The following is a 72,089-nucleotide window of genomic DNA, read 5'->3' on the forward strand; positions in this document are numbered from 1 at the left end:
TATTACAATATATGTTTTAAACTCACTCAATAAACATATTAGTCATTCATGTACAAAAAGATAAGTTTTCATAAAAGTAATCGTTGAGTATGTGTTGTATTATTTCAAAAAGACCTTTTTAGAACAATCATTGTACTTTCTAAAGCATTTATAAAAAAGATAAATTGATAAGACATAATAGCTTATGATTTTAAAAGCATTTATGAAAAAGACAAAGTGATAAGATATACTAGATCATAAGATAAGAGCATTCATATATGAATTGATGATTTTTTAAGAAAACATTAATTGTATTTCAAAATAATTAATTCAAGAAATGATAATTTTTATTTATATATTACGTAAAGCATTAAATGCAATTTCAAAAACACTCACTCAAGAAGTGACGACTTGTATTCGAGAACATTATTTATTATTTAAGCATTAATGGTATCTCAAAGCATTTACTCAAGAAATGACTATTTGAAATATAATCATTACTTTAAACCACTCAAGCATTAATTGTATTTCAAAGCATTTATTTAAGAAATGATGATTTGTAAAAACAATCATTATTTTAAATACTCAAGCATTTAGTACACTATAAATCATTTATTTGAGATATGACAATTTGTAATAAAAAACATTATTTTTATATACACAAACATTTATTGGTTTACAAAACATTTATGAAAAAGTGAAATGGTACATAAATTATTATATTCTAAAGTACATAACTTTTTCATAAAAGAAAGGATGTCTTAAAGATGACTAGGCATCTCATATAAAAAAGGACAATCATTTCAAATGATATTTTAAAAAGACACGACTTTTTGAAATCCTATAGATATAGACAAAAAAGAGTTATCTATATAAGAGTTTTTCAAGAAACACATACAGAGGGGGAAAAAATCGATACACATATACGACACACAGAAAAAGAGCATAGAACAGAAAGAGAAAGAGAAAAAGACAAGAAAAACTCTCTGACAAAAATCGAGTGTGTGTTTGAGAAAAAGCAAAAAGAATATTTTGTTCTCCTGAGTGATTATTCTGCCTATTTTTGAAAGAGAAAACATTTTGTGAGAATCTTCAAAAGAGTGATATTTCAAACGTGCATTCAGCTTTTGCATATCATTCTGAAGGTTTTATTGGAAAGTGTTGTAACTTTCTGCAAGAGGGTGTTGTTCCTTCTTGGTTTGAGAAGAAAACCTCTACAGGGTTGTCTGTACGAGGGTGTTGTTCCTTCTTGGTTTGAGAAGAAGACCTCTACAGGGTTGTCTGTATGAGGGTGTTGTTCCTTCTTGGTTTGAGAAGAAGACCTCTACAGGGTTGTCTGTATGAGGGTGTTGTTCTTTCTTGGTTTGAGAAGAAGACCTCTACAGGGTTGTCGGTATGAGAGTATTGTTCCTTCTTGGTTTGAGAAGAAAACCTCTATAGGGTTGTCTGTAAGAGGGTGTTGTATTATTTATCCTTGTTGGATTTAACAAGGAGTAAATAGTGGATTACTCAAGTGGTAAGACTTGAGGACTGAACGTAGGTCAGTAACTTGACCGAACCAATATATATCTTGTGTTGACTGTGTGGTGCTTGCAATTATTTTTAATTCCAGATCTGTAATTACATTTCACTATTCATCCCCCCCACCCCCTCTAGTGGAATTTCATTTGGTATCAGAACAGGTTTTGTTGGTTTCGACATAACAAGTCTTCCGACACAAAAATGACATCAACCTCTTATGCTCGTGACATTGAAGGTCAACACTCTTCTCGCCCTCCTTTTTTAATGGTACTAACTATGGTTATTGGAAGTGTAGAATGAACATATTTCTCAAGTCTATAGATTTTGCAGTATAGAAAATCGTAGAGTGCCCTTATTCTTCCCCTACATTAGACTATACTTTATGGACTGATGAAGAAAGGAAAATGGCAAACTTAAATGCAAAATCCATGAATGCATTATATGGTGCCATTGATCAAAATGAATTTAATAGAATATCTATCTGTGATTCTGCTTATGATATATGACATTCTCTGAAAGTTATTCATGAAGTAACAAACAGAGTAAAAGAAGCTAAGATCTCATCTTTGGTTCGAAAATATGAACTATTCAAAATGATCAAAGATGAAACCATTACTGAAATATTCACTAGATTTACCAACATCACCAATGATCTTAAATCTCTGGGAGAAAATTATTCCCATACTGACAAGGTAAAAAAGGCGTTGAGATCTCTCACATGTGACTGAGAGAAAAAGACCATTGCCATTGAAGAAGCCCAAGACCAATCCAAACTTACCTTGGACGATTTAATAGGAAATCTTATGGCCTATGAAGTCCACATGAAGGAAAGAAGGGAAGAAGAACAACCTTCAAAGAAAACTCTTGCCTTTCCAGACCTTCCTGAAGAAGACGATTCAGAAAGTGATTCTTAAATAGCTCTTCTAACTCGAAGATTCAAACAATTTATGAAAAAGGATAGGTTGTTCAAAAAGCAAGATCCTAAAGAAGAAATCATATGCTATCAATGCAAAAAGCCAGGTCATACAAAACATGTCTGTCCTCTTCTAAAAAGGAAATCCAAAGAAGAAGACCCAATGAAAAAATTCTTCAAGAAGAAAGCTCTTCATGTTCAATGAGAAGACTCAGAGTCATCCTCAAGTGAAGATTCAAATGATGATGAAGCATAAACAACAAACATGTGCTTCATGATAGAAGAAAGCCTTGTAAGTCCAAAATCTAACTTTTCTTTTGATGAACTTCTAGATGCTTTTCAAGAACTTTTTGAAGAATGTAGAAAATGAGTCTCAAAAATAAAGTTTTAAAATCTGAAAGCTTAGATCTTTCTCAGAAAAATGAAAAACTTACTATTGAAAATTTTGATCTAAAGGAGAAAAATCTAGAGCTTGCCTCTGAAATTAATTCTACTAATGCAAAGACTAAAAGTCCTTAAATAGAAATTTCAGAGTTAAGAAGTAAAACTGAAAACCTGATGAAAACAGTTTTCAAATTTACCAAAGGTAAAGAGAAACTAGATAAACTTCTAGCTTCTCAAAAAGTTTTTTTTTACAAGAATGGTATTGGTTACTCTCATTTCAATAAACCTTCTTGTTCATATTAGAAAACTACTTTTGTCAAAAGTTCTTTAAACTCTAAGATGAGTTATCATTCTTATAATAATTATAAATCAAATACTATATACTCTTCCCTGATCAAAGAGAATCCCAAATCTAAATGGATATGGGTTCCTAAATCTAACAAAAAGGGACCCGATTGGGTACCAAAAAAGTCTTTCACTTGGTTTGTTGCATGCATTGAAAAAGAAGAACAAGTGGATATTAGATAGTGGATGTTCAAAACATATGACAAGACATCCAAAACTATTTGTTGTTCTTCAATACAAAGAAGGAGGAATTGTTACCTTTGGAGATAACAACAAAGGTTTAATAATTGGTATTGATAATATCGATAATATTGATCATCCTCTTATTAAAGACATTTTCCTTGTGAAAGGTTTAAAACATAATCTTTTAAGCATCAGTCAAATGTGTGACATAGGATATAATGTTAGTTTTAAACATGATGCATGTCTTATCTTTGACTCAAACAAAAATATTATTATTAAAGGACAAAGAAAAAATAATGTCTATGAATTATATTTAGATAATATTTATAAACATTGTCTCATTGCTAATAATGACTCAAAATTTGTGGCATATGATGATAGAACATATCAACCTTAAATATATCTCAAAACTTTTCAAAAATAACTTGGTTCGTTGGGTTGCCTAAAATGTCATTTAAAAAGGATTATTTTTGTGATGCTTGTCAATTGGGAAAACTATCAAAATCATCTTTCAAATCAAAGAATATGGTGTCAAGCAAAAGACCTTTTGAGCTTCTTCATCTGGATCTTTTTGGTCCTTCTAGGATAGCTAGTCTTAATCATAATAGATATGCTTTTGTTATTGTTGATGATTACTCAAGATTCATTTGAGTAATATTTTTGAAAAATAAAAGTGACACATTTTATGAATTTGAGATTTTATACAAAAAATTACAAAATAAAAAATCCTCTACAATTGTCAAAATTCGAAGTAACCATGAAGGAGAATTTGATAATGAACTTTTTTATTAATTTCTGTAACTTGCATGACACTTCTCATAACTTTTCCCTTCCTAGAGTTGCACCTCAGAATGGTGTAGTAGAAAGAAAGAATAGAACCCTTCAAGAATCTACCAGAACAATGCTCCAACATAATAATCTTGCTAAATATTTTTGGGTTGAAGCTGTAAATATTACATGTTATATCTTAAATAGAGTTCTTATTAGGCCTTTATCGAATAAAACTTTCTATGAACTATTCTATGACAGAACTCCAAGAATAGACTATTTTAAAGTCTTTGGTTGTAAATGCTTTATCCTAAATACTAAAGATACTCTTGATAAATTTGATGCTAAATCTGTTGAAGGCATATTCTTAGGATATTAAAGTCATAGTAAATCATATAGAGTTTTCAATAAGAGTACTAACACTATTCAAGAATCTATGCATGTCAGTTTTGATGAATTTATTGGTCAATCTGTTCATAATGACACTAATGATGATGATTTTGAAAGTACAAATTTTCCTATAGGTAATGCAGCAAAATCTAATAAAGATGATCATCAAAGAATATTTGCTAAAATCAAAGATCATTCTCAAAAGCAGATTTTGGGAGATCTAACCAAAGGGGTTCAAACAAGGGCTCAGTTGGAACAAATTGCAAATATGGCTTTCATTTCTCAACTTGAACCTAAAAAGTTTGATGAAGCCATCATAGCTGAGTTCTGGATCCTGACAATGACTGAAGAACTTAACCGATTCCAAAGAAATGATGTGTGGGATCTTGTACCTAAACCAAAAGATCATCAAATCATTGGGACAAGATGGATCTTCAGAAACAAGCTAGATGAATCAAGTAATATAATAAGAAATAAGGCAAGGCTCATAGCTCAAGGATACAATCAGGAGGAAGGTATTGACTTTGATGAAACATTTGCTCTTGTGGCTAGACTTGAATCCATTCGTATATTTTTGGCATATGCAAGTTATATGGATTTTAAATTATATCAAATGGATGTCAAAAGTGCTTTTTTAAATGGATTTATAAATGAAAAAGTTTATGTAAAACAACCTCCAGGTTTTAAAAATGAATAATTTCCAGATCATATATATAAACTAAAATGTGCTCTATATGGTTTAAAACAAGCACCATGTGCGTGGTACGATCATCTTAAGACATTTCTTTTAAAAACTGGATTTTCAACAAGAAAAGCAGATTCAACTTTATTTATAAAAGTAGTGGATGCTCATACCTTAATCATTCAAATATATGTGGACGATATCATCTTTGGATCTACTAATAACTGTTTTGTCAAGAATTTTCTAAGTCTATGCAAAAAGAGTTTGAGATGAGTATGATGGGAGAACTCACATACTTTCTTGGACTGCACATAAAACAAACTAAGAATTGAGTGTTCATCAATTAGTCAAAATATACAAATGAGCTTCTAAAGAGGTTCAATATGGACTCATCGACTTCAAAGAATACACCTATTAATACATCTACCGCATTGGACAAAGATGAAGATGGTAAGACTATAGATTAAAAAATGTACAAAGGTATGATTGGATCACTCTATATTTAACTGCTAGCCATCTAGATATCATGTTTAGTGTATGTATGTGTGCTAGATTTCAGTCTGATCCTAAAGAATCACATCTAAAAGTTGTTAAGAGAATTATGAGATACTTAAAAGGAACAAATGATTTTGGATTATTTTATTCAAAATCATCTAATTTTGACTTAATATCTTACAGTGATGCTGATTTTGCTTGAAGTAAATATGACAGAAAAAGTACAAGTGGAATCTATCATTTGCTAGGATATTCACTAGTCTCTTGGTTCAATAAGAAACAAAACAATGCATTTTTATCAACTATTGAAGCAGAATATATAGCTGCAAGTCTGGCATGCACTCAAGTAATCTAGATGAAACAAACTTTAAATGATTTTGGATTGAAATACAAAAATACTAATATATTTTGTGATAATACAAGTACAATAAATCTTTCAAAAAATCCTATATTATACTCTTGTACAAAGCATTTCCAAATTAGACATCATTTTCTACATGAACAAGTTCTTAATAATATAATTAAACTTGAATTTGTGCCTACAAACCACCAATTAGCAGATATTTTTACTAAACCACTGAAAAATAAGGATTTTGTACGCATTAGACGAGAATTAGGTATTTGTAAACTAAGTGATTTATAAACTGTCATTAACTTATTTAAATCCACTTAATCTAATTTGTATCTAACCGTGATATAGTAAATTTATCCTACACAAGTTTATATTTTTTTATTTCTTTGACATATATGCAAATTACTATGTCTGTTTCATATTTTTTTAAAATATTAAACTATAGTTTCACTATTATGTATTTAATTCAATATATCTTTTATGACAATTCTTTCTTCACACCATTTTTGGCCTCTCTATTAAATAATAACTGAATTTGACAAATGGGCATGTCAAATCCTCACCACTTGATCACAACATTACAAAATTATTTTATGTCATCTCTTCCTTCACGCCTATCCATAGCCCTTCATTCATTATTTCAATACATCATTGATCTTTATGTCTTTTCTACATCATTTATGTCATCTCTTTATGTCTTTCAATCAAATTATGTCATAAATGGCTAGACATTTATTATTGATTAGATATTTTGTCCTTTTCCACTCTCACATGTGAATTGAGTTTCCATTCTCTGTTTTCACTCTATCTCAAAACAATGGCTCACCCAATGTTTATTCGAAACCTCAAACTTCAACTCACTATCCCTTTATCGATTTTTCTTTCATCACACTTAAGTTGCACTCTCTTTCAAAATTTGATATGACCATACATTCACGAGATGCATTCTTTTCATTTAAAGATATATTTCTCTATGCTATGCAATAATTCAACACTCTCTATTTAAAGAATCATTGCACATGGCTTTTTATCAAACGAAAAATCCTTGTTACTCGCATTCCTTTCAAGTTTTATCTCACTCGGAATGATATTTTTTTTATGATACTCTTATCTCTTTTTTGTCGATGAAAAAGGGGGAGAGAAACAAAAGGAGAGAAAAACTTAAACTTATGTGCACATATGATGTGTACACAACTTTAAACTCTATGTGTGTCTGTAATAAGCACCTACTATGATCCACTGCTTGATTATTATTGATTATTATTTTCTGTATGAATCTCTATCATATGCATTGCTATCTATCATGTTTAATCATCTTGATGTATATGGCATATTGATAAGGGGAGCATATATTGTCATCATAAAAAAGGGGGAGAATGTTGAGAAACAATGTTTTGATGATAAACATATGATGTGATATTGATAAAATATGATATGCTTATGCTTAACGTGATGATATATGAAATGTTATATTATGACTTGAGATGATATGATTTGATATGTATCTAACGTGTATTTGATGCAAGGTTCTTTTACTAGAAGAATAGTGAAGACTATGTGATCACATGCAACATTTGAAGCAATCATACTTGGATTCTGAAGGAAAAGCATGATGGGCCAAATCTTCATAAAGTCTCTTAAAGATGGAAATCTTCATAAAGACTCTCAAAGATGGAGATGATAGGCTAACTCAATAATGTTTTCTTCTTTAGAATCATTTGTAACAGAACCTTCATAAGCATGCATATTTCATATTACAGTATATGTTTTAAACTCACTCAATAAATATATTAGTCATTCATATACAAAATGACAAGTTTTCATAAAAGTAATCATTGAGTATGTGTGTATTATTTCAAAAAGACCTTTTTAGAACAATCATTGTACTTTCTAAAGCATTTATGAAAAAGATAAATTAATAAGACATAATAGCTCATGATTTTAAAAGCATTTATGAAAAAGACAAAGTGATAAGATATACTAGCTCATAAGATAAGAGCATTCACATATGAATTGATGATTTTTTAAGAAAGCATTAAATGTATTTCAGAATAATTAATTCAAGAAATGATAATTTTTATTTATATATTACTTAAATCATTAAATGCAATTTCAAAAACACTCACTCAAGAAGTGATGACTTGTATTTGAGAATATTATTTATTATTCAAGCATTAATGGTATCTCAAAGCATTTACTCAAGAAATGACTATTTGAAATATAATCATTACTTTATATCACTCAAGCATTAATTGTATTTCAAAGCATTTATTTAAGAAATGACGATTTGTAAAAACAATCATTATTTTAAATACTCAAGCATTTAGTGCACTATAAATCATTTATTTGAGATATGACGATTTGTAATAAAACGCATTATTTTTATATATACAAACATTTATTGGTTTACAAAACATTTATGAAAAAGTGAAATGGTAAACAAATTATTATATTCTAAAGTACATAACTTTTTCATAAAAGAAAGGATGTCTTGAAGATGACTAGGCATCTCATATAAAAAAGGACAATCATTTCAAATGATATTTTAAAAAGACACAACTTTTTGAAATCCTATAGATATAGACAAAAAGGTGTTATCTATATAAGAGTTTTTCAAGAAACACATACAAAGAAAAAAAAATAGATACACATATACGACACACAAAAAAAGAGCATAGAAAAGAAAGAGAAAGAGAAAAAGACAAGAAAAGCTCTCTGACAAAATCGAGTGTGTGTTTGAGAAATTTTGTTCTCCTAAGTGATTATTCTGCCTATTTTTGAAAAAGAAAACATTCTGTGAGAATCTTCAAAAGAGTGATATTTTAAACGTGCATTCATCATTTGCATATCATTCTAGAAAAGTGTTGTAACTTTCTGTTACTGTTGTTCCTTCTTGGTTTGAGAAGAAGACCTCTACAGGGTTGTCTGTACGAGAGTGTTGTTCCTTCTTGGTTTGAGAAGAAGACCTCTACAGGGTTGTTTGTACGAGGGTGTTGTTCCTTCTTGGTTTGAGAAGAAAACCTCTACAAGGTTGTCTGTACGAGGGTGTTGTTCCTTCTTGGTTTGCGAAGAAGACCTCTATAGGGTTTGCTATAAGAGGGTGTTGTATTATTTATCCTTGTTGGATTTAGCAAGGAGTAAATAGTGGATTACTCAGGTTGTAAGACTTGAGGACTGGACGTAGGTCAGTAACTGGACTGAACCAATATATATCTTGTGTTGACTGTGTGGTGCTTGCAATTATTTTTAATTCTTGATATGTAATTACATTTCACAATTCACCCCCCCCCCTCTCTAGTGGAATTTCAGTGTCCACTCGATATAGAAAGTACCTTCCTGTAGTTTGAGTAGTCATCAAGGGGCACAAGTTGTCTGCCGACCTAGTCATACTCGATATAACAGTCTATGATGTCATTCTGGGTATGGGCTAGTTGTTCAGACATAAGTGACTCTTCAGTGTTGGAGCAAGAAGGTTTGCTTTGAGTGCCCTTACTTGTCAGCCCTAGTGTTTCAGGTGACTAGCCCTGTGAGTGAGGTGAAGATCGTCTCTGCTATAAAGATCTCAAAGTACTGTATGCAGGGTTATATGGTGTTCTTGGCCAGTGTGCTGCCACGAATAGTCAAGAGACACTCTTAGAGTAGTTGGATGTGATCCATGAGTTTCCTAATATATTTTCACAGGACTTATCGAGTTTGCCACCTCATAGGGAGATCAAGTTCTCAACCGAGTTAGTACTTAGCATGACACCAGTGTCGTGTACGTCATATCGCATGGCACCTGTAGCGCTTATTGAGTTAAAGAAGTAATTGCAAAAACTTTTTGGCAAGGGTTTTATTAGGTTGAGCATGTCACCCTAGGGTGCACTAGTCATTTTTGTCAAGAAGAAGGATGGCTCCATGCTTCTCTGTATCGACTACCACATGCTTAATCAGATTACTGTGAAGAACAAGTACCCCTTGCCCAAGATTGATGATTTGTTTGACCAATTCTGCATGACAAAGGTGATATCCAAGATTGATCTTCGTTTAGGGTGCCATAAGTTGCAAATCAAGGTAGAGGATATCCTGAAGACGGCGTTTAGGTCCAGATACAGGCATTACGAGTTCTTGGCAATGTCTTTTGGACTCACAAATTTCCCTGCAATATTTATGGACTTGATGAATCGAGTCTTCAGGTTGTGGCTAGATTAGTTTGTTATGGTGTTCATTGATGACATCCTAATATATTCTGATAGTATAGAGAAGCACAAAGATCACTTGAGGATCATGTTATAGACACTAAGAGAACATAAGTTGTACCCTAAGTTCTCTAAGTATGAGTTTTGGCTTGAAAGAATAATGTTCCTTGGTCACGTTATATCAGAGAAGGAAGTAGAAGTGGATCCAACCAAGGTAGAGGTAGTGTTGTCTTCGGAGCAACCGAAGACAGTGTTAGAGATCTAGAGTTTCTTAGGATTGGGGGATTACTGTCATCGATTCATACAAAACTTCTCGCATATAGCTACTCTGATTACTAGGCTACTGCATAAGGGATTGAAGTTTGTTTGGTCACCTCGGTGTGAGGAGTGCTTTAAGAGTTGAAGAAGAGGTTAATATCAGCCTCAATTTTGTCCTTGCCTTTTGGGATGGGACGGTTTGTAGTATACAACGATGCCTCAAAAACCGACCTGGGTTGTGTCCTGATGCAACATAGAAAGGTCATCACTTACATTTCTCAACAGTTGAAGGTGCATGAGAAGAACTATCTCACACATGACTTTGAGTTATTAGTTGTTGTCTTCGCACTGAAGATTTGATGTCATTACTTGTATGGGGAATAGTTCGAGGTTCTGTCTGACCATAAGAGCCTCAAGTATATTTTGGTAAAGAGATTTGAATTTGAGGCAACGCAGATGGTTAGAGTTCCTCAAGGACTAAGAGTTTATCACCTTGGTAAAGCGAATTTTATGGCAGATATGCTTAGCTGGAAGACATCACTTACGACAACCAGCTTGATTGGTCATAGTAGGGACTTACTTGAGCAGTTTGTTGAGTGACAACCATTTGCAGACGAAGCTGGACACATCCTGTGTGCAGGGATGAGGGTGTGTCTTGAGATTATTGATTGTATTAAGGAGCTTCAGTCAGCCGATCTGGACTTCAAGAGTTTGTGCAAGAGTGCCCAGAAGTCAGGTGTGCAATTCCATCGTGTGGAGGATGTGACTATCATGTTTGAGGATAGATGATGCATTCCAAAGGCACTGCGGGAGGAGCTGATGAGTGAGATGCATAGGTTGAAGTATTTCGTTCATCCGGGTTTTACCAAGATGTCTAAAGACCTCCAGAGGACATATTGGTGGAACATAAAGAAACAGAATGTCATTGAGTTTGTGTCTCGATGTCTGACTTGCCAATAAGTCAAGATCGAGAATAAAAAACTGGCAGATTACTTCAGCCTTTAGACATCTTTGAGTGAAAGTAGGATGACATATTGATGGGCTTCATCGTGGGTTTGTCGAGGACTCGTCGTCAACATGATGCCATCTGGGTGATAGTAGATAGGTTGATGAAGAGTGTCAATTTTTTGCCAATCAGGGTGAGTCAGAGCTTGTAGAGCCTTATAGACTTTATGAGGTACCATGTTCTATCGTGTTAGATCGAGATCATCGCTTTACATCTTATTTCTGGCACCAGTTGCAGAAGGCCCTGGGTATCACGTTGAAGTTCTGCATAAATTTTCACCCATGAACTAACGGACAGATTGAGCTCACGATCCAGACTCTTGAGGATATGCTTAGAGCATGTGCGCTGGATTGGGATAGACATATGAAACTTGTAGAGTTTTTGTACAACAACAACTATCATGCTAGTGTTGGCATGGCCCTGTATGAAGCTCTGTATGGTAAACCATGAAGATCCTCAATGTGTTGGGACAAGGTTGGAGTGAGAGCAGTGGAGTCTTCAGAGGCGATCCAACACTACTTAGACCAGGTGCAGTTGATTTATCAGCGTTTGGTTGTAGCACAATGCAAACATAAGAGCTATGTTGATCAACAACATATGTAGCTTAGCTTTGCTGTGGGCGATCACGTGTTTGTTCAAATATTTCCTTCGAAGAGTGTGTTTAGGTTTGGGAATAAGGAGAAGCTCAGTCCTCAGTATAGTAGACCTTTTGCATCCTCAAGCGCGTTGGTGAGTCAGCTTACCATGTGGCGCTTTATCCTTAGTTTTTTCAGATCTACAATGTGTTCCACGTCTTGATGTTGAAGAAGTATGTGCTCGACCTCTCACATGTTATTCACTATGAGGCGGTAAAAGTACAACCTAATATGATGACAGAGTAGAGACCGATGGAGATTGTGGATCACCAAGAGAGGACACTTCAGAGGAGGACGATTTTGTTCGTGAAAGTGCGTTGGCAACATCATGGACTAGATGAGTGCACCTAAAAGCTTGAGGCTGATATGCGTGAACACTACCCATATTTATTTGGTACATTATAATTCCGCAGATGAAATTCTTTTAAAGGGGTAGGGATATAATATCTCATGATTTTTTAAAGTCTAAAATATAATTTTTGAAATTTTTATATTTATATGAAATTTAATTGATAAAAATCATGAGAAAATCATTAAATAGAGGTGATGTCAGTTGCGTCTGGTTGTGGCCCAGAGCCCACTAACAAGAGCTAATTGAGTTAATTATAATTGTAATTTTTTTAGTTTTTGACCTTTAAATTCGAGCAAAAGTCAGGTTAAAATCAAGCAAATTTGAAAGCAAAATTTAGCTAAAACCACCGTCAGATCCGCTTGGGAACATCTCGTAGAAGATCTGTTTTCTCAAAATCGGACTACGGTTAGCCCAAAAAATGCATTTTTCAAAAATGATTGGCCTCTATTTTTTAGCTTTTTCGGGTTTGGAATGGACTATCATTTGATCCTTGTTAATATGGATCTTAACTCTATCCAGGATCCATATTGACTAGGATCTCATCCAGTTTGGGATCCATTTAAATTTGGATATGGATTTGGATCTTGGATCCATAATTCATCTATGGCAATTTTAAAACTAAATTGAATTTAAAGTTTTAAGAACAACCAGGTTTATAATAGAGTAAGGATGAGGTAGTGTTCTACTTGAGGTAAAACTCTACCTGATAAGGACCCTTAGAAGGGGGCATCCCCCCTTAGAATATTTCCTTGTCATATTAAAATAAAATGAAATAAATAAAAATAACAAAATAAATAAAAAAGTCTAGAAGAGATAATGGAGTAGAGGATAGACTCTAGAAGGGGACGTCACCCTCTCTCTAGAAAAATTTAAAAAAATATAAAAAAGGGACTTGAGGGCTCTGTCTCTAGAACTCGTGATCTAGAGAGAGAGAAAGAGAGAGTGTTGAGAAAAGGAAAGAAAAGTGAGAAATCATGTGAGAGGAAAAGAAAGAAAAAAAGAGACAAAGAGGGAAAAGAAGAAGAAGAAAAAAATAAAAACAACATTCATCAATTTTTTTGTAGTTTTTTGATCTATGAATTAAGGTACGGGTTTCTCTCTTAATTCACATGGGAAAGATAGTTGTATAAACTGATTTGAGCATGAGTTTAGAGGGGTAAAAGGAAAATTTGATTATAATATATATATATATATATATATATATATATTTCAAATTTATCGATTTTTCCTATTCATGCATCTGATTATATATAGGTATATATACTTTAGATTTATCAATTTTCCATGCTCATGCATCCTAAATGAATATATATGTTTTAGACTTGTCAATTTCATTAATTATGCATCTAAAATTACATATGCAATTCAGATTTATCGATTTTTCATGCTCATGCATCCTAAATGAATATATATATATATATATATATATATATATATATATATATTTTAGACTTTTCGATTTAATTAATTATACATCTGAAATTACATATGCAATTCAGATTTATCGACTTCCTTGTTCATGCATTTGAAAATAGACATGTAAATCATATTTATTGATCTGCTTGCACATGCATACTATAATATACATGTAGTTCATATTGTTGATTTTATTGTTCATGCTGATGGATATTTAGTGTTGGCCAATCTATGTACATAAATCTATTTATGTACATGAATTAGTTGCAGTTTATGTTATTTATGACTGGTGGATCCATGTACATGAATCTATTCATGTACATGAATCAGACTAGTTTATGGTATATATGACTGGCCGATCCATGTACATGAATCTGATTATGTACATGGATCAGACCAACATGTTGAGATGTACATTTATATTGGTCAATCCATGTACATGAATCCGATCATGCACATGGATCAGACCAACTGCTAATATGGTTATTTATGTTGGCCTATCCATGTACACGAACTTGTTCATGTACATGAATCATCTCAACTGATATTACTTTTTGTCTGGCAGATCCATGTATATGAATCAGCCCAACTGAATTTAATTCATGTATGGCCGACCCATGTACATGAATCTGATCATGTACATAGATCAGACCAACTGTTAATATGATTATTCAGATCTGACCGATTGTGATCATCGCAAAAATTTTTCTCTCTTGGTGTTTCTCTCTTTTCCTCCTCTCTTCCTTTTCTAACCTCTATTTCTCCTTTTTTGAAAAGAGAAAATAAAAGACAGGGAAGAAGAGAGGAGAAAAGAAAAGAACAGAAGAGAGAGAGGAAATCTTCTGCGAAGGTCTCACTTGACCTTGATTTTGAAAATATTTAAGAAAATAACTTGCCTCCGTTTTGAAAATCTGCGAGAAAAAAATTGAGAGACGGGGCTCGCTCGTCGGTACGAGGTTCGACCGTTCCTGGCGCCTTTACCAGGGGTAATCAAACCAAGGATCGATTTTATGCCTTTTTGCTTTGCTAAAAGATTATCTAAGAATTTATTTTAAGTCTAAATGCATAAAGAATCATGCTTGTGCAATGCAAAATGCAGAAATATATGCTTTTTGAGAAAACACTTTTGGAAATCTGAAATTTTCCAAGTAATTCTGAAGTAAATGTGATGACGAAATGATTTGAAATAGTTGAATTTAACTTAGAACTTGAGATAGATCAGGAAAGATATTCGAAGTTCTAAGTCTTTGAAATAACTAGGGCTGGGGAAAATAAATCTTGACTTTGAAAAGAATGAATTGAAGCTGAGATAAAGGAAAAGAAAGGAAGTTTTAAAGTCAGAAATGGACTTTGAATTTGAATTTTTGAACCTGGATTTTTAGGAGAGATGAAATTTGAAATGGAATGGAATTTCAGATTTGAAGTTTGAAATCAAGATGGAATTTTGGATTTGAGAAATCCAAATGGCATTTGAAAATAGAATTGGATTTAAGAAATCCATATGTGATTTGAAAAATAGAATTGGTTTTGAAGTCCGGAATCCTAAAAGGAATTGGATCCGACATCTGGAATCCTAAAAGGATCTGGATCCAAAGTCTGGGATCCAAAGATGGGGTTGAAATTCTAGATCCTAAATGGAACTTGGATCTGAAGTCTGAGATCCAAAAAAATGAAGTTGGATTCGAAATATGGAATCCTAAAAGGGAATTGGATCTGAAGTCTGAGATCTAAAATGAAGTTGAATTCTGGATCTAGAACCCTAAATGGAATTGGATCTGAAGTTTGGGATCCAAAGCAAAGTTGAATTCTGGAACCTAAATGGAATTGGATCCGAAGTCTGATATCCAATAAGAAATTAGATCCGGAATCTGGATCCAAAGTGGAATTGGGTTCTAACTTTGGATTTACAAAGTCCAAATGGGACTTTTGAAGATGGATCTGGGTTTTTGAAAACCTAGATTTGAATTTAAAACTTAGGAAAAATCAAATTTTGAGATTCAGAATCAATCACAAACTTTTGATTTTGAATTTGAAAACAAACTTGATTTTGAATTTTGAAATCAAAAGATGAATCAGAAATTTCAAAGTTAAATTTGAACTTTGAAATTGATTTTGGGATATTGATTTGAGTTTGAATTTGAATCTTGAAAATGAATTTGGAATTTCAAAGTTTGATTGAACTTTGAAATTTTGATTTGAATTGGAAATTTGAAGTTTGAATACAAAATGATTTTGAAATTTCGAAGTCAAATTGGACTTTGAAATTGAATTTTGAATCTTGAAATGAAATAGAATTGAGTTTGAATCTATAAATAAGCATTGATTCGAGAAATGAAGAACATACTCAAAAATCACTTGGAGTTTTGAAAGGAAATTTTGAAAACATGATGCAATTCTATCCTAAATGATGAATGAATCTAAAGAATGTTAAATTGGATTTTGAAAATCATATTTCATTCTTTAAATGAATTGAAATAAGATTGAAAATAAAATACATCCCCGACAATGGTCATTGGATGTATTATATAATAATCATATTTAAATTCATATGAAGAATAAAACATATTTTGGTGCTTTTATAGAGTTTAAAGTGAAATTAACTCGCAATATATCCTGACTATGGCCATTGATATATATTTTGAGTTAATTTTTAATTTAAGCCCCGATAAAAGAAGAAAACATTTTAAAAATATGATGATTTTTGAAGAAGGATCCAGTGTGGATCCAGTGTTATTCCATAAAAGATAAAAATCCTAAGATTTGTTCACACCTTGACTATGGCCATCGATGCGAATCGTCAATTTAGGATTTAATCACATTTTATGAAATGGTGCACGTGCCATTCGTGGATTTTTGAGAAACAAAGAGGAAAATAATATGAAAACAAGCCTTTCAGGATATTTACAATGCTTATTCATTCTACCTAATACGAGAAATATGAAACTTTTATCAATACCTAATTATTATAACCTTTCAACTGAATTTAAAATTGAATTTAATATTCCTAAACTACAATAACATCTTTAACTTACTACCTGCAAAACAGAGTTAGTATAGAGCAAGATTGCAAACATACATAGGGGGGAAAACAAAATCTAAATGCTATCTTCACATTAAATGGGAAATACCTATGAAAATACACTCATTCATATGGAAATGTGATGTTTGCCTCTTGTGGTATGCTATGAGAATTGCAAATACAAGAACACTGTATGATATGCAAGAGGATGCTGCGAACTCTTATTATGATATCCATTTCTGACATATCAGAAAAATGACCATGTATATCCTTTTTAAACCATACAACATCCCTATAATGATAACCTTTTCATCATTTATAAGAGACCCTCCACTTCATGGCTAGGCACTATGATGAAAGCAGCCTCTGAATGGGTCCGGTTGCTAAACTGAAGCATGAGTGACAAGATCTGAAGTTTGTCCTGCAACATCATCCCTGTTTCCCAATAGTGGAGAAGACGAAAGTGTGTTCACCCAATGCTTATTCCACAGGAGGTCTAGGAGGTGAAAATCAAGAAAGGATTTGAAGTATGTTATCTCCAGGGCATAATACTGTTTGCAATGAACCCCAAAATCTTCAATTTTGTTCTGAGGAATCGTTTGATATTCAGAGACAGGCTCATCAGGAGGCTTGTAGTCCTGAGAGTATGTGCGAAATGCACCAATCTCAACCTTTCCAGCAGAGACAGTCCTTGTAGGGTCTATGACAACTACCAAGAATGGCTCCTGGAATTGTTGATTGAGCATCCGAGTGGACACATCTATACCAGAAAGCTAGCACCCATAACCAGGATGAGAATGGTATCATCCAACCGCATTCTCCAAACGATCAGCCTTCAACACTTTTGAAGTTATCTTTTCCACCTGAGAGACTGAGGGACGTGATGTGGTTTGGGGAGCAACCACCTATTGAAATAATAAGGGTGGTTGTGCCATTGTGCAGTGAAGGAACAGGGGAAGGGTCTGTAGCAAGTGGGTAGAAGGTGTATTTGTGTTGGCAGTGATATGAGTGTAAATCAAAACTCATGGTTAATTGGTAAATGGATGAACTAATTAATAGACTATAATGTATGATATGGGACGTCACATGATGGACCAATCAAGAAACACCATGAGATGCAGTATAAAAAAAAATGTAAACAGAGATTATGCAAAGATGTGAACAGAATAAACTGAAAAATATTTACAGGAGAATTTTAAGGAGGTACCAAAATATGAGAACTAATGTTATGTAAAAATGCGTGGAAAGGAAACTACCTAGCAATCACACCATATAATGCCAAAGTATATGTAAAATTAAAGAAACGAAAACCAAATGAGGGGACCCAGATCAATTGCTCAGGATCAAACAACACAAAGTATCGATGAAATGAAGCTCAAGATGATAAGGTGTGAATCCTTGTAGATGCAGTGGGGATATAAAGACAAGTAATTCCTTCTGTAAGTGAGGTACAGGTGACTTACTGTAGATGAAGAAGGTAATGTTCCGCAGTGAGACATATACTAACTGGAGCTGGGAGTAAAGTTGTAAGCTCATTCAGAGAACCAATATTCAATAGCCAACTCAGCAGATGGTGGCTGGAATATAAACGAGACAAGGCTGAGCTTCCCTTCTTCTTTTTTTCGCAGGTAGTAAATAGAGGTGTCGAAGATCAACGCTTAAGCTGATGACACCATGAACAATTTCAGCTTCCCATAGTATTAGGTGCGCCTGACAGAGGCTGCATTTGTGATCTCCAGTGTCTTAGCACACAGCATGAAATTCCAGATAGCATCACACATAACTCAGAGATTGATTTTGCACTTAGAGAGCAAAGGCTGATGACTCCACCAGAATGCCCCTCTCTGCTGTATGGTGACATGTAACATCATGATCATGGCGGCTTTGCATGATCGTGAGAAATTACCAAGATCCTATTGGTTTGTTACATATATAAAAAAAATTTATTAGCCAAAGGAAACAACCAGTATGATACGATTCTATTATCACCTTTTCATGTGTGCAAACTGAGATTCATTCAGAAGAATGCCCAAAATGAAGCTAATATGAACGACAGGCATTTAACTGGCACCACTAAAAAAAAAAACCAGGATGGAGGTTCTAAATGAATCAGATTGGGAGCATCAGATCATACCGTAGAGATCTTCAAGGATTCGAGGTAGCTGATGAGAGACTTTTGCAGCAAAACAAAGAAAAGGGTCAGTGATACCCTAAAAAAAAAACAACACTGCCCAAAGATGATCTGGGCTCTAATACTCTTTGGTTGAAGCAACTTGGATAGCGATCATCTGTATAGGAATATACCATGACTTCCAAATGTACAAATGACGAGGCCTCCGATCGGTGATCAAATTAGATGGTGAAATCAAAATAAGGAAAAGAGGCCCAACGTGCATTTCAAAATAGTTTCACCTCATCATGCCCTGAGGCAATGCCATCAAACGACAACAGAGATTGGAAAACTAACAAATGCTCCAGATAGAACAGAGATTTAAACGTCAATCGGGGATCAGAAACAAAAACAAAACAACAAAACAGAACCAATTAACAAAAGAAAATTAGAAATCGGATATGAAAAAAAGAAATCAAACTAGATCAGGACACAAATTAGGATTATAATCTATCGTATAACAATGAGACATTGTCATTTATAAAATTGTTGAAATTCAATAGCAAGAAAAAAAAATGTTGGAATTATGGAATTTCGTTATTGTAGCAACGGGATGTATTGATTTACCATAAGTAAACCAACTTTAGCACCGATGCTTCCGTGGGGTGGGGAGGGAGATAAGAAAAATGCAAGAAAATTTGAGAAGACAAAAAGGAACGGAGAGTTAAAAATCGTAAGGAAAATTCAAACTAAAAAGAGGAAAAGCAAAAATGAAATCAGATGGAGGTTCAAAGCCCCGATGAATCGGCGATGCCATTGCGAGGCATCGTCGATCATCATTGAGTGAGCAAAGGTATATATAAAAAACAAAACAAAAGTAAAAATCTGTTGTAAATAAAAACAAGAAATTGAAGGCCGATGATGGATTATTTGTAAACAGATAATGAAAGTGAAGACAGAAGAAAATGAACTATAAACATGGATTAAAACTCTATGAAAATCAAGGAAAACTCAGATATGAATAGCAAAAAGGGGGGGTTCTTACCTGGCTTGCAAGGTTTTTGAAGGAGGGGAATTTTCCTCTTGCTTGCCATGGAAATCCCTTGCTGCTGAAGGAGAAGAAGGGCGATCGAGGGGAAGACGCCGGGTGGAGAGGTGAAAGTAATGGATGCATGAAGAAAAGGGGTGCAGGGGTGAAAGGGCAGTGAAGGTGAGGGTTCTCGATGATGGTTTATGTAGAAAATGGAAGAGGGATCTAGAAAGGTCGAGGGAGTTTGAGAGGGAGAGTGAGAGCCAGAGTCGCTCTCCTGGCCATCCCACCTCTTGTGAAGGGTTCTCAAAGAGAAACCCTAAAAAAAATTTACAACGGGGCCCTTCAGGTTTTTAAAATTTTTCAAAAGGGGCTCCTTTACAAGGTTTTCCAAAAAGGTTTTTTTTTTTTTTAAAAAAAGGATATTTTCAAAAGGAGGTTTTCAAACTATCTTTTCTGAATTTCCTTTTCTATTTTTTTATTTATTATTTATTATTTATTATTTTGTTCCTTTTCTTTGTAATTTCCTTTTTTTTTTGTGTTTTTGATGTTAAAAACTCTTGAACACTAAAAGGGTTTTAAACTAATTTGAAAAAATTTAAAAATATTTATTAAAGAAGTATTTTCTGAGAATTTGGGTTTATCTTTTTGGAATTTTCTTAAGAAGACAGGTTTAGATTCGGGATTTGAGAAAATATTCGAGTTTTAAACCTTGAATCGAGAAATACAACACGATGGATCCAAACGGATACCGGACAAACTGTCTGAGCCTTTCAAAAAGTTATTTTGGTAATTTTGAGAATTTGGTTTAAAATTTGGATGATGATGCTCAGATTTGGATTCTAATATTGGATCCGGATCCGAAATCGAGTCAGATATATAAAATGAATTTAATTTCAGTAAAACCTGAGAAATAAACTGGAATTGAAATTTAAAACTGACTCAATTACTCAAAAAATGGGGCCAGGGGTAAAAAAGGAATATTTACAAAATTTTAAAAAATTTGGGGTGTTCACAGATGCCCCTCTTTGCTACTAAGCCAGTTGAAAGCCAAGCTTAGTGGCAAAGAAATCACTCTAAATTTTGAAAAAATGCCCCAGTCAGCAGATCTGAACTGGGTGTGGAAGAATTATTTTGAAAATATGACTTCTCAAGCTTAGTACCTTATCCTGAATGGCTTTGGGAAGATGAAATCCTCGAAGATGATGTGACTAGATAACAAAAGTGAGGAAATCGTGATGGGACTTTGGGTAAAGGTCCCAAAATGCTGAAAAATAAGAATTTTGATCAAGTCTCATGGGTGAGACAAGACCAGCTTTTGGAACAACTCAGGTTTGGCCCTTAACCTGGATGGGACAAAGATATATCAAGGTAATTTGGATGAGGAAAGGAATACATGAGGACCTTGATGGGACATTTTTGGAAAATGCCCCGTGAGATAAAGCTCAAGTAGAATCCTATCCTGGGTGGATATACAAAGCATGGATTCTTCGATGGGAAGAACCATGATGGGACTGAGAGAGAACACCTCGTCAAAATGAGGAACCTCGTCGTAACGAGACTCAGGTTTAACCCAAACCTGGAAAAAGGAAGATACCTCGAGGGGCGAGGTTCAGGCTTAACCCTTAACCTGAAGGGGCGACCATATGGAATCCTTGGATGGAAGAAACCGTGATGGGATCTTTGGAGTTTGGACAAACAAATCCGAAAGGGGTTTTGCGAAAGGAAGAAAATGGAGTTCCCTAAAGCCTGGAAAAGGGATGATCTTGGGCGTCTCATTGCTGAGACTAAATCAGTTTTTGAAATCGATGACCTCTCGCAGAAAATTGACCTTTAACCTGAGTGGGTACGACCATACGGATTTCTTGAATGAAGAAACCGTGATGGGACAGGAAGAGATATCTCAACTGAATGAGGCAACTCTTTCTGGAAGATACAAACAATGCTAGGTTGCATCAAAATGGATATTGAATATTTATTTCATTCTTGAAATAACTAGAAAATTTTGCCAATAAGATAAAATCGTAGTTTGATTCAATCATTTGAAAATGTGCACGTATGTGCAAAAGACATTCCCTCTTTTACCTAGAGCATTTCCTCCAACAATGTTAACTCCTCGGTCTTAAGAGTCAAATTCAAAATTTTAGCGCTGATGATTTTCTTCAAGGAAGCTATCCATTTCCCTGATATGAGAAGAGAAGAAATATTCTTAATTTCATAAAAGCAAGTAGTGAAAAGATATTGATAAAAGAATTTTGCATGAGAAAAGATGACTTCTGGCAATTTTGGCAGTTTGATATCTGGGTGTTTTCCCATGATGATCTTTTTGCACTCCTTTTGAGTCATTGAATGTTCTTGGGTTTTAACATCATCCTTCATTTTGGAGATGTCCTGACTTTTCTCTCTTTTTTTCGAGGAAGGGTACGTCACAAGCTCCTTTATCTTGAAGATGTTCTGATCCTTCTTTTGTCTCAGGAATTATGCTGATGATATTGGCTCAAAAAGGTCTTAGATGAGAGCAGAAATCAAATATCTTTTAAGGTTTGTCGGTAGGTTTATCACATTCGCCTTCATCTCGATGGTGATCTGAACGTTCCCTGGAAGGATCCATCACAAGCTCCTTCATCTCGGAGATGATCCAAATCTTCTTTAGCCTCGGGGATCTAGCTCGTATATTCGCCTTCATCTTGACGACAATTGAGAGATCCCTTTTGCAGATATTTGATTGCAACTTTAAATGGATGGGGTAATATGGATTGAATGGATTCTTTTTATAGCTCATGATATTTCCATTGCCTGATTGCTAGAGAATCGTTTTTAAGACATGCGCCATAGCCATGATTAATATAAATTCGCTTCTGGCTTTTCAACATCATTGAATATTTCTTTCGCTAATCATGCCAAGGATATTTCTTACATCCTTTTGGTTGACCAACAGAGAGAAAATTTGAATTTTACTCTTTTTTTTGCAAAAAACTTCACTCTTTTGTAAAGAATACTAGAGGTAATCTGAGGTGATTTCTTTTGTGCAGTAAGAATATTGGAATCAACAAATATTTTAGCAAAATTGGCAAAGTTTTTGAGAATCATTTGTGAAATAATCACTCAATATAGATTTTGATGAGACCTTTAGCTGAATATTTTAAAAAAATGAAATGATCATGAGGTTTTTGGCAATACCAGCTCGAAAGCAGGATTTTGATCGTTTGTCCAGCTCGAAAGCAGGATTTTGATTATTCGACCGGCTCGAAGACAAGATTTTTGATGGAGGTACCAGCTCGAAAGCAGGATTTTGTTGTTCGACCAGCTCGAAAGCAGAATTTTGATTGTTCGACCAACTCGAAAGTAGGATTTTGATTGACCGACCAGCTCGAAAGCAGGATTTGATGAAAGTACCAGCTCAAAAGCAGGATTTTGTTGTTCGACCAGCTCGAAAGCAGGATTTTGATGGAGGTACCATCTCGAAAGCAGGATTTTGTTGTTCGACCAGCTCGAAAGCAGGATTTTGATTATTCGACCAGCTCGAAAGCAGGATTTTGATTAACCGACCAGCTCGAAAGCAGGATTTTTTTGGAAGTACCAGCTCGAAAGCAGGATTTTGATTATTCGACTAGCTCGAAAGCAGGATTTTGATTGACCGACCAGCTCGAAAGCAGGATTTTTTGGAAGTACTAGCTCGAAAGCAAGATTTTCATTGTTCGACCAGCTCAAAAGCAGGATTTTTTATTCGACCAGCTCGAAAGCAGGATTTTGATTGTTCGACCAGCTCGAAAGCAGGATTTTTTTTTGTTTGATCGACCAACTCGAAAGCAGAATTTTGTTTGTTCGACCAGCTCGAAAGCAGGATTTTTTTGTTCTACCATCTCGAAAGCAGGATTTTTTTTAACCGACCAGTTTGAAAGCAGGATTTTGAAATGGTAAAAATGATGGGCATTGATAGAATTGTAACTTGAAGGTTTGAGAATGATAGACATTGATGAAATTATAACCTGAAGGCTTGAAAGATGAAAAATATTGATGAAATTGTGACCCGAAGGCTTGAAAATGATATACTTTGATGAAATTGTAACCCGAAGGTTTGAAAATGATGAAATTGTAACCCGAAGGCTTGACAATTATAGACATTTGGTGAAATTGTAACCTGAAGGCCTGACAATGAGCATTGGGTGACCCAAAGGTCAAAATTGGAATTGAAACTTTGAATTTTGATGAATGGTTAGTGCAAAGACCGAACCTGGGGGGCTACCTTGATCAATCAGTTAGACACTAATACTAGCGCTAAGCATGCTAGTACGAGCATTGGATTTTTCAAGAAATGCCCCAGTATGAGTACTGGGTTTTTGAAATTGCACCAGTACGAGCGCTGGGTTTTGAAATTGCACCAGTACGAGAGCTGGGTTTTGAAAATATACCAGCATGAGCGCTGGGTTTTGAAAATGTACCAGCATAAGCACTAGGTTTTGAAATGAGGCCAGCACGACCACTGGACTTTGAAATGAGGCCAGCACGAGCACTGGACTTTCCGACTGAGAGTTTGGAAAGGAGACCGACATTCTAAGATACTTGGAAATCAAATATAAATGATTGTCGGTGTTTTCATGATTATCCCTTATCCTGAAGGGGAAATTCAGGTTTTGTCCCTTAACCTGAAAGAAAAAAAAAAGAATAAAATTTATAAAAATGGAGAAGAAGAAATTGAAAATTTATTTTGGAAAAGAATTCTCACAGGTAGCACTGGTGCTCCTATGAGTGGTCTCAGGATTATCCCTTATCCTGAATGGGAACACCTCAGAGAACGAGGGCCAGGTTTATCCCTTAACCTGAGCGGGAAAAAGAATAAAGGAATACCTCATTGAAAAAAAGGCATCAGGTTTATCCTTTAACCTGAAAGGGTAAAGAATAGAATAGAATTTGCCAAAATTGAAAGAATTGAAAAATAGATAAATTTGATAAAATTAATAAAGAAGGATAAAAATTGATAAGATTGACAAAAGATTAAATGAAAAATTGATAAAAGTTGTGAAAAGAAAAGAATTTATTTGATCCTGCCTGCACATGGGATCTTTGGAGTAAGAGGAGAATGTTCTTTTTGAAAGATAAGTGAGAAATCACTTTTGAGGAAGAGGATCAACCGCGAGGTTGATTTTGAGGAGAGATCAACATGAGGGTCAATTTTTTGAAAACGATGGTTTTGAAAACCAATCTTTGGAAAAAGGATGATCAACGCAAAGTATTTGTACTTTTGGAATTTATGACGAAGACTTTGCAGAAATTTTTAGGTTTTTTATGATTTTGAAAAACCCCCATAGGTAATATTATTTCTCTCATGAATGATGTCGGGATTGTCCCTCATCCTGGAAAGAATAAGAATTTAATGCGGCTTGATAGAAGCAAATGGCGAAGAAGATTTTTGAAATGAAAATATAAATTTTCAAAAATAAATGCCGCATTGTGGAAAAAGAGAGAAATATATGATATCAAAGATATGAAGAAAACTGACATTTCATTGATAGGAAAATATTGATAACAATGACTGAAATATTTACAAGTTTGTTGACCAAAGGTCACAAAAGACTAGGACTGACTTGCTCCTATAAGGTCACTGAAAATAAAGAAAGCAGAAAACTTTGTCATGGTCTGGGAAGCTAGGCCAGGACGGGTAGCTATTCTTCTTCTTAATCTTCCACCAGCAGCTTTTTATCGATGCAGTCTTGGACGATTTTTTTGAAAACAAAGCAGTGCTCGGTGTCGTGACCTATCGCCCGATGGAATTTGCAAAACTGATCCTTGAACCTTCCCATAGTCACGAAAGGATCTGCTACCTTGGGAAGTTTAACCATCTCCTTGTTTATCATGTACTCAAGAACTTGCTCAAGTGATTGCTCTAAGGGGGTAAATTCACGGTCGTATCCCCAACCGTCGTGCTTTGGATTCCCTTGGGGCTTTGATTCTAACTGAATGCTCGAGGGAGGGATGTCATTCTGCCTGCTGATCCCATTCTTTTGACTGGAATAATCATCTTTGCCTGATCCGCCAGTGTGGTTCTTTCTGCCACCCCTTTTGTTCTTGCCATTATTGTTGTTGGAGGAACTGGTAGAAAAGGTGAAGTTGATTTTTTTTTTCACATCCTGACTACCTTTTGCCAAGGTGATGCCGTTGTAGGTTTCGTTCTCTAATCCCATTTCAAGCCATTCAACTTGCTCTATTAACTTGATGAAGGATTTGGATGGAGAAGTGGAGATCAGACCCTTCAGAGGTTGAGAGAAATTGTTCAAAATTATTAAGAGTGCATGCCCCTCTGATATCGGGTCTTTCATTTTGTTGCAGGTGGATCTCCATCTGTAAATGAAATCTTTTGCCTTCTCATTGTTATTTTGCTTCAGATGGAATAGGTAGTTGAGGGTAGGCGGAGCCTCGGTATTGAAAAGGAACCTTTCGATGAACAGGTTGATAACTTTGTCAAAGTCTCGCAGTTCAATCGGGTTGATGTGGTCACCATACCATCTTGCTGCAATTCCCTCTAGACTGCGCAGAAAGCATAGGAATAAAGCCCTGTTGTTTTTTCTGAATTGGTTGCACTCGACGAAAAATGTAGCCAGATGAGCCTTGGGGTTGCCAGTCCCATCAGACTTTATGAATTTTTTAGGAAGATCCTCCCAGTTGTCATCCCTTTTAAGTTGTCATAAAAGTCTGCACCGGTGTAGATCTTTTTGCCTTTATCCTGGGCTTGTAAGTCTTTAATTGCATGAGCTGCTTCCCTCAGTTGTTCATGCATCGGATCTTCTGCTGGGATCTGAAACTTGGCTTTACTTGCTGACTCATGCCCCTCATTGATTTTCTTAGGCCGATACAAGGGTTTGTGAAAATATGCTGGCAGCTCTTCCTCTGAGTCCTCTTCCGCTGACTCTGAAGTGCTGTCATACTGAACTTGCTTTTTGCTGACTTTTCCCTTGGTTTTATTTTTAGAAGATATTTTCTCAGGGTTTTCCTCAGTCTGTTCAGACATCATTTTGGCCATCACCCTCTGGAATAACTTGTATGTAGCTGAATCAACATTGTTTTCTGCTTCTTGGCCCTGCTGCTTGGATGACCTGATGGAGTTCATTTCCTCTCCTTCACTGTCGCTTTGCTGTGAAACAGTCTCCTTTCCGGTCCTTGTTCGAACCATGATGAAATGTCAATGTTCACTCTATAGTATAAAATGGGATATTTTAAAAAAACTTTGGAGGAAATTTTGATAAAAGAGAAATCAAATTGATAGAAGATATCCCATTGCTAGGGATTGAGTCGTCAAAGAAAATTACAACAATCACATAGTTTCTCTGTGAGAAAGAATAAACAATTTAGAATATAAACAAATGCTATTTTGAGAAGGATATCTCTCGAAAAAAAAGAGACTTTATGGCAAAGAAGTAAAAGAATTCTTTGGAATAGAATCAGAAGATACGTTGGAAAGAAATTTAAAAATAGATGGCAAATATTTTAAAATTTGAAAAATTGCAGGCAGGATCAAAAGAATTTGAAGAAATCAGAAGAAAATAAAATACACTTGGGTTTTAAAAACAAAGAGGAAATTTTGAATAATATATACCCAGGGTTTTGGAAAATATAAGGAAAATATAAAATATCACACAATCACAGATGTACAAACAAGGATGTACAAATAGCACTCCCTAAAACTGACTCTAAATGCAATATTTGAAATGGCTGATAGGACCTTAATCCTAATTCTAAGATTTAGATCATCTGATTCCAATCAAGGTATGCCGATATACTCAAACCGAAGCTCGAAGTACGTGGCATAAAAAATATTTCTCCGGTTCTAAGGTAATGGCTTCCCAACATCCTTGAGCACTTACCGATATACCTCAGACTATGGCCCTTAGGTACGTGGTAGGGGGGCGCAAACCCAAATAAGTGGTCCAGTTGCGAGGCTCTCTCCCGAACTATGGTTCAGTGAGACAGTCAAGCAATGTGAAGACTGAGACAATATAGGTAGGGATGTTTTCAAAAATATGTTCAACATGCAAGAAATTAGATGGCTCTAATGCAAGTCCTAAAGAGATAGATTTAAATGAAAAGAAGCATACACTTGCATACATTGTTTGCATTCAATCCCTAGAATTGAGGAGAGTTGTATTTCAGACCTAAGTCTAATGTGAACGTGAAATAATCTCCTCAATATGGTCCTACCAAACCATGCTTAGATCCTATATGCAATGATGTCAGCTTAGGACAGAGTCTAGGGTCCTAAGGTTTGCATGGAAATGATGCTGACATTTGTTAGAATAATGACTTAGATAATATCAAAGCAAAAAAAGAAGGCATAAATTTGACAGGACAAAGACGCTACCCCATCACGGTCGCCAAATCTGTGATTATCGCAAAAATTTTCCTCTCTTGGTGTTTCTCTCATTTCCTCCTCTCTTCCTTTTCTAACCTCTATTTCTCCTTTTTTGAAGGGAGAAAATAAAAGACAGGGAAGAAGAGAGAAGAGAAAAGAAAAGAACAGAAGAGAGAGAGAGGAAATCTTCTGCGAAGGTCTCACTTGACCTTGATTTTGAAAATATTTAAGAAAATAACTCGCCTCCGTTTTGAAAATCTGCAGGAAAAAAATTGGGAGACGGGGTGCACTCGTCGGTACGAGGTTCGACCGTTCCTGGCGCCTTTACCAGGGGTAATCAAACCAAGGATCGATTTTATGCCTTTTTGCTTTGCTAAAAGATTATCTAAGAATTTATTTTAAGTCTAAATGCACAAAGAATCATGCCTGTAATGCAAAATGCAGAAATGCATGCTTTTTGAGAAAACACTTTTGGAAATCTGAGATTTTCCAAGTGATTCTGAAGTAAATGTGATGACGAAATGATTTGAAATAGTTGAATTTAACTTAGAACTTGAGATAGATCAGGAAAGAGATTCAAAGTTCTAAGTCTTTGAAATAATTAGGGCTGAGAAAATAAATCTTGACTTTGAAAAGAATGAGTTGAAGCTGAGATAAAGGAAAAGAAAGGAAGTTTCAAAGTCAGAATTAGACTTTGAATTTGAATTTTTGAACCTGGATTTTTAGGAGAGATGAAATTTAAAATGGAATGGAATTTCAGATTTGAAGTTTGAAATCAGGATGGAATTTTGGATTTGAGAAATCCAAATGGCATTTGAAAATATAATTGGATTTAAGAAATCCAGATGTGATTTGAAAAATAGAATTGGTTTTGAAGTCTGGAATCCTCAATGGAATTTGATCCCACATCTAGAATCCTAAAAGGATCTGGATCTGAAGTCTGAGATCCAAAGATGGGGTTGAAATTCTAGATCCTAAATGGAACTTGGATCTGAAGTCTGAGATCCAAAAAAATGAAGTTGGATTCGAAATCTGGAATCCAAAAAGGGAATTGGATCTGAAGTCTGAGATCCAAAATGAAGTTGAATTCTGGATCTAGAATCCTAAATGGAATTGGATCCGAAGTTTGGGATCCAAAGCAAAGTTGAATTCTGGAACCCTAAATGGAATTGGATCCGAAGTTTGATATCCAATATGGAATTAGATCCGGAATCTGAATCCAAAGTGGAATTGGGTTCTAACTTTGGATTTAGAAAGTCCAAATGGGACTTTTGAAGATGGATCTGGGTTTTTGAAAACCTAGATTTGAATTTAAAACTTAGGAAAAATTAAATTTTGAGATTCAGAATCAATCACAAACTTTTGATTTTGAATTTGAAAACAAACTTGATTTTGAATTTTGAAATCAAAAGATGAATCAAAAATTTCAAAGTTAAATTTGAACTTTGAAATTGATTTTGAGATATTGATTTGAGTTTGAATTTGAATCTTGAAAATGAATTTGGAATTTCAAAGTTTGATTGGAACTTTGAAATTTTGATTTGAATTGGAAATTTGAAGTTTGAATACAAAATGATTTTGAAATTTCGAAGTCAAATTGGACTTTGAAATTGAATTTTGAATCTTGAAATGAGATAGAATTGAGTTTGAATCTATAAATAAGCATTGATTCGAGAAATGAAGAAAATACTCAAAAATCACTTGGAGTTTTGAAAGAGAATTTTGAAAATATGATGCAATTCTATCCTAAATGATGATTGAATCTGAAGAATGTGAAATTGGATTTTGAAAATCATATTTCATTTTTTAAATGAATTGAAATACGATTGAAAATAAAATACATCCCCGACTATGGTCATTGGATGTATTATATAATAATCATATTTAAATTCAGATGAAGAATAAAATATATTTTGGTGCTTTTATAGAGTTTAAAGTGAAATTAACTCTCAATATATCCTGACTATGACCATTGATATATATTTTGAGTTAATTTTTAATTTAAGCCCCGATAAAAGAAGAAAACATTTTAAAAATATGATGATTTTTGAAGAGGGACCCAGTGTGGATCCAGTGTTATTCCATAAAAGATAAAAATCCTAAGTTTTGTTCACACCTTGACTATGGCCATCGATGTGAATCGTCAACTTAGGATTTAATCACCTTTTATGAAATGGTGCACGTGCCATTCGTGTTTCCATTCGTGGATTTTTGAGAAACAAAGAGGAAAATAATATGAAAACACGCCTTTCAGGATATTTACAATGCTTATTCATTCTACCTAATACGGGAAATATGAAAGTTTTATCAATACCTAATTATTACAACCTTTCAACTGAATTTAAAATTGAATTTAATATTCCTAAACTACAATAACATCTTTAACTTACTACCTGCAAAACAGAGTTAGTATAGAGTAAGATTGCAAACATACATAGGGAGGAAAACAAAATCTAAATGCTATCTTCACATTAAATGGGAAATACCTATGAAAATACACTCATTCATATGGAAATGTGATGTTTGCCTCTTGTGGTATGCTATGAGAATTGCAAATACAAGTACATTGTATGATATGCAAGAGGATGCTGCGAACTCTTATGATGATATCCATTTCTGACATATCAGAAAAATGACCATGTATATCCTTTTTAAACCATACAACATCCCTATAATGATAACCTATTCATCATTTATAAGAGACCCTCCACTTCATGGCTGGGCACTATGATAAAAGCAGCCCCTGACTGGGTCCGGTTGCTAAACTGAAGCATGAGTGACAAGATCTGAAGTTTGTCTTGCAACATGTTCCCTGTTTCCCAATAGTGGAGAAGACGAAAGTGTGTTCACCCAATGCTTATTCCACAGGAGGTCTAGGAGGTGAAAATCAAGAGAGGATTTGAAGTATGTTATATCCAGGGCATAATACTGTTTGCAATGAACCCCAAAATCTTCAATTTTGTTCAGAGGAATCATTTGATATTCAGAGACAGGCTCATCAGGAGGCTTGTAGTCTTGAGAGTATGTGCGAAATGCACCAATCTCAACCTTTCCAGCAGAGACAGTCCTTATAGGGTCTATGACAACTGCCAAGAATGGCTCCTGGAATTGTTGATTGAGCATCCGAGTGGACACATCTATACCAGAAAGCCAGCACCCATAACCAGGATGAGAATGGTATCATCCAACCACATTCTCCAAACGATCAGCCTTCTGCACTTTTGAAGTTATCTTTTCCACCTGAGAGACTGAGGGACGTGATGTGGTTTGGGGAGCAACCACTTATTGAAATGATGAGGGTGGTTGTGCCATTGTGCAGTGAAGGAGGACAGAAGAAGGGTCTGTAGCAAGTGGGTAGAAGGTGTATTTATGTTGGCAGTGATATGAGTGTAAATCAAAACTCATGGTTAATTGGTAGATGGATGAACTAATTAACAGACTATAATGTATGATATGGGACGTCACATGATGGACCAATCAAGAAACACCATGAGATGCAGTATAAAAAAAAATGTAAACAGAGATTATGCAAAGCTGTGAACAAATAAACTGAAAATATTTACAGGAGAATTTCAAGGAGGTACCAAAAATATGAGAACTAATGTTATGTGAAAATGAGTGGAAAGGAAACTACCTAGCAATCACACCATATAATGCCAAAGTATATGTAAAATTAAAGAAACGAAAACTAAATGCAGGGACCCAGATCAATTGCTCATGATCAAACAACACAAAGTATCGATGAAATGAAGCTCAAGATGATAAGGTGCGAATCCTTGTAGATGCAGTGGGGATACAAAGACAAGTAATTCCTGCTGCAAGTGAGGTACAGGTGACTTACTGTAGATGAAGAAGGTGATGTGCCATAGTGAGACATATACTAACTGGAGCTGGGAATAAAGTTGTAAGCTCATTTAGAGAACCAATATTCAATAGCCAACTGAGCAGATGGTGGCTGGAATATAAACGAGACATGGCTGAGCTTCCCTTCTTCTTTTTTTTTTCTTAGGTAGTAAATAGAGGTGTCGAAGATCAACGCTTAAGCTGATGACACTATGAACAATTTCAGCTTCCCATAGTATTAGGTGCGTCTGACGGAGGCTGCAATTGTGATCTCCAGTGTCTTAGCTCACAGCATGAAATTCCAGATAGCATCACACATAACTCAGAGATTGTTTTTGCACTTAGAGAGCAAAGGCTGATGACTCCACCAGAATGCCCCTCTCTACTGTATGGTGACATGCAACATCATGATCATGGCGGCTTTGCATGGTCATGGGAAATTTCCAAGGTCCTACTGGTTTGTTACATATATAAAAAAAATTTATTAGCCAAAGGAAACAACCAGTATGATACGATTCTATTATCACCTTGTCATGGGTGCAAACTGAGATTCATTCAGAAGAACGCCCAAAATGAAGCTAATATGAACGACAGGAATTTAACTGGCACCACTAAAAAAAAAAAACAAGATGGAGGTTCTAAATGAATCAGATTGGGGGCATCAGATCATACCGTAGAGATCTTCAAGGATTCGAGGTAGCTGATGAGAGACTTTTGCAGCAAATCAAAGAAAAGGGTCAGTGATACCCTAAAAAAAAAACAACACTGCCCAAAGATGATCTGGGCTCTAATACTCTTTGGTTGAAGTAGCTTGGATAACGATCATCTGTATAGGAATATACCATGACATCCAAATGTACAAATGACGAGGCCTCCGATCAGTGATCAAATTAGATGGTGAAATCAAAATAAGGAAAAGAGGCCCAACGCGCATTTCAAAATAGTTTCACCTCATCATGCCCTGAGGCAATGCCATCAAACGACAACAGAGATTGGAAAACTAACAAATGCTCCAGATAGAACATAGATTTAAACGTCAATCAGGGATCAGAAACAAAAACAAAACAACAAAACATAACCGATTAATAAAAGAAAATTAGAAATCGGATACAAAAGAAAAAAAATAAGAAAAAGAAATCAAACTAGAACATAACACAAATTAGGATTATAATCTATTGTTTAACAATGAGACATTGTCATTTATAAAATTGTTGAAATTCAATAGCGAGAAAAAAAAATGTCGAAATTATGGAATTTCGTTATTGTAGCAACGGGATGTATTGATTTACCATAAGTAAACCAACTTTATCATTGATGCTTCCGTGGGGGGGAGGGGGGGGGGGGGGAGATAAGAAAAATTGAGAAGACAAAAAGGAACGGAGAGTTAAAAATCGTAAGGAAAATTCAAACTAAAAAGGGGAAAGGCAAAAATGAAATCAGATGGAGGTTCAAAGCCCCGATGAATCGGCGATGCCATTGCGAGGCATCATTGAGTGAGCAAAGGTATATATAAAAAAAAAAAAAAGTAAAAATCTGTTGTAAATAAAAACAAGAAATTGAAGGCCGATGACGGATTATCTGTAAACAGATAATGAAAGCGAAGACAAAAGAAAACGAACTATAAACATGGATTAAAACTCTATGAAAATCAAGGAAAACTCGGATATGAATAGCAAAAAGGGGGGGTTCTTACTTGGCTTGCAAGGTTTTTTGGAGGGGAATTTTCCTCTTGCTTGCCATGGAAATCCCCTGCTACTGAAGGAGAAGAAGGGCGATCGAGGGGAAGATGCCAGGTGGAGAGGTGAAAGTAATGGATGCATGAAGAAAAGGGGTGCGGCGGTGAAGGGGCGGTGAAGCTGAGGGTTCTCGATGATGGTTTATATAGAAAATGGAAGAGGGATCTAGAAAGGTCGAGGGAGTTTGAGAGGGAGAGTGAGAGCCAGAGCCGCTCTCCTGGCCATCCCACCTCTTGCGAAGGGTTCTCAAAGAGAAACCCTAAAAAAAAAAATTGCAACGGGGACCTTCAGGTTTTTTAAATTTTTCAAAAGGGGCTCCTTTACAAGGTTTTCTAAAAAGGGGTTTTTTTTTTTTAAAAAAGGATATTTTCAAAAGGAGGTTTTCAAACTATCTTTTCTAAATTTCCTTTTCTATATTTTTTTATTTTTTATTTATTATTTATTACTTATTATTTTGTTCCTTTTCTTTGTAATTTTCTTTTTTTTTGGGTGTTTTTGATGTTAAAAACTCTTGAACACTAAAAGGGTTTTAAACTCATTATTTATTATTTTGTTCCTTTTCTTTTAGTGTTCATGAGTTTTTAAACCAAATTCTCAAAAACACTAAAAGGGAATATTTACTTTTTTTTGGATTCTGATATTGGATACGGATCCGAAATCGAGTCAGATATATAAAATGAATTTAATTTCAGTAAAACCTGAGAAATAAACTAGAATTAAAATTTAAAACTGACTCAATTACTCAAAAAATGGGGCCAGGGGTAAAAAGAGAATATTTACAAAATTTTGAAAAATTTGGGGTGTTCACACCGATCCATGTACATGAACCTATATGTACATGAATCACACCAGCTGACGTGAATTTATGTTGGTCGATCAATGTACATGAATATGTTCATATACATGAATCAGACCAACTGTTGTTAATTTATGCATGGTCGATCCATGTACGTGAACCTGTTCATGTACATGAATCAACTGAGTTGATATCATGTTATTATTGGCCGATCCATGTATATGAATCTGACCATGTACATAAATCTGATCAGCGATAGTTGTTTAATGCTTGGTCGATCCATGTACATGAATGTGATAATGTACATAAATCTAACATGTATTTGTTTATTTCATGCTTGGCCAATCCATGTATATGAATCTAATCATGTACATGAATCTGACCATCTGTTGACATATTATGATTGTTCGATCCATGTACATGAATTTGACCAAAAATTGATATTTTCTGATTTGGTCGATACATGTACATGAATCTAACGAGTTGTGGATATTTCCTGCATGGTCGATACATGTACATTAATCTGATCATATATATGAATCTGACCAGCACTTTAAATTTGCTGTGTAGCTGATTTGAATACATAAATTTGACCATGTACACAAATTTTTGCATAGTCGATTTACGTACATGAAGATGGTCATGTATATAAACCTAATCGAAAAAATGTATTTTTTGACTTGGCGCATAAATCTGATCATAAACGGATCAGTTTGCAATTGTGCATATCTTACTCATGAATATAAAAATAATTAGATATTTGCATGAATGTGATCATATGCATGTTTGGTTGATCATATGCATAAAATTAGATCATGAATGGTGTGGTCTGCAAGCTCTTTACTCGTGTGTGTATGTGCTTGGCTAAATGTGCATTCTTTGTATGTTTTGAATATGCATTATGAATATAAATTGTGAAATTGAGTGTGTTTTATGTTCACTAAAATTTTGCAATTGGCATAAATTACTTGATGAGATATGTTAGTCCTATGTAGGCCAGGAGCATGTGTTACTCCAATGTTATTGATTTTGTTTATGCAATACAAAATAATTTTTGAAAATTATTGGTTTTTTAAATTTAATTACACTGTTAAATTGTGAGGGCCAGGGCCTGAAATTGTTTTTGCATGTTGATTTGCAAAACGGTTCGTGTGTAAAGAATTTGAAACTTATTTCAAATGATAAAAGAGGCCAAAATAGTGTAATTAATATCTTTCTTAATGTCCCTTCAACAGTGTGAAAATCTTGGATGGTGATCATGGGGGACTGTGAGGATACTAACACTCTGTTTGCAATTATACCCTAGAACCCGATGTGTGGTTCACTTTCCGACCACAATTTTAAGGAGCTTTCAACCACTTTGCCTGGGAGTATTGTTGTTGACTCAACTGTAGCTATTGGCATACAAAGAAAGTGACATCAGTGGATATTGATTTTCTTGATGTCCCAACATTAGATGTTGATTTCTAATATTCTGATTGATGATATTGATTTCTGATGTCAATCGAGAAACAAATGTGGAACCCAATAAATAAAATATAAATTTTATGTTTACTTATGACTGGAAACCTATCTTGAACTTCGAAAATTTGTACCCATTTTGAGTATCCGCGGGTCTAAGGAAAAGTGAAAATTAAATTTGTGTGCATTTAATAGGAATATACATGCAATAGCAATTTTGATAATTAACTTAATAAGTTATTCATGCATATTTTACTATTTAACATTAGTTCGTGCATCTTTGTATATGTGATTCTACATGATATTTTGTTGAATGCTTGAATGGTAAGTTGATTGTGGTAAATTATTGCTTGCAATTTCCTCTAAAATTTATGTAAGTATTAATTTATGCTATTTCCTTTACTGTTTGGATTTTCAGAGAAATTCATACGAGAACTTCAGTTCTTACCCGTTTTCTTAAAACTATTTTATAGGCACAAATGCTCAGTGACATGTAGGACTGGCTAGTTAGAGGATGAGAGACTATGACTTGGTGTTTAGTTCTGACTAGGGTGCAGGAATTGTGATAAAGTAGATTTTTATATTCTTGATATTTTGATTTAATTAATGAAGTTCATTTTATTACTTCAAGTTGATTCAATGCATGAAATGGTTTGTGGTTTGGTTATATTCAATTTGTGATGTACCCCGGATCCTTGGGAGGTTTTTTGTAAATGCTTAAAAAAAAAATTCACTATTTTTCAAGGGTCAATTAGGGTTGTTACATCTTAAATATCCTGCAAATGCCAAAAAATTAGATACTCTTCAAGTGTAACTAGAAATGTGACAAGATGGACAATTTCATGCTGCTGAATAACAAGGCCCATTAGAAATGGACTATTTTGGAGGCTCTAATTACAAATGAAGTTAAGATTACTTTGGCACAGATCTCTAATGCGTAAGGTTGAAAGATGTCATATGGAAATCCCTACAAAAGGAAAGGGGGCAAAAATGAGCCACCACTTAAAATTTTTAATCAGTTTTTAAATTTAAAAAGTAGTTTAAAATTTTTTACGTATTGTGCATAACCTTAGTGAGACAAACTAATCCAAACACATAAAGAAGATAGAGAAAACAAAGCAGAAAAACTTTAGAAGTGAAAGAATCATTTCAATTTTGTCGACCCATAGGCCTATACAAGCAAACCATTTTCTTTGCCAATAGAAGCCAGAAAATTCATGACTAAGTGTTTGGGTATAGAGTTGATATAATGAGGAAAAATATTTTAACATTATAATGTGGAGACAATAGTACTTCGAAGGAAGATTGAGATTAATCCTATAATAAACACTGATTGAAAAGGAAAAGCAGATGAAAAAAATGGCAACAAAGGAACAATACCGAAATCCTCTTTTGAACAATCTTGATTATCTGATCCTTAGACTATGCACAAAATGTAATGACAACAGAAACAAACTTGATCTTGTAGCACTCCTGCAAACACCTCTCAATAAACAACAAATTTTGATTGGAGAAAGCTGAGGATCAAGCTGTTAAAGAAGGAGACCTACTTTGGTCAGAGTCCCAGGACCTCCATTGTTGCGCTTGCCAGATCAAGAAGTTCGACAAGGCGAGTTGGGGTTGTTGGGCAAAGTGAACCACTTGCAATTGGAAGGAGGAGTCAACAGATTCTCTGAAGTCAAATCTGAACGACCTCTTTTCCTACTCGGCGTGGTCAGGGGGGCTGAATCAGAGAATCCAAAGGAAATGGTACTTGTTGAGCAAGGCATCAATGTTGTCATCGAAGTCAGTGGCAAAGTCGAGGGTGGCAAGGTGGAGACAGTCGAGCTCCTGATGGACTTGTGGAAGAAGATAAACATGTGGATCAAACAACAAGGGTTGGGGAGGGCCTTCAACATCTGGCATTGAATAACAGCAAGGGTTGGCAAGGGTTGGGGAGGCCTCCGACAACCCACACCCGATATCTGGCGTAGTGAGAAAGGGAGAAGGAAAAGACAAAAATGGAGGGTAGTGAATTCTAATCATCTACATTGTCACATGTTCAACTCTTTCTGAAAACACAAATACTTCAAACTCTTATGATCCGTGAACACTTCGAACTACTCACCATACAAATAATGTCACCATATCATCAATCAATGTGAAGACTACAACGATCAACTCAAGATCATGGGTTGGGTAGTTGGGCTCATAGACTTTTAACTCACATGATTTCTTAAGCTATAACATTACCATGTTCCATCAAAATACACTCCAAACCCGTGATTGAAGCATCTAATTAGACCATAAAACTAGTACTATCGGATGACAATGACAAGACTCAGGCTAATGTGAGCCTATACTTAAGCATCTTGAAGCTCTCCTCACACTTATTTGACCACTCAAAATTATCTCCGTTTCTCATAAGCTTCATCATAGGCAAAGCGATATGAGAGAAGTCTTGAATAAATCATCGATAATAACCAGCCAAACCAAGAAAACTCCTAATATTATGAATGTTTTGCAGTTGCTTCTAATCTAACACTGCCTCAACCTTAGCTGGATCCATAGCCATGCCATCTACTGAAATAACATGGCCAAGAAAAGAGACTTTCTTGAGCCAAAACTCATACTTGAAGAACTTAGAATAGAGTTAGTGCTCTCTAAGAATCTTCAAAACAATATGCAAATGCTTTTGATGTTGACTCTTGCTCTCTGAATAAATCAAGATATCATCGATAAAGACAATCACGAAAGAGTCAAAGAATAGTTGAAAAACACGATTCATCATATCCATGAATGCTACTGGGGCATTTGTGAGCCCAAATGGCTTTACAATGAACTCATAGTGCCCCATAACGAGTCTAAAAAGCAGTCTTGGATATATTCCTTGCTGTAATTCATAACTGATGGTATCCAGATTTCATATTAATCTTCGAAAAGACCTTAAAAAGACCAACAATACAATGAGTATTACAACAAAAGAAACAAAGGAATACATATCCAATAAAAGATATAAGCACAAAGTTCTAAAGTGAAGCTTTACCTTAGCCTTTTACAACTGATCGAATAGGTCTTCGATACGAGGTAATGTGTACTTATTCTTTATGAAGACTTAGTTAAGCATACGATAATCAATCCATAACCTCATCAATTCATCTCTGGTCGAATAAATTTGTGCCTCATAAGCACTTACAGTTGCTTTTTCAACTCCTCCAACTCAGTTGGCACCATACGGTACACAACTTTAGAGACTAGAGCAATCCCTAGCAAAAGCTCAATGCCCAACTCTATAACTCGATGTAGAGGAAGTCCTAGTAACTCATTCAGAAATACATCTGGTTAGTCTTGCATTACCACAAGATCCTCTAAAGATGAAATTTCAGATTCCTCTAAAGTTAGACTCATAAAAAATGTAATATCTCCTCTGCTCACTTTCCTATGAGCCTTAAGAGATGAAATAACATGGTGTCCCAGGGAAGGTCAAGACACACGATAGGAAATTTCAGGACAATCGGGTTGTGATAAGACAACTTTTCCCTCTCGGCATCAAATAATGGTGTAATGCTCATACAAAGAGATGAGTCTGTGGATGAAGAGAAAAAGGAATTTAGAATTGTCATTTTGAAATAAGATTGATTTTTCAAAGTCATAATGGACTTTGAATTGGGATCGATTTTCAAGAATCAACTTTTGAATTCAATATCTAAACAGGAATTTGAATTGAAATTTAGACTTGAGAAATAAATTTGAAATTGGTTTTGAAAATTGGAAATGAAATTAGATTTGAAAATCTAGAATGAAATTTTGATCTGAAGTCTAATATCCAAGATGGAACTGGATCCGTAGTTTGAGATCCAAGATGGGGTTGGATCCGGAATCTGGAATTTTAAATGGAATTTGGATCCAAAATCTGAGATCCAAGATTGAGTTGGATTCGAACTCTGGAATCCTAAATGGAATTTGGATCTGAAATCTGAGATCCAAGATTTGAATTGGATTCGAAATCTGGAATCCTAAAGGAAATTTGGATCTGAAGTCTGAGATCCAAGATTGGATTGGATTCGAAATCTGGAATCCTAAAGGAAATCCGAAGTCTGAGATCCAAGATTGGATTTGGTTCGAAACCTGGAATCCAAAATGGAATTTGGATCCGAAGTCTGAGATCCTAAGATTGGATTGGATCCGGAATCTGGAATCCTAAAGGGAATTTGGATCCAAAGGCTGAGATCCAAGATGAGATTGGTTTGTTGATGTTTTGAATTTTTAAGATGAATCATGAATTTCAAAGTTAAATTGAACTTTGAAATTTGATTTGAGTTTGGGAATAGAATTTTGAATATAAAAATGAATTTGAATTTTCAAAATCAAATTGGACTTTGAAATTGAAATTTGAATCTTTGAAATAAGATAGAAGAACGAATTGAAAATAGAAGTTGAAGATTTGATATTCAAAATCACTTGGATTTTGAAAACGAATTTTGAAAATATGATGCAATTCTATCCTAAATGATGAATGAATTTAAAGATTTTGAAATTGGATTAAAAAAGTATACTTCATTCTTTAAATGAATTGAAATAAGATTAAAGATATGATACATCCCCGGCTATGGTCATTGAATGTAACATATAATAATCATATTTAAATTCAAGTGAAGAATAAAACATATTTTGGTGCTTTTATAGAGTTTAAAATGAAATTAACTCTCGATATATCCTGACTATGGCCATTGATATATATTTTGAGTTAATTTTAAGTTAAACTCTAATAAAAGAAGAAAATAGTTAAAAACATGATGATTTTTTAGAGGGATCCAGTGTGGGTCCAGTGTTATTCCATAAAAGATGAAAATCCTAAGTTTTGTTCACATCCTGACTATGGCCATTGATGCAAATCGTCAACTTAGGATTTAATCACCTCCTATTAGAATGGTGCACGTGCCATTCGTGTTACCATTCATGAAATTTTGGAATAAAAGGTAAAATGATATGAAAACAAGCATTTCATGATATGTATAATGCTCATTCATTCTATCTAAAAGCTAGAAATAAAAGATTCTCATTAGTATCTGACTATTACAACTTTTAGATTGAAAATTTCAAAGGATTCCTAATTTATGAAGGACCATAGCATCTTCCATGTATCTCCTGCAAAACAGGATGAACATAAAGCAAAATACAAAAATATAGAGGGAAATTAAGATGCTAAAAATGCATATGTTGATGGAAAAATACATGGAAAAATGCATATGCAAGTGTATTATGTTAATGAAAACATGCGCATGAGAATGCATATGTAATGGGAATACAACAACTAGTGAACTATGTATAGTGTTTATATTAAGAGAACATGTATGTGATGGAGCTTACAGGTATGCTATGAAAATGCATGAATATGGACGCCACTTACAGCAGGTAATGGTGGTGATGAAGTAGACATGGATAATGAGGATGGTGATGACACAGATGCACCTAATAGGTATACTCAGCGAAATAAAATGCCAACATGTGGTGTAATGTGATATCTGAATTTATAATATGTGAACATGACTAGCTGTAAGCATAATTAAAAGATAATATGGCTAAAAGAGGGTGTGATATGAGATGGGGAAAAGGATAGAAGAAATGAATATGTGCAGTGCGTGATTTGAATCTAATGACATGTAAAATGGCTAATATGAAAATAACATACCATAATATAGTTAGACCATAATACACAAAGATATGCATTTAGAAAAATGAAAATCAGACATTCATAAAAAAAAAAAAAACAGGAAATGCCTAACCTACAATATATACATTGTTTCTGCAACCGATTTTGCAAAGCCATATCTCCTAGACTGTACATCATTTTACAGCAAAATTTGGCGTAGAGGCTCACTACATACCAATAAATGAACATACAGAAAATGATTCAGAAATCATAAATCGATACTGATGTATTTGAATGTGAATTCTGTCTGAAATCAAGGTTGTGCACCTGCAGAAGGTTACCACATTCTGTGATTTTACCAGAAAATCAACCAACTATGCCAATTCTTTATAGTTTCTGACGACAAATCTCCATTCGTGCTTACCTGTATGTTTAGGTCTCTGAGGGCTGGAATCTTAGCCCTTGAGCATGTGTGCATTGGCCAAAATTGGCTTCCAAAGATGATGATGCTTGAGGTACATAGAGACAGAGTGATTCTCTGTAATTTATTAGAAACGGTGATGCTTACTGAAAGAAGATGGTACAGTTCAGAAAAAAAATTTTAATTCCAATTGTAAACTAATGTTTCAGCACTTCAGATGACTTCTAAAACATCACGAGATATGATTGCGACCTTTGGGATTTCCATGCAAAAGTCATCAAAACTTCTGGGACAGAATAAAATGGCAAAAATCTGCTTTGTAAACTTTTGGACTGGTTACTATGGTTCAAACTGTATAAACATTCAGATGGGATCTTCAGAGCTATAAGATCCATATGATTTCAACAACAGACCCATCGGACCTTGGATAAAATTCAAATCAGCCTCCAGATTTTGTGACAAATAAAACTAAAGGAATGAAGTAAAAAAAAAACATGATACTGATCCTTAGATCCAATTACAAATGGGATGCTAGATTAGATGTAACACTGAAAGCTGGATGTAAACAAGGACCTACAGATGAAATCAGTCATAAAATATGAAGGATAAAATGCACTGGGCTAAATATTTAGAACTAAAAAGCATAATGCAAAGTTATATATAGAATGACACAATGAATAAACAATTGGTGCCGAGGATAATTTAATGCCATACAAATGCCCTGGGTGGATAGGGGAATGAATATGCGGCATGACGTTATATGAACATGGAATGCTACAAGGAATATCTACATGGGGCATGCACAGATTGATATAAGCATCAAAATAAGATGTGACATACAAGTGAAAGCATGAGAACACAATATTGCAGAAGATAAGATGCAACTGTAAAAAAAAAAAAAAAATGCAGCAACGCCAAAAAGATTTATATTGGCAATTATGAAGGCAATATATACCAAAAAGAAAGAGAAATAAAAATAAAAAAAATGAAGGCAAAAAATCCACAGTGCCGAGGCATATTCTATACTAATGTGAAACGTAAAACCCTGCTAGAATGAACTTTAAAGAACGACAACCAATAATCAGTGGGACCTGCTCACGAATGGGAGCCTTTCCCAGATTCTTCTGTTATGCCTAATTTTGCAGGAGTTTAGAGGGACTTCCACTATTATTGTGGGATCATGATCCAGCTTCATGTTGTATGCTTCATCATGCTAGATATCTCAAGGGAAATCACTAGTGATTTGCCGCCTATCATCAGAAAAAAAAAAAACACACTGAGGCTTCTGACCCAAAGGGGCACTATGGCATACGATATCACCCAGTAGGATAGGGAGTATTCAATCAGGAACATAGTCTACATAACTCTCATTGTAACGATCATCCCTCAAAATAAGCGAGAACCACAGAAATCAGTAATAGATGAAGCAAGCAAAATCAATCTGATAAAAATGAACTGGATGCTATGATACAGAGATATATAAAATTGAAGTGAGAGATAAGATGCTATCCTAGAGTAATTTCGGGCTCTCAAAAAAAAGTGAACAGAAGTTCATAATTACATAAGTGAAACTTTCAATAAATTGCAGAAATGAATCAGAGAAATGCGAGGATATGGGGATCGACCATAAAAGGGGAAAATAATGTTGGAAGCAATTGCCCCGTTGATATCGCACATAGGTAGGTCGATTTGCTATAAACAAATCGATGCTACAAATGGTGCTTTAGTGGAGTGAAAGAAAAGAAGAAAGAACAAAACAGGAAAATCAAGAAATCAAAATTAAAAGGGGGGGGGGGGGGAACAGAGGATATTCACCATGATTTGCTGAAGGTTTTGAAAGCAATCGGATGGAGCTTCCACCATGGCTTCACAGGCTATTGCTGGTTTTGATCAAACTCTGTAGCTTTTTGAATCACAGTCGACCCTCAGCCACTAAAGGGAGAGACTCCAGGGGGAATCAAAGAAGGAGCAGAAGGAGGACTAAAGGAGGGGACAGGGGAAGACAAAAGAGAGGCGTGGAGAAGTAGGGTAAAAACCGGATGCAATCGATGCTCCTCTGATCCTTCCTGTGCATGTTCTTATAAGAAACAGAAGAGAGATCGAGAAGGATGCGACAGTTGAGGATCGACGGGTGAGAAGGGGGCTGACGATCGAAGGGTCGAGCCTTTTGGGAAGGATCGAGAGGAGGCCGTTGCGTGACTTGCAACGGGGGTCCCCTTTTTTTTAGAAAATTTTCAAAACGACTGTTATTTTTAGAAAAAGTTTTTCTAAAAGGGGCTTTCAAGCAAAAAGAGGCTTTAGAAGGAGATTTCTAAAATTGTTTTTTTTTGTATTTTCCTTTTCTATTTATTTATTTATTTTGCTCTTTTTCTTTGTATTTCCTTTTTTTTTGGTGTTTTTGAAATAAAAATTTCTAAAACTAAGGGATTTTTAAACTAAATTTACAAATATGTACAAAAGAAGGGTTATCTGAATATTTGGGGTCATTTTTTTTTTTTAAAAAAAATTCTTTAGAAAACAGGTTCGGATCTAGGTTTTGAGAAAATATTCGAGTTTTTAACCTCGAACCAAGAGATACAAATTATCGAATCCAAACGGACACTGGACCGACTGTCTGAGCCTTTCAGAAATTCTTTTTGGTATATTTTGTAAATTTAATTTTGAAAATTGGATAATAAGGCTTCGTCTTGGATTTTGGCAATGGATCCTGATCTGAAATTGAGTCAGGCATAAAAATTGATTTGACTCCAGTAAATCCGAGGAATAAACTGGAATTTTATTTTAAAATGACTCAAATTTGTCAAAAAATGAGGATCAGAGGTAAAAGGGGAAATATTTACAAGATTTTGAAAAAATTGGGGTGCTCACAGAAACCCAAAAAGCCAAGCGATTTTGCAAAAACTGCAATGAATTGTCACTTTGGCAATTCACCGAACACTTTGTGTGCGCATGTACCACCATGGAAAAACAACAAGTAGGGCTCTACTGGAGCACTCTCCCGCTGACAGAGAGTGTGCTACAAGGCTCTACAAAGATCAAGAAAGTGTTGGGAAGCTAATCCGCACTCGAATCAACATTGAACAAAGATCAGGTAAGGTGATTTCCCTTAAATCAATCTGAATAGCTTCACAAATGGCAACACAATACTGAGCCTCAGTGACTGGATTTTCCGTGAAAAACTTGATTGGGAATTGAGTAAATGGAAGAGGAAAGGGATGGCATGAATTGAGATGGTGTTTCTCTACATGTCAAAGGGGCGGTGAGTGGTGCAAATCCCAAAGAAAAATGGTGGGCATGGTTTCCAATGCAGTCGGCTAGAGGAAAGAAAGAAGCAAGAAAGTGTTTCTCTCAAAAACCAAGGGAGAAGAGAATGAACTGAAGGTGTCAACCCCTAGGGAATGAAAAGCGAAGAAGAAAAAGGGGTTGGAGTGCCATAGTGGTCCCCACCTATTCCCATTGCACCTATTCAAACTGGGTCCAAATCAGATACGGTTCGGATCCATTTTGACACAAAACCCTAAATCGGGTTATATGTTGAAATAGATAAAAAAAATAACAAAAAGTCTCATATCTTGCATATATTATTTCTAGATTAAAAATACAATAATTTAATTTTCTTTTGTTATAAAAATCTCATAAAAGGTCAATTTTGGATCAACCCAATTGGGTCCAACCCATATAGACCTCGGGTCCATTTTAGAAATCTATTTCTTTTCCAAAACTAAATCTTATATTTTGCTAAAACAAAATAAAATATTCTAACTATAAATATTCTATTGTTTTTGTAAAACCCATAATTTTTAAGGATTATTAATAAATAAAGAACTCAATTTTTTTATCTCCAAATTAGAAATGTGTTTCTAGCTTTTGAATTTCATTTATTTATTTATTACATATTCATTTGTTCATTCAAGCCAATCAGGGTATAACTTGCATTTATAGAACTATTTTGGGTTATAAATCACTATTTATATTTATATATATATTATATTTAAATATATTTTTGATAAAGTTTGTAAATTATTAGAGTGTATTTGTGTGTTATTTGGTTCTTGGTAATGATTTATAATTTGCTATTTTTGGCTAATCTTGTTATAATTGGCATTTTTTGAGTTTTTGGCATTTGCGATCGCACACAAAGGGTTTGTTGTATTGCTTGGGTAGCGGTCTTTGTGGACTTTAAAACTTTTCGGTCTTTTGAGTTTTGATTCATTATTCTTCACATTATTAAGGTAAGATACCTTAACTGAACTTATAGAGAGCATGTTTAGGCACTAATTGTGTAAGCATGATGTTGCACTGAATATCTAAATGATTTGCAAAAACAAGTTATGCTCACACACTTCACTTAGTATAGATATCTAGGACTCTTGTGATTGTAGTTCGGAGATCATGCTTGTCATGATTGTACTTAGCGGAATATGGAGTGTGTTTGCTGCAGGTACACCTGTGTGTGGGTTTGAATGTCTGTGCACTTATGAATGTATAATATGTACGCAATGCGTGTCATCATACTTTGGTTTGCGCATACTATATTGCTTTGTGTGTTTGTATAGATTTGATACATGGTGCACATATAACTACTGTGGATATGTATAAGTCGTGTTCGATACATACTGTAGATGTTATATATATTGTCTTGTCATATGATGGACTCATTTATTCTTGTATAGAAGAATGCATGCGAATGTTATAAATTGTTTTGAACTTCTATGTCTTGTTTGCTTGAGAAATATATGCGTATGATATACGATAGGATGCTCAATGAGTTTTTGACCAACCCTTACACAATTATACCTAAGGTGATATATCGATTCATGTGGTGAAAAATGCATATGACTTTTATCGTGTGTGTAAATCTCGAACTACGTAAGAGTTATGTATATTGAGGTTTAGTTGCTTTGTATTATGAAATGTACATGTTCACTTATGCATGCATAGAACTCATATTTTGTTTACGCAAGCTTCAAGGTTCAATTTATGAAGTGCAATGTTCTTTGTGGCGATGATATGATACATAGGATAATATGCTTATGTATGATATGATTTAAATATCACGTGAAATGAAATTATGAATGCATGCGATAAATGTTTAAGTTCAATAGTAAACTTTAGTTCATGAAGCCTTATTGGTTAAATGTGTGATTTTATAATTTTAATGCCATATGAAGTGATATATGATATGATGCTTTGATTGTATACATGCTTATGCCCGTGTTGATGACTATCGATCCTGAGAGTGGTCAATTGTATTGATGCATGTATCACAATAGTTTTCACTAGATATGGTACCCGTTGAGGAACTGTTCCCAAAGGATTCTCTGTGAGGCTGCGCATGACAAGATCAGGTAATCCGGCTAGAGCGGTAAGTCTCTGTGAGGGAGTGCATTATCCAAGAGTGGGTAGCCCGCGAAGACGGTATATTTCTGTGAGGAAGTGTATTGTTTAAGACCAGGCAGACCATCCGTCTAAGGCGGTAACTCCTTGTGAGGTTATACATTTTCCAAACCAGGTGATCCGACATGGATTTTGTAAATTTTTATTATAAATAAATGAAATGTTATGATGAATTATGATGGTCTTTCGAGTTGATTGAGATAGCCAGTTATGAATTTATAGATTTGGCTTTTCTATTATAGCATAATTAATCAGATCCTTATTGATTTTAGATCTTGATATGAGGTTATGATTGTGACGCTTATGTTAGCGTAAGGTGAATGACACAATCATGCCTACATAGTTTCATTGCAAATGATTGCATTATGATTGTCTGAGTAAATATATCACATCTATGTATCATGATTGATGTGTATCATGAATATTTAAGTAAATTACTTATAAGGTATGTGCATGTGTTTCACGTTGGAATGATCAAATGTGATTTAACTTATTATTTATAAGAATTATGAATGCATATGAAAATGATGCAATGATCTGAATGTCTCAGATGCATATATATATATATATATATATATATATATATATATATATATATATATATATATATATATATATATATATATATATACGATGACTTGTATGACTTGAATGCATATAGATTATGCTTTATTACGTGAGTTAAGGTTGAATAGAATATTAAGTGATGAAATTCTTTTAAATGCATTATGTTTGAATGCTTGAAATGAATGACTCATATGACGTTGTTCTCTTGTCTATCACTTCACGATGGATGAATAATATATCTTTACCTTTAAATGCTTGATATATTTTCTTTAAGTTTGAGTTTGGGTTGCTTTACCAGACTTTAGCGAGTCTGACCCCGTTTTATGGCGGACAGGTAATGCAGGTAAAGTATGATGAGTAGTTGAAGCGAATGGCTGGTCAAGCTGCATCCTCGAGGGTCCACTCTTACCTTGCGATCTTGGTATTCATGATCTTTTCGTTTTAAGTACTTGATCATGTAGAGACTAAAGTATTGTTTTCATACTCTGATTTGAAATAAAAATTAAAACTTTTTATATTTCAGTCTTATATTGTACGTGGTTTAAAATGTGTATATCCCATATATTTTAATTTGATTGTTATCTTTAGTGTAACCGCACCCAAAGTCTTAACCATTTTTAAAAATTGTTTCTGCATTATAAGATCTGATTTACTTATACTTATCAAAAAAAAATTGGTCTCGAAATTTCAATATTTGAACTATAATTAAGGTTAAAATTTTTGGGGCGTTACAATTTTAGTACTTTCTTAAATTAATAATTATGTTGATTAAAATATCCTACTTAAATTATTTATGACCAAAATACCTTTTTGATTAAAATCCTTTTGCAAGCTTCTAAAATACATCTAGTTAAGCTCAAAACACTTTGAAAATACCTCGATAAGTCATAACTCACTAACGTATATAGTTTTAATTATAAATTAAATATTTTAATTAGTTAATTGTTGGAAATAATTTTAAAAATACCAATTATGCCCTTATTGGCCAAAAATGAGAAATAAACATGTAAAATACCAATAAATGCGATTTAAAAGCCAGAAATACATTTCTAACTTGAGGATGAAGATGATTTCTTTATTTATTTATAGTTCTAAAAAATTATAGGTTTTACATGGATGCATCCTTACTGAATGTTGACGCCACTGCGGGAGTTCTCTCGATCATGGGTCACTCACTTTGGATATCCGGTTTGTTAGGCACTTTAAAAAAATGATTCATATAGCATAATAAATACCTGTCATGATCTAAACAGATACAAAGATGATACCCGTGTAGCTGAGGATAATTAAAAAAACAAGACTTGCATTGACACACTAAATGTTAATTGTTCTCTAATGCTGAGATATATATTGCTATTTGCATTGATGCAGAGATATATGTTTGTTATTTGTATTGATATTGAGATATATGTTTGTTATATTCTGCTTCAATTATATTATGATTATGTTAATTGTTGAACTGTGATATCATGTTTGTGGTTAATATTCTAGCATGTGCAATCTTAATGCTAGTGGTCTAAACTTACTAGCTTTCATAAGTTTGACATCGTTTCATAGAGATTACAAGTGATGAATGATCTGTAGTTGGTGGTGCAATGTAGTGACGAGGCCAGTGGACCATGTTTATATCCTTTTACTGATAATATGATATTTTGTCTTTTTGAATCTCAGTTAGACTGAGATGATTTTTTACTCTTATGTATGAACATGTTTTTGTTCAAATGATTATTGATACATTATGATTTAAGTTGGAATGATATTGCATTTTATTTCAATTCATGTGGAGTCAGATTCCTGATAGAATCTTTTTGTGAGTAGACGTGGATCCAAGTTTAAATAGGAATTGGATTTAATCCTGTTTAGAGTTGTTAGTTTCTATAACCCGCCCAAGGTGTCCAATTCAAAAACCAAAACTATTTTCGTTATGTATTGATTCTCTTATTCGAGTTGGGTTATATTAAAAAAAAAATTGATTGAAAATTTGCACTTATTTTGAGTTGAAAATTCTGGAGCATTACACTTATAAAAACCTATATGTGTATTGGAATCAGATTATCCAAGAGTCAATTCCTATAAAATCAAGCATGTAGAACACATATGGTTAGATTTAAGGAAAATATGGAAACCCCCATCAAAAGCCCAATTAGCACAGTGCTTAGCAAGAAAAGTGGTTAGCAGCTACCCACCTTATATATATATATATATATATATATATATATATATATATATATATATATATATATATATATTAATCTCATGGTTCCAAACCCCTAACAAAAACTCTCAAGGGAAGGTCATTTTCACCAAATTTGACCCATGGATGTGTTCAACAAGGTCAAAATAGTAAGAATTGAACCTTACATACTTTTATTATATAACTTTTTAAGATTGAAAATTCGATACATTTTAGGTTTGTGCTTTTTCAACCTTTGAAAAATCCAATATATGTATCAAGAAAACATGATTTAAGGACTGGGTTCTTATAAAAAATCATGTAGGTCATATGTGCAAAAAAAATCTCACTAAGGGTTTTGGAATATATATATATATATATATATATATATATATATATATATATATGAGTAGGTGGTAGTTGCCTACAACTTTTTTAGCCTACCGAGCTTTTTTAAAGGTTTGTCCATGTTTTCCTTAAATCTAATCATATAGACATATCATAAATATTTGATTTATAGGAATCGACTCTTGGATCGTCCAATGTTTAAAAACCAACCGTCTAAAACTTTTATAAACATTTAAGGCTTAAAAAATCATGTTCTTTATCGAAAAAACATAATCCAAGATTGTTTTCTAGTAAATTGACCCTGCCAAACACATCTTCATGGTAAGCTCTGTGAAAACCAAACTAAAAGCATCTGCTTGTAGGCTAGAAAAAATATGATATAAAAGATAATGAAATATTATATTTCAGCCTCTAAGCATGCTGCTATTATACAAACTTGAGTTCAATAAGGCATTTTCAGAGGTTTTCTACTCTCAATCTAGTTTGAGTCTCATGACGAGAGTTGTTTGACATAATCTAACCTCATTGATGTGTTCAACATGATTGATTTAGTATAAATTGACTCTTAGATCATGTTTTTTAAATGAAAATTTATGTTTTTATAAGTCAGAAAAATAGATGCCTTCATAGCCGTTGATTTTTGGATTGTTAGAAAAACTTGTGTATGTGTCGGTTCCAAAAGTTGTTTCCCACTAACAGTTTTTTTTAGATCAGATCACATCTATGCTATTAGATGTGAAAAGAAAACAAAGGTTTTTTTTTTCTAGATCATCTGACAATGATTATAGCAAATTTAAACCTCAATGGTCTGAATGGAGAGGGTGTTGTGTGTTCTCCCCTAAAGACGCAATGTTTGCTATAGTGCATGTTCGGGGGTCTGAATGAGCACCACGTATATAAGCACATGGGGCTCGTATTCCCATGTGTGTCAGCATCACTTAGCATCAGAATCTGGTGTGGTTGCAAAGACTTAAGTACCCTTTCTTGCTATTCTTGTCATGAACCGATGGTTCGAGAAAATGACAAAAATGTCCTCCATTCAAAAAAAGGGAAACGACGGTTCAAAAAAAGGTCAAAAATATCCTCCATCCAAAAAGTCGAGGATGATGTAACTCTTCAAAGTCAAAACAGTGAAACAAACCTGAAATGCTCTCTCTTTCTTTTCCTTTTGAACTTTTCGTCGTTATCTTCTTCTTCCTTCTTCGTGAAACACTGTAAAACCCTATCTCTCTCTCTCTAGAGAGAAGAAATTAAGGAAGGCAAAGAGTCGGCGATCCGTTGGTGATTGTCGTCCACTTTCTGCTAGCAGTGGACAGAATGCTGCCCTCGTCTAGCGAGCAACCGACTGCGGCGGCCCCTCTACTGCCTTCGAGGGACACCTACAACAGAATCTTCCTCCAATACACCTACAATGGAGTCTTTTAAAGTACAATCTGTCTACCCCTACGTCGGCAATACTTTCGATCAGGGCTATGCCTTCCAAGCCACCCTGACGCTGCTTAACATGGATGTTTGCACCCTCAAGTCTTGGCGGGCATTCGTCAGGTTCTGGCACCACGAGGTCCTCATCTCGACCTCCAGTGTCATGCTCTCCAACAGGACCCACCTCCCTACCAACGTCGAGAATGGCATATTCCTCTCCGACTTCCCCATCATGGACCTCAAGACTGCCATCTGGATGGCTGACGACTACAACCTGATCACGATGAGGATCGTGCTCATGGGGGGCAAAGTTCAGCATCACGATTTACAATTTACACACAGTAGAGATTTACGAAAACCGGGTAGCAAAAAAAAATAAATGGCAAATCGCTATGCGATTTTTATAAATCACTATATCAAGTAGCGATTTACGAAAATCAGGTAGCAAAAAAAAATAAATGGCAAATCGCTATGCGAGTTTTATAAATCGCTATATCGAGTAGCAATTTACGAAAATCGTGTAGCGAAAAAAATGGCAAATCGCTAGATCATGTAGCGATTTACGAAAATCACGTAGCGAAAAAAAAAACAAAAAATCGCTAAATCAAGTAGCGATTTACGAAAATCGTGTAGCAAAAAAAAAACAAAAAATCACGGGAAAGGGTGTTACAAAAACCGCGAGCAAGAAACAACCGAAGGAAACAATAAACAAGAACGATCAAACAAAATACTTTATTGCTCTTTTTCGATAGTTATAAGAGGAAAAGAAAAGAAAGAATTTTTACAAGGCCTAAAAAAATTTCTTCAGGGACCCGCGCTGGGGGGAGCCCCAGATCCCCCCTTCTGTAAGGGCAAAAACTCTGAATCAGGCTCCATAACTCATCAAGTTGAACCATGCTACAGTCAGTGTGCAGGTCAGTCAGTGCTTGATGGAGCAGTGTAGGATCATCTGCTAGATGTGCACAAAGGCAGAAAGAGAAGGGAGAGAGAGAGAGAGAGAGGGTTGGTGTTCATGGCCATCTTCAGAGGGATTCCTTTCTCAGATAATCCTGCAGTGCAGGGACTAGGTCTTAAATAACCATATCTGGGTTACTTAAGTCTTTGCAACCACTCATTTTCTAGAATCGTCGTTTTATGGCACCAATGGCGGAAAGGGTACTTAAGTCTTTGCAACCGCACCGAACTCCGATGCTAACTAATGCTAACAAACATGGGGATACAAGCCCCATGAGCTTATATATGTGGCACTCATTGGGACCCCCGAACACGCACAGTGGCTAACGACCATCTTTGGGGGGGGGGGGGGGGGACATATAACCTGCTTTGGTCTAAACGAGGTGAGAATTAGCATGTGCCTCAGTTTTGAAGGGAGAAAGTGTATGATCAACTCTTGCAAAAAAAGGAGGGTGTGTGCGCGAGGTCTTGGTAAAGCGAGTTACAACAAAGGCGGATATGTAGCAGCAAGGTCGAGCTCCGGTAGAGGCAGTAGGGGATGGGCGAGCAACAAGCAGCACCGGCTGCACTCGTGGTTGGTCCGTGATCAGCTGGCTTGGGTGTTGCTCGCCTTGGCTGAGCCCTGCTTAGAACGTTCAAGATAGAAGGAGGAAGGTCGCCAAAGTGGCGGTCCTCTCTTTCTCGGTGGTGCTATTGTCAGGAAACAGGAAAAGGAAGAAGCAGGCACAGTCGGGTGTTGCCGGCTCAGGTAACAATGAGGAGGGCAGGTGGGTGCAAGCTGATAGCATGATTGAGGATGGTGCAATCGGTGGCAGGCACCAAGGTGGTGTCTGTAGGACAACAAAGAAGAAAGAAGGTCTGCAGATCAGGCTGTGTGGCAGTAGGGTGCCCCGGCAGTCAGGTGCAGCTACGGCAGGGGAGAGGCAGTACCAAGGTAGTGCTGCTATCACCAAAAAAAGGCAGGGGTGTCAACGACGTTGGCAGAGAACCATGAAAAGATGGACACCAAGGAGGTGCAGTCAGGCATCGAGCTAGGCAGATGAAAGAGATGGTTGTAGGGGTGGTGGAGTTGGCTGCTTCAAGCAGTGAGGATGGTGTGGTGGTGAGAGTTGGCACCCTCACCTCTATAGTAAAATGAGAGAGAGAGAGAGAGTAATGAGAGCATGAGAGGGCGTGACTTGAGAGAGTAAGGCTTGAGAGGGGGTATTTATAAGGGCGTTGTGTGTTCTCCCAGGAAGAAGCACTGTTTGCTACAGTGCGTGTTCAGGGGTCCGAATGAGTGCCACGTATATAAGCACGTGGGGCTTGTATCCCCGTGTTTGTCAGCATCACTTAGCATCAGAGTCTAGGTGCGGTTCCAAAGATTTAAGTACCCTTTCATGCAATTCTCACCATAAAATAATGGTTCGAGAAAAGGACAAAAATATCCTCCATCCAAAAAAGGGAAATGATGGTTCAAGAAAAGGACATCTAGAAAAGTGAAATGTCGGTTCAAGAATGATGTTAACTATTCAAAGTCCAAACGTTCTATTTTCGCCCTAAGCAGTAAACTTTTGCATCATCTACTGTAACATGAGCTCCCTTTGACGATACACCCTTTGTCATTGTCTGCTGCCACCGGACCCTCCTTTGCCATTGTCTGTTGCCACCGGAGCACCCTTTGCCATCGTCTGCTGCCGTCAGAGCAATCTTTGCCTTCATCTGCTGCCATCAGAGCACCCTTTGTCATCGTCTGCTACCGTTGAAACATCCTTTGTCGTCGTCTGTTGCCGCTGGAGCACCCTTTGTCGTTATCTCAAGTCCAGGTTCCTGCCTTGGTTTGTTTTCTTGTGTTACAACACATTCCCGACTTCGTTCCTACCTCGTGGAGATAATTATAAATCAATCGACTGGTTCAATCATTGGTGGGCGTCATAGCGGCATTTGTCGGCCATCTCTTTTTACAGTCTTCTCTTCTTTTTCGTTCTCGTTAGGTAGCATGGAAAAAAGCAATGACGCACAGACATTTCAATAAGTGCCATTAAGGTGTCGTGAATACCTTTCCATGTCATCATGCTATTGTTGAAGAACGTATGTCATCGTGAGTACCATTAAGGTATTGTTTTCTTATTGCAAGTATATCTTGTCTTTTCGATGGTTGGAAAATTAAAGATATTTGTGCGCTGGAACCTGTTGACAAGAATGCTTGTTTACAGATGCGAGGAAGGGCCTCTACCCTATTCGGTATCGTCCATTCACTCAGTATATGCAATGTATTGCAAATCACAGTTGTAGTAACATACTACCGATTTGTGAGATATAGTTTTGTTTATTAATATCGATTTGTAAGCTATTATGCTGAATTTCTGTATCTATTTGAAATATATTTTGCGATATGTATATCGATTTGTAAGATATTGTATTTTGTAGTGTCAATTTATAAGCTATAATGCTGAATGTATATCGATTTATAATATATTTTATGATATGTATATTGATTTGTAAGATATTATGCTGAATTGTCGTATCGATTTGTAATATATTATTATGTGATATGTATATCGATTTGTAAGATATTATGTGTTTTTTAGTATTGATTTGTAAGATATTGTTGAAAGAATTTTAAAACGTGAGTGCGGAAATGCATTATTGCATACTTGCAGTTGTTATCATCGCAAAATTTTTACTTTTGCAAGTCAAACTGACCTTTGAAAAAGATTTTGAAAATAACTCGCCTTTGTTTTAAAATGCGGGACAATTCCGAAGAATGGGACTCGCCTGTCGGTACGAGGTTCAACCATTCCTGACACCTTTACCAGGGGTAATTGAACCAATGATTAATTGTATGCTTAACTTTGCTCAACTTGTCTAAATCATATTCTATTTCCTAAATGCACAAAGAATCAGGCATGTGCTATGAATTTTCTGAAAAATGCAGATTTGAAAACATGATGTTTGCTTCAAAGTTTGAAATACTTGAAAAATTCTTGGAAAAGAAGTCCTTGGAAAATCATGAATCATGATTTAGAGAATGTTTCTGAGAGAGTGAAAATCAATTTCTGAAGAAATATAAGGGTTTTGTGAAAATCAATTTCTAAGGGATTTCAAGTAACTTTGGAAAAACTTGATTTTTCTGAATTCAAACTTTAAAATTGAATATATAACTTAGAAAATCGAATTTTGAACTTGGGAAATGCTTGAAATATCATTGGAAAATCAATGTTTTGAGAAAATCAATTTCTGAATAAGACTTAAAAGATTTTGAGAAAATCGATTTCTCTGAATTGAAATTGGAATTTGCAAATGAATGAAATGAATGAATATGGATTTGAAAGACTTGATTTTGAGGAATTAAGAAAATCCGTTTGTATTTTTGAGAAATACAATGCATTTTGAAGTTAGCCTAAGAGTGTAGGCTGAATGTGGCTAATAGGAAGATTACAAATCTGGGTATCATTCGTATTCTGACTATGGCCATAAATACAAATTCCACCAAGTTTGTCAACTCCATAAGAGCTAGTGCACGTGCCATTCATGTAGACCATAGTGAATTGATAAAAATATGCATGAATTGGCATACATAGCAGTTATATATAAAAGTTTAAAACTATATGCAATGCATCCTATTCTATGCAGGAATTGAAATTCTTATTCCAAAATTAATTACAATTTACATCACTAATCAAATTTAAATACAAGAAATAAAGGAAAATTAAGTCTTCAATGTTCCTGCAAAACTAGAAAACTTGTTAGTGAAGATATGTTGGCTTTTCTAGATTTATCCAGTAATATCTAGAAATTACTGGATTTTGCTAGACATAAGTCATTTTTCATATGATTCCCTTATATAAACTTAATAAAATATGAAATAAGATATAATAAATATGAAAATAGAATTTGAAATTTTGAAATTAGGGTCAAAATGACCAAAATACCCCTGATAGCAAGACTATGGCCTTGAAATCAAGGTTTTTAAAAAGATATTTTGTAAAATGCAACTTTTGAAATGCAAATAATGATAAATTAAACTAAGTATGATATGACATGATTAAAAGTATGAAAATTAGGGTTTTAGAATTTCGAAATTTAGGTCAAATGACCAAATTACCCCTGATAGCAAGACTATGGCCTTGAAATCAGGGTTTTCTGAAATAGATTTTGGTAAAAACTTGGGATTTATGATTGAAATAAACATAAAATCAAACATGAAACACCCTAATATGATTCTAGACATGAACCAACCCTAAAAACATGAAATTATACACAAAAATCAAGAAATATTACAAATATCATGATTTTGGCAGTGTTTTTGGATCTTTCAGGTACCCTGTTTTGCAATTTGATCTATTCAAACATCAAATGAATTTCAAATCTCATAAAAATTGGCACATACACTTATTATAAACCTAAAATCAGATTGGAATTGCAAAAACATATTTTTGACATTATTTTAATTCAAAAATTGCATTAACAACCTAAAATAAGCTATTTTTACCCAAGTTCACAGACCAGTTTCAATGTTAGACCCGAATCAGGGATCAAATCACCATGAAATTTTTTGAAATTTTACAAAAACTAACTAGACATAAAAACAGAAATTTTACCTTTTACAGATTGGAAAAAGCATCTCCGGTGACGGAGAAACCCTTCCAGCAATCTGAACTAAAATATAACAAATCTAACATGGGTTAAAACAGCTACTTCGGATTGAAAATACAAAAATAAATAGCAAGATTAATCAAAAATTTCTTAAATTTCAGCAGTGAATATTAGACAGAAAAATAATAAAACTCTCTTTTTACAGATTATGAATCGGATCTGTAGGTTGAGATCTATGATCATTACAAGTCAGATTAGAGTTTTGGTAAACCCTAACGAGTTTTAAATTTTAAATCTGATTCTCTGACAGATAAAAAATACTAAACCGAAACTAAAAACCATCAAAATTTCACAATAAATAGCTCACATCAATAGGAATCCACTGCACTTTACAGATCTTGAATTGGATATCAGATGAGAGAACTATCACAACTGCAAGTTACCTCTTGAATTTTAACAACGATTTTAAAGATTGAAAATCACGGTTTAATGTCTGATTTTTCTGACAGAGTTCCTGAATCCCAAAACACGTGCAATTTTTACAGTAGTTCAATGACATATCCATGTATCACATAATAAAAAATCAGAAATTTACAGTGAATGCTTCAATACGAAATAACATATTCTTTGTTGATCCATGCTTAAAAACACACAGAAATCTAATAAAACCTAATAAACCATGCATTAATTAATGAAAACAATAAGGAAAATATCAAAACAATAAAATAAAATTAATTTCTATGCTGGAAAATGTGTAATAAACATAAATAAGCAAAAAAATAAATAAAATACAGGGAATCCATGGCTGAAGTTTGATTTTACCTTTAAAACCATGGATTTAACCCATTAAAAGGGTAAATCTCATGTTTTATTGGTTAATAATATGAAAATCGATGCACTAATTTATTCTAATGGATTAAAATCCCTGTAAAAATAGTGAAACAATGTTAGATCATCTTCTTGGACCTCTCTTGAGGTTCTTGGACTTGAATCCATGGTTTAATCCATGGAATACATGGAGCCAATGGCTAAAATTGATTTAAAACCATTAAAAACATTAAATAAAAAACTAAAAATTAAAAAAATAATTACCTTGAGGTTGCTGCAATGGAGGAAGGGCTGGAGAGGAGAGAGAAGCTCCAAGAATCTCTAAAGAGGGTGAATGGAAAAATCGTCCCCCCTATGGCATCTATTTATAGAAATTTTTTAGGTTTAAAAATTGAGAATTTTGAAAATTTTGGACTCTAAAGGGGGGGGGGGGGGGCGATTTTTTGGGTGGAGTTACTATTTTACCCCTAACCTAATTAATCTAATTAACACCTAATTGAAGTCCTAACTAAACCTAAAGATCCCCAAATGTGGCGCCACTTGGCATTTTCCACATTTGGTTTTTAAAGTTTTAACTAAAATCTTTAAAAACAATGATTTAAAACTAAATTTTAAAATGCATTTTCAAAAGGGATTTGGACTCTTCTAATTTTCTAAAATCAACCAAGATACTGACTAACCCTCGTCTAACCCTGACTTTCTCAAATGTGGCGCCACCTCAATTTTTTGAAGACCTCTTTTTTTTTAAAAAACAATATTTTAACTAAAACCAGTTTTTTTTGGAAAAAACTTTTGAAAAGAACTGGCCTTTTGAAAAATCTTTAAAACAGGGATTCATAAAATAAAAAAAAAATAACAAAAATTCTTTTCTTAAAAGGTTACAAAAACCCTCTCTCTCTTTCTCTCGCACACTCTCCACCCTCCAGAAGCTTCCTTCGCGAAGCCTCCTCCATCGTCCCCCCTTCTCTTCCGCCCATCCTCCTCCTACTTCGCCTCAACCCTCCATCATCAACAAACTCGCTCAACCTCCTTGATTCCAGACTCTTCTTCCCCCTCTTTAAAAATGGGCAAAGAGGGAAACCCTAGACTATCGCTTCTTCACCCCTGCACCCCTCTCCTCTTCGATCTACTGCCTTCATCCTTTCTGGTTCACGCGCCTCCTCTTTGACTCTTCTTCCTCTCCTTATTCCACCAATTTTCCCCTAAATAATTGAAGGAAGCCGACGAATCCCACAGCGAAGTCACGGGATTCTTTGGATAAGCACCTACCATCTACTAAACACCTTTCCTCCAAAATTGGTGATCAAGTGAATGAAGCGAGAAGAGTTGAAAATGATTTCTCGGTCATTGATTTGGCTAGTGATGGTGGAAGTTTCACAGAAATTCAGCCACCAGATGAAGCTCATGCTGCATTTCCTCTAGAAGGCCTTGGTAAATTGGATATGAGAACACCAATTCAAACCCCAGAACCACCAAAAAGGTATCATTGAGATGGTGAATAAGCGCATGAGATTTTGTTGATTTTATTGTTAAATCATATATAATCTACATAATGATGGTGTATAACAAACACATTTAAGCATTCTGCACAGGAGGGATGGTGGGTGGCCATGATAGGTTGCATGCTGACCATGATGAGTTGTTTTGGAATAGAAATAACACTGTGATTTGGGTTTCATAGGGTGGAACTGCTCCATGCTACGTGGCAAACATTGTTTATGTTCTAATATTCTCCAGTTGAAGGGCTTATCTTCAAATTGTGAGGGAGTTCAGTGACCATTGTATATAATAAACAGTCATGATAATGATGTCATACCTGGCCACTAACTGAAACTTTTTTTGGCTATTTGCTAAGCATCCAGTCTGCCTTAAGAACACTGTTATTTCTTCTTTGTGTAAATTGTTGTTAGAGAAACATATTTCTAGATTTCTTAACCTAAGCCTTACTGTGAAGATTAGTGCTATTTCCATTGAGGTTGATTTTACTATTGAATTGACCTTCTGAACCTGTCTGCAGAACTGCCCTATGATCTACACAAACTGATGCTAATAGAGCTATGTTGACAGCTATGTGGAACCTAGGATACGACTGGATGATAACCGTTAGGGGGATAATGCAAATAGGCTTCAACGTCACTCTGAATTTCAGATTTTTATCCAGGGAGCCAGTCTTAATTGGTAACCTTCGTGCTCTAACTGCAGTGATGTGATCATCGCAAAATTTTTCCTCTCGTAATATTCTCTCTTTTCCTTTCCAACCTCTATTTCCTCCTTTTTGAAGGGAGAAAATAAAAGACACAAAGAAAGAGAGAAAAGAAGAGAAGAGAAAAGAAGAGAAGAGGAATTCTTTTGCGGGGTCTCACTTGACCTTAATTTTGAAGATATTTAAGAAAATAACTCGCCTCCGTTTTGAAATATTTGCGGGAAAACTGAGAGACGGGATTCGCTCATCGGTACGAGGTTCGACCATTCCTGGCGCCTTTACCAGGGGTAATCGAACCAAGGGTTGAATTCATGCCTTTTGCTTTGCCCTAATATTACCTAAGAATTTATCCTAAGTCTAAGTGCAAAAAGAATCATGCTTGTGCAATGTAAGGATGTATGCTCTTTTCAAAAAAAAATGATTTTTGGAAATCTCCAAGTATTTCTGAGATGAATCTGATAATAGAGTGAAGAAATGGTTTCTAACTTAGAACTTGAGATTTAAAGTTCTAAGTTTTTGGAATAATCAGAGTTTAAAAAGAATAAATCTGGATTTTGAAAGAGATGATTTTGAAGTTGAGATAAAAGGAGAAGAAAGGAAACTTCAAAGTCATAAATGGACTTTAAATTAGAGTTTAGAACTTAGATAAATGTTTTGAATTCTAACTTTGAAGTTTGAAATCAGAATAAGTTCTGAGAGATCCAAATAAGGTCGAGAAATGGAATTGGCTTTTGGAATTTTTAGGAATCAAGATAAACTTGGTTTTTGAAATCTAGAATGAAATGGAGTTGGATTTGAAAAATTGGAATTGAGAATGGGTTTTGAATCCAAGGTCTGGATCTAGAATAGATTTTGAATTCTGGATTTGGAATGGAATTGGATCCAAGATCTGGAATCCAAGATAGAATTTGGATCTGAGATCTAAGGTAAAATTGAATTCTGGATCCTAAAGGGACTTTGGATCTAAAGTCTAAGATCCGAGAGGGAATTGGATTCTAGATGGAATTTGGACCTGATATCCAATATGGAACTGAATTCTGGATCCTAAAATGAATTTTAGATCTGAAGTCTGAGATCCAAGGTGAAATTGGGTTCTGGATCCTAGAATGGATTTTGGATCTGAAATCTGAGATCCAAAAAGTGGAGGTTTATACTTGGAAATCTAGATCCAAGTTGGGATGAGGATTCTAACTTTGGATTTGGATTCTGAAAAGTCCAAATAGGACTTTCAAAGCTGGATCTAGGTTTTGAAAACCCAGATTTGAATTTTTTTTTAAGAAGAGTCAAGTTTTGGGATTTAGAATCAACCTCAAATTTTGAACCTAATTTGAAATCAGAAGATAACTCAGAGTTTTCAAAGTTAAATTGAACTTTGAAAGATGGAATTTTGAGATATCTGAATTGAATTTGAATTTGAATCTTGAAAAATGAATCTTGGAATTTCAAAGTTGATTAAATTTCAAATTTGGATTTTTGAATTTGAAGCTTGATTTTGAAATTTAGAGAATGAATCAAGAATTTTAAAGTTAATTTGAACTTTGAATTTGATTTCAAAGTCAAAATTTGGACTTTGAAGATGAGATAGAATTGATGAATTGAAATGGAAATTGAAGAAAAGATATTCACAATCACTTGTGTTTTTTAAAAAGGGGAATTTTGAAAACATGATGCAATTCTATCCTAAATGATGAATGAATTTAAATAACTTTGAAATTGAATTTTGAAAAAAAAAACATATTTCATTCTTAAAATGAATGTAAATAAGATTAATGATATAATACACTCCTGACTATGGTCATTGAATGTATTATATAATAATCATATCTAAATTCAAATGAAGAATCAAACATATTTTGGTGCTTTTACAGAGTTTAGAAAGAAATTAACTCTCAGTATACCCTGACTATAGCCATTGGTATACGTATTGAATCAATTTTAAACTAAACTCTGATAAAAGGAAAAATATTTAAAGAAAACATGATGAATTTTGAAAAAAGATCCAGTGTGGATCCAATGTTATTTTATAAAAGATAAAAATACTAAGTTTTGTCCACATCCTAACTATGGCCATTGATGTAGATCATCAACTTAGGATTAATTACCTGTTATGAAATGGTGCACGTGTCATTCGTGTTTCACCACTGTGAGATTTTGAGAAAGAAAAGCAAAAAGCATGAAAATAAACAATTTATAATATTCACAATGCTCATTCATTCTATCTAAGATAGGAAATATAAATTTTCATTCAAGATCTAACTATTACAAGATATGAAAATTTTACGACTCCAAGTAATGATATCTTCCACATATCTCCGTGATTCTATGAAGGACTAGTTTTGGCAGGAATCCTGAAGAAAGGAGCTCCTCTTTCCTTCTACCGTAGAGAACCTTTGATTTGGGGATTTGTTGAGAAAAAGGATGGAGCAGGGAACTCGATGATAAAGAAAATGATGTATCCTTCAGAGAAAACCTCGATGGAAACTTGGATGTCGATCCTTCTCTCTCAGAAAACCTTCTGCCCCCTTCTTAAAGGGAGGAGGGAGGCTTCCTGAAGGGGAATTCGTTAAGGATCTATGGAGGAGAATGAAGGTGGCTGTTGAAGATCAGCTATGGAGAGAGGAGAGGGAAACGCGTGGAAGGAGTCCGTTGGAATTTTTCCTCTTTTCCAAAAAGAGGATTCCCTTAAAAAAAAAACTTTTTGTAAAATGGTTAAGAAGTGAGGTTTTCAGAAAAATTATCTTAAAAAGCTTTAAAACCATTTGTTTTTCTCATAGTTTTTCCAATTTTTTGGGTTTTTGTGTTATTTTTCCATTTTTTTGTATTTTTAGAATAAAATCCTAAGATTTACGAGGAAATAAAAATTTTAAACTGATTTTTTTGTAGTTTTGCAAAATATTTACAAATGAGAGTTCTTCTGAGAATTCAAAGCTATTTCTCTGAAAAGTTCTTCAGAAAGTGAATTTGGACCCGGAATTTGAGGTGATATTCGAGGTTTGGACCTCGAATCGAGAAAATATAAAATAGTGGATCTGAATGGGTGTCGAATGAGCTGTTTGAGCTATTGAGACAATGTTTTTGGTGATTTATAATTTCGATTTATAAATTGAGTAACGAGGCTCAAATTTGGACCTTAAACACCAGGTTTGGCTTTGAAATTAAGTTTAAATGGAATTTTGATCCTGAAAATCTGAAGATCAACTGAAAATTAGCTTTGATTTTCTCAGAAAATGGAACCAGGGGCAAAAAGGTCATTTTTATAAAATTTTGAAAGATTTGGGGTGTTCAGAGATGCCCCTCTTTGCTACTAAGCCGGTTGAAGGCGAGCTTAGTGGCAAAGACAACACTCCAAATTTTGAAAATGCCTCAGTGAGCAGACCTGAACTGGGTGTGGAAGAATTTATTTGAAAGATGGCTTCTCAGGCTTAAAACCTTATCCTGAATGGTTTTGAGGAGACGAAATCCTCAAAAATAATATGATTGAGTAGAAAATGAGGAAATCGTGATGGGACTTGGGGTGAAAATCCCGAAATGGTGGAAAATCAGAATTTTGATCAGCTCTCATGGGTGAGACAAGATACTCTTTTTGGAATGATTCAGGTTTAGCCCTTAACCTCGATGGGACGAAGATATATCAGGATGAGTGGAATGAGGAAAGGAATACATGAGGACCTTGATGTGACATTTTTTGAAAAATGCCTTGTGAAATGAAACTCGAGTATAATCCTTTCTTGGATGGATATATGAAGCATGGGTTCCTTGATGGGAAGAGCCATGATGGGACTAGAAGAAAAACACCTCGTCATAATAAGGGATCTCGTTGGAACGAGACTCAGGTTTAACCCAAACCTGAAAGGAAGATACCTCGCGAAGCGAGGTTCCGAGTTAACTCTTAACCTGAATAGGAGATCTACCATACGGCTTTCTCAAATGGAGAAACCATAATGGGACCTTCGGAGTTTGGACGAACAAATCCGAAAGGGTTTTGCGAAAGGAGGAAAATGGGGTTCCCTAAAGCTTGGAAAAGGGGATGATTTTGGGCATCTCATTGCTGAGACTGAAATAGCTTTTGAAATCGATGACCTCTCATAGAAGGTTCAGGTTTGACCCTTATCTTGAGTGAGAACTACCACGCGGAATCTTCAGATGAAGAAACCGTGATGGGACAGGAAGAGATACTTCAACTGAATGAGGCAACTCTTTCGAAAAATATAAACAACGCTAGGTTGCATCAAAACGAATATTGAACATTTATTTTATTCTTGAAATAGCTAGAAAATTTTGCCAATGAGTTAAAATTATGGTTGACACAAACGCTTGAAAATGTGCACGTATGTGCAAAAGATATTCCCTCTTTACCTAGAGTATTTCCTCCATTGGGGTTAACTCCTCGATCCTAAGAGTCAAATTCAAAATTTTAGCGCTGATGATTTTCTTCAAAGAAGTTATCCATTTCCCTGATATGAGAAGAGAAGAAATATTCTTAATTTCATAAAAGCAAGTAGTGAAAAGATATTGATAAAAGAATTTCGCATGAGAAAAGATGACTTCTGGCAACTTTGGCATTTTGATATCTGGGTGTTTTCCCATGGTGATCCTTTTGCACTCTTTTTGAGTCACTGAACTTTCTCGGTTTTTTACATCATCCTTCATTTTGGATGTGTCCTGACTTTTCTCTCTTTTTCGGGGAAGGGTACGTCACAAACTCCTTCATCTTAGAGATGTTCCGATCCTTCTTTTTCTCAGGCATTCTATTGATGATATTGTCTCAAGAGGTCTTTAGATGATAGTAGAAATCAAATATCTTTTAGGGTTTGTCGGTGGGTTCATCGCACTCGCCTTCATCTCGACGGTGATCTGAACTTTCCCTAGAAGGATCCTTCACAAACTCCTTCACCTCGGAGATGATCAAAATCTTCTTTGGCCCCGGGGGTCTAGCTCGCATATTCGTCTTTATCTTGACGACAGTTGAGAGATCCCTTTTGCGGATATTTGATTGCAACTTTAAATGAATGAGAAGACATGGATTGAGTAGATTCTTTTTATAGCTCGAGATATTTCCACTGCCTGATTGCCAGAAAGTCATCTTAAAACATGCGCCATAGCCATGATCAATATCAATTCGCTTATGGCTTTTCAACATCATTGAAGATTTCTTTCACTGATCATATCGAGGACATTTCTTACATCCTTTTGGTTAATCAACAGGAAAAGATTTGAATTTTACCTCTTTTTCGCAAAAAGTTTCACCTTTTTTGAAAGAATACTAGAGGTAATCTGAGAAAATTCTTTTATGTAGTCAGATTTTTAGAATCAACAAATGCTTTTAGCAAATTGGCATAATGTTCCAGAATCCTTTCGTGAAATAATCACTCAATATAAATTTTGATGAGACTTTTAGCTGTAATTTAGAGGAATGGTGTAAAGATCAGACTTTGGAAAACTTGACTTTTTAGTTTTTTTTTTGGAAATCCCGACCAGTTATAAGAAACTGGATTTTGAAAATCTCGACCAGTGAAAAATACTGGATTTCAAATCCCAACCAGTTATGAAAAACTGGATTTCAAATCCCGACCAGTGAAAATACTAGATTTCAAATCCCGACCAGTTATAAAAACTGGATTTCAAATCTTGACCAGTGAAAAATACTGGATTTCAAATCCCGACCAGTGAAAAATACTGGATTTCAAATCCCGACTAGTGAAAAATACTGAATTTCAAATCCCGACCAGTTATAAAAACTGGATTTCAAATCCCGATCAGTGAAAAATACTGGATTTCAAATCCCGACCAGTGAAAAATACTGGATTTCAAATCCCGACCAGTGAAAAATACTGGATTTCAAATCCCAACCAGTTATGAAAACTAGATTTTAAATCCCGACTAGTGAAAACACTGGATTTCAAATTCCGACCAGTGAAAAATACTGGATTTCAAATCCCAACCAGTGAAAAATACTGGATTTCAAATCCCAACCAGTGAAAAATACTGGATTTCAAATCCCGAACAGTGAAAAATACTGGATTTCAAATCCTGACCAGTTATAAAAACTGGATTTCAAATCCTGACCAGTGAAAAATACTGGATTTCAAATCCCGACCAGTGAAAAATACTAGATTTCAAATCCTGACCAGTTATGAAAACTGGATTTTGAATCCCGACCAGTGAAAACACTGGATTTCAAGTTCCGACCAGTGAAAAATACTGGATTTCAAATCCCAACCAGTGAAAAATACTGGATTTCAAATCTCGACCAGTGAAAACACTGGATTTTTTAAATGAAAGATTTAATCTGATGGCTTAAAAGTGATTGAATTTTGAGAGATTATAACCCGAGGGTTAAGAAAATGATAAAGTATTGCAACCCCGAGGTTGGGAACTGATAGATTTGAGAGATTAGAGATCTGAAGGTTTGGAAATGATAGATTTGAGAAGATTGAAAACCTGAAGGTTCGAAAACGAGAGAATGGAGAAATCGCACCTTGAAGGTTTGATTTGTGGAACAGATTGATTTGGGAGCTCAACAATTGTGAGCTGGGACTTTTGAAATACATGACCAGCGAGAGCTGGGTCTTTTTGGAATACATGACCAGCGGGAGCTGGATCTTTTGGGATACATGACCAACGAGTGTTGGATCTTTTGAAAATACATGACCAATGAGTGTTGGATCTTTTGGAAATACATGACCAACGAGATGCTGGATCTTTTAGAAATACATGATCAGCGAGCTGCTGGATCCTTTGGAAATACATGACCAACGAGTGTTGGATCTTTTGGAAATACATCAAACTTTGGGAAGTTCAAGTCAAAACTTGAATTTTGTAGAAGGAAGGACTTTGATCAGAAGACTGAATTTTGAAAGTTACTGGTGCGAGAATCGGATTTTCCAAATGAGCTTAATATATGATTGAAAAGTGTGAGGAATAACCAGTGCGAGGACTGGGTTTAGAAGATGAGCTAGATTTTCAAAATGAATTTAGAAGGTAATGATTCTTGGTGAGAATTAATGGACCATCATAGTTTAATTGCATATGGTCGGCTTTCGGGATTTATCCCCTTATCCTGAATGGGGGAAATAACAAAAAAGAATACCTCATTGAAAGGAGGCATCAGGTTTATCCCTTAACCTGAAAGGGTATTTTTAAGGGTAAAGATGGATGAAATTTAATAAGATTGACGAAGATTTGTTAAAACTTGATAGAAATTGGTAATAATTTGATAAAAATTTGATCAAACCAAAAGTGAATCACAAGATCAATTGAGAATTAATAAAATTCGAGTAAAAGAGCTATTGTCTAATCCTGCCTGCATACGATGGAAGAAGACGATTATAGATCAAAATAAAATGCCCCAGTATCATGGAGAAGAATGTAAGAATTGATAGAAGATCATTGTTTTATTGAAATGGCTCTTTGAATTATACAAAAGGCTTTAGAATGAAAATTCTAAGTATAAAATTTCTTCAGATGCAGAGCGTTGATAGGATCTGGCATTTCCACTCCGTCTGCATTGATCAGACGATAAGAATTACTAGGTAATGCTTCCTTAATCACATAGAGGCCTTCCCAATTGGGTGACCACTTGCCCCGTGGTCGATGCTTGAGATGAGTTGTCGATCTGAGCACCAAAACGTTAACTCGAAATCTTCTCTCAATGACAGATTTGGCATAATGTCGAGCTATCCTTTGTCGATAAGCTTGAGCATACTTTGCTGCCTTGAGTCTCTTTTCATCTAGTAAATCCAGTTGCACCAATCTCTGCTGTTGATACTGATCAAGTGGCAATTCTATAAGTGAAGCAAATTTGAGAGTGGGCTTCTGGACATGGAGAGGTAGCACCACCTCAGTTCCGTAAACAAGCTCTAAAGGAGTGGCATTGGTCGGAGTCTGAATGGTGGTTCGGTACGCCCAAAGTGCATCACGAATTTTCTCATGCCAATCTCGACCTGTTTTCACAGTCCTTTCCAAAATACGGATCAGAATCTTATTGGTATCCTCTGCTTGGCCGTTCCCTTGAGGATAATAGGGAGTTAAGAAATGATGGCAAATCTTGAATTTAGAACAAAATGTTTTCATCCTTTCATTTTTGAAATGGCTTCCATTATCTAAAACGATATCATGTGGTATGCCAAAGCGGCAAAGAATGTTCTTGTGAATGAAAGAAACCATATGGCGACCTTCTACTGTGCGTAGAGTAACAGCTTCAACCCATTTCGTGAAATACTCTGTCGCGGCGAGAAAATACTTGTAGCCGTTGGAAGCAGAAGGGGTAATCGGGCCTACGACGTCGAAAGCCCACATAGAAAATGGCCAAGGAGAAACAACTGATTATAGATATGTGGCCGGTGCGTGAATGGAAGGTGCATGCATTTGACACTTGACACACTTTTTCACAAATCTATGACAGTCCTGCTGCATGGTGTTTCAATAGTAACCTACTCGGACGATCTGCTTGACGAGAGTTTGATAGCCAACATGGCCACCAGAAATCCCTTCATGTGCTTCTTGGATAATTTCCATAGCCTCTTCTTTGTCTAAGCATCTTGAATACTCAGAACTGAACCCACGGTGGTAGAGGACATTGGCAAGAATGAAATAACAGGTTGACATACGCTGAATCACACGTTGCTCCTTTTTTGGCATTTCTGGTGGAAATTTACCAGTCTCAATAAAATTTTTGAAATTTTGGTACCAAGGCTTCTTTTTCTGATTGACCTAGTTTACTTGCATGGTTGAAGCGAAGGCAGGTTGCTCAAGTTTGCCAACTTCGAAAGAACGACATGATTCACTACCTTTGAAGGATAAAATGGAGCCCAGACTGGCTAAACCATCGGCTATCTGATTGTGCTCTCTTCTTATATGGTTGAGCTGAAATTCTTCGAAGTTGTCCACAAGAGCTAGGACAATCTTCTAATAGGGAATCAATTTGGAATCTTTTACCTGCCATTCAGTGTTAACTTGACTGACAACAAGTAGTGAATCGCCAAAGGCATGTACTCTCTTGACATTGAAACTTTGCAAAATTTTGAGGCCTTATATTAGAGCTTCGTACTCGGTCATGTTATGAGTGCATTGGAAACCAAGTTTGAGGGAATAAGGGATAATTTCTTTTTCTGGAGTGATTAACAGAACTCCAATCCCTATGCCAGACATATTTTTAGAGCCATCGAAGAACAAATTCCAAACTGGGGGCTGTTGGATATTACAGATTGTGAACACCCCAAATTTTTCAAAATCTTTTAAATATTCCCTTTTTGCCCCTAATATCATTTTTTTGAGCAAAATGAGTCATTTCAAATCTAAATTCCAGTTCATTTCTCAAGTTTTATTGAAATTAAATTCATTTCATATGTTTAAATTGATTTTGGATCTAGATCCATTGTCCAGATCCAAATCTGAGTCTCGTTGTCCAAATTTTAAATTAAAATTATAGAAAATACCAAAAATAGTTTTAAATAGCTCGGACAGTCCATCCGACATCCGTTTGGATCCATCACGTTGTATTTCTCGATTCGAGTTTCAAAAACACGAACATTTTCTCAAAACTTGGGTCCAAACCCCTTTTTCTGAAGAAATTTTCCCCAAAATGGCCTGAAATTCTCGAGAAAACTTTTTTTTAAATATTTCTCAGAAAAATACGAAAATTTAGTGTTTAAACTTTGTTTTCATAAAATCTTAGTTTTTCTATTACAAAAATACAAAAAAAAAATAAAAAAAATGGAAAATGTAAAAGAAAAAAAAAATAATTTTTGAAAACCATCATTTTGCAAAACACTTTTGTTGAAAATCGAGCCCCTCTTTGTAAAATTTTAAAAATAAAAGGGGCCCATTGTAAAACTTCCTTTTAGGGTTTTCAAATGAGGAAGACAATGCCCCTCTCTTTCACTCAGCCGCACTCCTCCATGGCTCCTCTCCTCAACCCTCTCCATTCTCATCTCCCAGCCGCCCGATCACCTTCCCGAGCCACCCATCTGCAACAACCTTCATCCAGCCACCCATCACCAACCGAAACCTCCATTCACCCTTCATCTCCAACAACAAATCCACCCTTTTCAATCTTTCCTTCTCTTATATAAACCAACATCGCTGAAACCCTCAGGACCGCTTCTTCACCCCAGCATTTTCTTCATCCGTTCTTCACCCCTCCCGGCTTATGCTTCTTCTCCCCCTCCCCTTTCTTTCTTCTGATCCCCCTGGCTTTCCCCCATTCGGCTGAAGGAAGCTGATCGTCATGACAGCAAGGCTGTGATCAATCTCTCCCCCCCTCCTTCAGGAACCTGGCAATATTAAGGTAAGTTAAATATCGTTTATTCAGAAGTTTCATTGATTTTCATGGGTTTTAATGCCAGTTTACAGTTCGATTTTTTTTATATTTTCACCTCGGTTGTCTATTTACATATAATGCCTCCATCTATATTTCAATCTATTGTGTTTATTTCTGTTTTACATCGGATTGTCAGTTTTGTTTAATACTTTTTCTCATATTCCGATGATTGACGATGCCTCGCAATGGCATCGTCGATTAATCTGCGTTGGGAATTACAATCCTATCTCTGCGATTATCTCATCTTTTCCCCTTTGGATTTCTTTTTTTTCCTCTACTTTCCAGTCTTTTTCTTGATTCATGGTTTCTCTTTTTTTTTTTTTTCATCAACTGTAAACACCCCAAATTTTCACCCTCATCCAGTACTTACATTTCATGTGTCATTGCATATCATTTCATCGCATTACATGTCATCCCATATCATTTTCGAGATCCAGCACTCCAGTTTTCAAAATATTCAATCCAGATTTGAATTTTAAAACTTTTTCTTTCAAAAATTAATTTCAAAACCTGGGTTTTTACTCAACATTCCGTCATGTTCCAACCCCAGGACTTCATATTTTGAAATATTTTCTCAGAAAACAATCTGAATTCATTTCAAACTCAATTTCAATTGATTTCAATTCTCAGATGAGACCCATTTAGGTGGTGTCGCTTCTGGATTCCTTTACTTGTCAAAAATCTTTAAAAATTTTAGAGTCCTAGTTGGATCAGGACTCTTTTTTTTCAGAGTCCTAGTCGGATCAAAACTCTACTTTTCACTACCTCTTTACCTGTCTTTGAAGAAAACCTTTCAAAATCTTCTGTTTTGGCCAAAATTTCAGAGTCCTAGTTGGATCAGGACTCTTCTTCAAGAGTCCAATCGGATCAGGACTCTTCTTCAGAGTTTCAATTGGATTAGGACTCTAATCTTTTACAACAATTTTTATCCATTTTTAATCAAATCTTTCAAAATCTTTCAAAATGAGTCAGAAACTCAGATTTTCAATCAAAACAAGACTCTGTTCAGAGAGTCCTAGTTGGATCAGGACTCTGATCCTGATTTCAAT

The 72,089-nt window shown here is 35.0% G+C and overlaps 1 pseudogene; it reads right to left on the minus strand.

Annotated features, from left to right (window-relative positions):
- Positions 1-31,120: 31,120 nt before the first annotated feature.
- On the minus strand, positions 31,121-31,554 carry LOC149848975 (COP9 signalosome complex subunit 5 pseudogene; annotated as a pseudogene).
- Positions 31,555-72,089: the final 40,535 nt, after the last annotated feature.

The sequence above is a fragment of the Nuphar pumila genome, chromosome 1 (assembly GCF_984573655.1).
Source record: "Nuphar pumila chromosome 1, dmNupPumi1.hap1.1, whole genome shotgun sequence".
In the NCBI taxonomy this organism is placed as follows: Eukaryota; Viridiplantae; Streptophyta; class Magnoliopsida; order Nymphaeales; family Nymphaeaceae; genus Nuphar; species Nuphar pumila.